The sequence below is a fragment of the Cajanus cajan genome, chromosome 11 (assembly GCF_000230855.2).
Source record: "Cajanus cajan strain Asha chromosome 11, NIPB_CcT2T_4, whole genome shotgun sequence".
Taxonomy (NCBI): Eukaryota; Viridiplantae; Streptophyta; class Magnoliopsida; order Fabales; family Fabaceae; genus Cajanus; species Cajanus cajan.
The window spans coordinates 41,159,780-41,224,025 of record NC_138527.1 but is presented as its reverse complement, the minus strand read 5'-3'; the positions used below and the strand labels follow the sequence as shown (position 1 = coordinate 41,224,025).

Genomic DNA, 64,246 nt, shown 5'->3' with positions numbered 1-64,246 from the left:
AAACAATAATTGCTTTGACTTAGTATCATTAATCTCATGCATTAAAATTTGGTCTTAACATATTGGTTTTCAATAAAAATAAGAAGGTCGATCTTTTTCCTTTTTAATTAGTTTGATTCTTGCTTTATTTGTTACTAACTTCTGTCATTTTAGCTTTACCAAAAAAAAACTTCTGTCATTTTATGTTTTTTTTTTCTGCGTGTGATTTTCGTTTCCTTTAAGTGTTTCTAGTTCCAGTAAGAATATGGTCAGTTTTGGGAGATAAAATGGGCATTTTGTTTTCTCTAACTTCCATGACCTTCCAAAACCATCAAGATTATATTACTATTCCAGGCTAGGTAATTTAATTTCAATTCCTCTTCCTTTCGATCCTTGATTAAATTTTGCATTTCTGCCTACGTTGATTGTTCTATTAATTATACTTATTGATTTAAAACTCGACTGCAGAAACTCTTACAGCTAGCGCAAGCTACATGTTTTTCCTTTTCATTTCACTAATTTGGGTTGGGAAATATATATATGGTACTATAATTGTGTACGTTCTATCGATAGCTCCCAATCATAATGCACAGATACATATATATGTCATGATCAAAAGAATGGTAAAACATATGTAGATGCATATAATGCAGGTATTGCAGACAGCAAAGACTTTATGTTGTGGTTAATTTGGTTTAATTGTTCTCTGATAGTCTATATTCTATACCACTAACTTGAAAGAGGGGTTAATTATCTTCAAACTCTGAAGGGGTGGCCTTTTGAAAATGTGAAAGAGATGCTAACTCCATGGTTGAACGGCAAAGCAAGATTAATCGTAAAGCCAAAGGACAATTATATCTTGTCTACAATGCGATTGTAAGGGCATGGTGTTGCATCGAGATTGTACGTTAACCAGTATCATCAACAAAATAAAATATTTAAATAAAAAATAATTTGTAAACCATTTTTATAAGATTGAATTAAATTTATAATATACTTTTATGATATTAAAGTTTATTATAGTAATTATTGATTATTTTATATTTATCAAATTCATATATTGATTAATAATATGATCAATATAATATATATATATATATATATATATATATATAAATGTGGAATAATTTTCATAAATTAAATTTTAATCCATTTTATTAAATATAATGTATATAAATATAGAATAATTTTCATGAATTAGATTCACAATTCTCTTTAATAATCACACTTATATAATTGATTCATAACAATATTTGAATTTGAAATTTTGTGTAAATTATCTACTTTATCATTAACTAAATAAAAATAAAAAGCTTAAATAATTTGAATGAGATATTATTCAAATCTCATTGTACACTACCTTATTATTATTACAGTGTTTTTAATAGTGTAGAAACTAGTAAAAATAATCTCATTATAAAATAACTTAAAGAAAGTGTACAAAGTAGTAAAAATAAATCTAAATGAAGAAATTATAAAATTTTCAAAGACATGCAGGTTTAGGCTATCATTTCGAAGAAAAACTGGTCTGCTTCATTGTAACACCGATTAAATAATTGGTCAACTTGTTAATTAAAAAACTAATTATCTAATGTTTCTTGTTCTTTCCAAGAAAGGGGCCACACTTTAAAGAAATGTTTTGCTTAGTACCGGGTCTGTTACAAGCATAGGTTCCCCGTGGTTTATTAAAAAAATGTTAAGCCCCCAGAAAAATGTTAATTAAAAACCATTGCTCCATTAATAGTGGGCCACGTGGTGATAATGACACCATTGTCGTTTAACAATCATGATTCATGTGTAGCCTGGGTGGTCTTTATCTTCTCAACTTGCGGGCTTTTTACATTGTTTTTCTTTTGGCACGTGCAAAATTATTTTTATATTTAATTGGAAGTAGTTAATTAATTATTTTTTATATCATTATGCAGTTTATGTTTTTATTTTATGACTCAAACATGAAGAGATTAGGTACATGTGTAAAAACATAAAAATGAAATGACTTCCCAACAAGGATCTTAAGATTATTAGTTAAACAAATAAAAGTGATTAAAATATGAGTCAATAATACATGTTCTAACACGGTTCAATTACAAGTTATTATATATCATAAATTTGTCGACTTTTTTTTTATAATAGTCATTTTAAAAGTGATTCTCATATAAAATAACTTAGTGATTATTTTCTACATTTTATAAAAAGATAGTACTAGCTAATTTATGTTTGTTCACATTCATATATAAAAACAATTAAATAAAAAGAAGTCGTTCACGTGAAGCTTTTAATTTTAGATTTATTTTAGCTTCTAATTATTTTTAAAATCGATGAAACAAACACGTAATTTTTTTAAAAAAATAATTAGATCTTGTTTTTATTTAAAAAAGGTTGTAAAAAATGAACCTAACAGACAGAGCAAATGAGGTACACTTCTTTTGGTTCTGCTTGTGTGTCCAGTACTTGGATCCTCATCAACTCGTTCTCGTACCAAATTTGGTCATGAATTGGATTTCCAACAGATTCAAGCAACCGACCTATTTCATCGTTTTTTCCTGTGAGAAGATGTTTTGATTTTCGTTTTGCTTTTTTATTCCATGACGACAAGTAGTTTTGAAATGTTCACTGTTTACTATTATAGTCTTCAAGACGTTTTTTTGGGTCGAAAGTTTATTGGGAAAAAGAGGCCCACAGGATAAAGCCCAAAATTTGAGAAATCCAACAAATAAGCACTGCTGCAGTACAACTCAGATATTAGATCCACTATAAAGTTTTTCAAAAGTCATTGTTTGTTCATCGATTGGCCCAAAAGTTAAAGTTACTCATTTGGGTATTGACATCTAATAGGTGCCAATTTAAGTATTTAACAAATGAATATGGACCTGCCCAAATTACTTCAGTTCACTATACTCAAACGTCTAGTTCTAAAATCATTTTTGGGCTAATATATGCTACAAAATTACGTTAGACCAGATTGAATCAGGACCTGCCCAAAATTTAATATATGCATTCAAGTAAAATCTTAAAGAAAAATACAAGGAGGGTATTTTTTTTAAATAAAAAGTTTTATAACATTTCTAAAAATAAATAAAAGATTAACATATCAAGTTTATGTTAATACATTTATTTTATTTTAGAAAAACTATTAAAATAGAAAACATTTTTTGAAAATAAAAATTTAGGGTCTATTTATTTGTGGCTTTATTTTGCTGTTCTTATTTTCTGGTTTTACTTTTTAATTATAAAATTGTTGCCGTGTTTTGAATGATTTGTATAGGTAACACTGACAATATATATTCTATGTGATTGGACCATTTCACTTTAAAAGGCAGAAACTGATGAATTCAAGTTTAATCCTCATTTTCGATGTTTAATAATATTTCCTAAAATAATACCAAAACAAAATATTTTATTTATTTAATTATTTTTTATTTTTTATTTCATATAAATAAATAGTTAAAAATATAATAAAAATATTTTTATTTTTGTATAGATATGTTTTAAAATAACATCTTTTTTACTAATAGTTAAATAAGATGGAATGGGAAGAGTATTCTTGGCGAAATATTTTTTAATTAATTTGACAAAGACATATGCAAGATCTGTTGTCATGCAATTTTTCAAGAATTGTTCCCTTTCTTCTCCTTTTGTCTTGTTTCTGATCGACCTTTATCATTGTCTTTATTGGATTAAGTATATGATATCACAGACTCATCGAACTGCAAAACAAGCAGTAGATGAGAATTAATGACATCAGTCACGAGGAATATACTTTGGAGTGATAAGGTTAATCCGATAATGACAGTGACATATTTCAACTTAATCAATTTTATTATCATTCCAAACTTCGTTACTCACTAAACTTGAGACAGTGAAATAAATTCAACTTTGGTTTGAAGTTAAACCTGAAGTTAAACCCGTGCATTACAAAAGTAGGAGTTAATCATACTTTTTCAATCAGTAGGATATGCAATTATTTATTTAATTAATGAACTCAACATATTTCTTTCATCTCATTTTGTTGACACTTATGATTATGTATATTAATTAGACTTTTTTTTCTTTACGTTCTTTTCTTCTATGTTTTCATTCTAGAATAAATGGTTTAGGATATATTTATTGGGAAAAATAGTCGATGCTTAATGGCAATTAAACTGGACAAACTAAGTAGTAACCTTCTGCTGAACTTAACATATTTAATTAATGAATAATAACTGTAATCAAAGAGGTTGGATGTCAGGGCAATTGGTGGCATGCATGGACTAGTGAGACGACAGAAACAATGATAGGAGGGTGTGATTCTTGGTTTGTTCGAAGGCGAAGAAAACTATGCGTTGCAGGAAAATGAAATGTTTCTTCATATCTCATGAACTATATCTTAATTTCATTAATTGTCCTATATACTCGCGCATTAAAGTAAAGTCAAAATATATATTAATACTACTATGTACTTTTGAATCCTTAAACACGAATAAAGGTTTTTTTCCTGGGGGTTGCGTGTTGACAACAACAAACCTACAAAAGGAAGCATCATAGAGCTATCCAGTGGTTTTTTTGGATTCAAATCTACTGCTTTTTTTTTCTTCCTTTTATTATTCCTCCAATTAAATAATGACATGCAGACAAAAATATTCACTGTCTTTTATTATCCATTTTTCTTCTAAATTGACAGTTTTTTTTGTTGTTGTATTTTTTAAATAAAAAAAAGAGTGCCGGTAATTTTTTATTCCTATCATTAATTCTCCAATCATAGTAACAACATAAAATATAGCCCATGTATATATTTCTTCCCACTTAAGTTTATTGCACTGATTTTTAAGTGATGGAGGATTTAAGATATCGAAAGGATGTCCAAATTATTTTAGAGACTGTCAAGTATGATCATTAATTAGTACTGCATATAAACTCCTGAATCCCGAGTTACCTAAATAAAAAAAATCTAATATATAAAAAAATTAAAAAATATGTATTTGTCTCCTCATATTTTAAAGTTGATTAAAATAAATTATTTTAATTAATCCTATAAATATAGATCATTGTGTCGATTGTCTATTGATTTATGATATATTTGGGAACTAATTAATTAGATCTCAATTATACTTAACAATTTTTTTATTTTTATATTGAAATGTGTAAATGATTTTCATCTGATATCTAGGAATAGAGATAAGTTAAACTAGATTAGACTTTAAATATATAAGTTGAGTCTGTTCTACAAAACTAATATCTAAATCTAGTCTATTATCAATCATAATTTGTTTTAGGCATGACCTGACCTTTTCAAGCTTAGTATTAAAAATTAACAAAATTTTATTTTTTAAAAAAATTATTTAAATTATTAATGTTAATTTGGCCAATAAATTTATTTTTAAAAAATAAAAAAATTATTTTTAAAATATAGTTTACTTAATATTATTAAATTTTAAATTTTAAAAGAAATATAGGAGAAAAATATAATTATTTTTTGTTAAAGAAACAATTCATACGTAATCATGTATGTTGATTTACATTTATGCACAGGTCATAAGTTTATAAATCTATAATAAAAAAAATTGTATAATCTTTTTAATAATGTAATAATTTGTTTTTGTTTTATAAATTTTATTAGTTTAATTATATTTTTAATGATATATATATATATATATATATATTAATTTTTTATTATATTATATAAATAAATAGACTAACCTATTAGACCTAACTAACTTTTTTATAAATTTAAATATGACCTTTTTTTTATATAAATAAGTTTTTTTATTATTACATCATTAATAATAATAATAATAACTTGCAATAAATTTAATTTTAAATTTTTTTTTATGTTATACTTTTAAAATTTTGTTAATTTTTGTAACATTATTTAATTTTAAACATTTGATTAGTTGCTTTTGTAAACGTTGTTTTTACGAAAGAATTAATTACTCTCTAGATGGAACTAGCTTCTTAATGAAATAATGTTTTATTATTAAAATGTATTATTATATTAAAATAATTTTTTAAAAAAATATTGTTTAATTGTTGTAAAAAAAAATAAAGTTGTTTAATTTGCTGTTTTAATTTATTCTAAAGTCTAAACAAATTGTTTGTTCACATATTTAGACCAATTACAGGTGAGAGATGGTTGTATAGCAGATTGAGTGGATTAAAAACAATGAAGGTGTGAGTACGATGGGCGTAAAGAGATATTAGACTTTAGAATGATTTCACAAATGAGTAAAAATGTTTTCTATTAGAGTAGGAGATCAAACATGGATCAACAATAAGACAATATAGTATATATATAAGTGAACAGTAATGTTGATATTAAAAGTTGATTTTTACATCATAACATCAACCGAGGGAGTGGCCGCGACGTCTGTGACATTGGAATTGGAAGAAAAGAAGAATTTTGTATTAATTGAAAATTGAATTTACTTTAACAATTTTATAGTTAATTTGTTTCCTTGAAGCAGATACAGAGTGAGATAAGCATTGCATTGATAAGTCGGGGATAGTTAACAAGAAAAAATGACTCTCTTACTAAATTATTTGTTTGTTTGTTTTTTTATAAGCTCTTACCAAGTTATCTGGCCAATAAGAAATTAAGTAATGTTTAATTCTAACTCGTTGGATTTTTAGAAGTTTTGGATGTAGTCAAATTAACTTATTGGATTATAATTAAGCATAAAAAAGAAAAGTAACAAGTGATTTTTAATTTTTATTTGTTTATAATTTATATTAAAATATTTGACAACTTTAATGCATTTTATTGAAATAAAAATAAACTTTGAATTAAAAAAATTATATTCACTAATGATAATTTAATTTTGTGATGCTCCTTTAAAATTTTATTTTTATTGCTTTAGAATTAATTTAAATTAGATCTACAACTTTGTTATACCAACTAAAATGGCATGAAACACCATTTGAATCCTTAAAAAGCAATACAAAATTCATGATAAAATTTCATTTTCTTTAAAGATAAAAATGGTGAATTTTACATTTTATTTAGAGGACTAATACCAAAAACGATTAAATTGGTATATATTTTGCGAAATAAAAAGATGTACTTTATTTCTATTCTGATTTCCGTGAGAGTTTTACACTTTAACATATTAATTTGCAGTCATTTTCAGTTCAGTATTTTAAGTATTTAAAGTTACCACGCCAACTTATACGTGGTGGTTTGCAGCTAAGAAATCAACAGGGGAAGGGAGAAGGATTAATTAAAGATTAAATGAAAAAAATACTGTGAGATATTTCATATTTCTCTGGCGTGGAAGCCAAAGGAGAGAAATTGTCCATAGCAAGGGAGATAAACCAGTTGTGTGAATCAGTAATTAATTAACATTAATTAGTTAATTAATTAATCAAGTAGTATAATATGTCACTCTCACTAAGTTCCAACTACTTATTTCAAACACCGGTGATACATTCAATTTGATGTTTTAAAGCTTTTTAATTAACCCACCACCCTATTTAACCCATTTGATTTTTTTTTTTTTCAATTTTCCTTCTATTCCTATCTTAAATGTCAGTGACAGTACCATGGCTGCAGAGATTGGCCTTGTGTCCATGACCCAGATCCAAAAGCTAACACAACTCCAACACCGCAAAAACCAACAACCTCACCCAAACCCTAACCCCTCTTCCACTTGGATGTGGAACCCTAGGGAGGAAGAAGAAGATGACTCGTGGGAAGTTAGAGCCTTTGCAGAAGACACAAGGAACGTCATGGGCACCACATGGCCTCCAAGGTCCTACACCTGCACCTTCTGCCGAAGGGAGTTTCGCTCTGCCCAAGCCCTTGGCGGCCACATGAACGTCCACCGCCGCGACCGCGCTCGCCTCCACCAACCACCACCCTCCTCCTTCATCAATATCCCTCCCCAGGAACTTGTTGCAAATGCTGGATTGTGCCTCCTTTACCACTTGCCAACAAGCCCTAACACTAGTACTATTACTAATACTAATAATACTAATACTAGTACTAGTAGTAGTACTTGTGCACCCTTTCCTCCTCCCACTACTTCTCCCTCCACTCTTCTCTCTATCTCTCCAAACAACTTTCTCATGCAAACTTCCTTTAATTTCCCTTCAACTCGGATCAACACCTCTTTCTGCTCTAGTTCAACCAAACTCCAACAACCCTCAACCTCTTCCTCTATCCATGATAACACCCACCTCGAAGAGATTGATCTAGAGCTTCGTCTTGGACACAAGCCGTAAAGCTAGCCAGCCTCAGAAATTCATAAACATATTTATAATAATATAGTGTGATGAACCACGACCATATATAGTGGTACTGGTACTGGTATTATAAATTGCTATTTGCTTGTGCGGAAAATCGAGTATTGTGTTATTTGCTCTCTTGTGCAGCTCTGTGGTGTGTGGAGGAGATGGAGCATCATGTCCAGCCTGCGTGTGGCAGATAGGCTTATTATTGTGGGTTTGATTTGCTTATTTGTTGGCTGATTGATTTTGTCTCTGTGTGATTGTGTTTGTGACTGAAGGTGCAGACGGAGGAGCAGGTGGGGTGGGGATAGGGAAAGAAGGAGAGAGGCACCACATGTAAATTTTTGGAGGAAAAAGATAAAATGTAAGTTGCTATTAATTTTTGGAGCGATTGCCAGTAATTAATAATGAGGGGAGATTAGGGTTTGGAGTTAGACACTGAAAAAGGTTGCAGTGAAGTGTCATTTTCTGGTTTAGAGTTGTCTAAGTACATACATGTCTGTCTGGGCATACATTTCCGTGGGGATTATTTTCTCCCCATCTAAGTAAACCAAGTAATATATTATCTTTTACGTTCACACCTTTTTTGTTTACAATAAACTAAATACTCCATTTTCATTTCATCTATATATTATCTCTTTTGTTTATTATTGATATATAGTTATTTTCGCATGCATAACTGTATATATTTATATATATAACTATGCTAGAAAAGTCATTAGATCTGATTTAGTTTTTGTGAAAGCTCATATCATATAAATATATAAACAGGTTAATATAATTAGTTTTTAGTAATAAACTGTACGTATTAAAAATTTTAATCTACAAATACTTCGATTTAAAAAGGATGAACTGCAACAACAGTATTTATGACCATGGAATATAGAAGCTAAAGTTTAAGAAGAGTTACAAGAATACGCTTGCCTTGAAGTGTAATGTGTTACATGTAACAGCCTTGGATTTTGAGAAATCAGTAAAGAAGTGAAGTTCATGTACACACTTTTTTAAGTTATCCAACAATTTATTAATCAAAAGAAAAATGTTCTTTCAATCCCTTCAACAAAACTTGTTAAATTTTTTATTATTTTTTATGATAAGGGTATTCATTAAATAAAAATTAATAATTTAATAGTATGATTTTTTTATTTTATAAAATCATTCAATACTTTCTCTACCTAAATAGTCAGTTTGGTTTCTTTTTGGATTTACAAGATATATTAATAGTGTTATCAAGACTCTTCCACTCCAATTCCACTAAACTGTTAATATTACTATTTTATTTATGTAAAATTAAAGTAAAAGAGATATTTTGTGTTTATTGAATAATAAAATAAATAAAAAATAAATCACATTATGGATAGTTACGTGAATAATTATTTGAAGAGGATAAAAAATTGAGATAAAAAAGACATTCAAAGATAAAAAGTGATTTCGATTGATAAAAAAAATAAAAGAAGATAAAATAATCCATACAAAAATAAAGATTAAAACAATTATTAAAAGAGATATTTTCTTTATATAATATTATAAATTATTAGACCATGTCTATTTTAATTTAATTTAATTTGATTCTTTTGGCTGCCTTTATCTTTAAATTATTTTATTAACTATATGAAATGAAATAATTGTTTTGCAACTAACATTCGTTAACATAATTTGGTAGTGACTTATATATTTTAATCAAGTTGTTTCTTAACTAAATCATTAAAAGTTTGAAACTTAACTTTTAAATATGAAATAAATTATGTTGGAAGGTAAATATGTGATTACCTTATATGTGTTCATGGTCACAAGAGAGATCAACAACTATTTTTCACAAAAATATTTTATATTAATACTATGATTATTAAAATATTTTATATTAATACTATAATTATTAAAAAAAATGATTATTTAGCGGTAGTGCACAAGATTACACTCAATTTGCACATTCACTAAAATATTTGATTTTAAAATAAATTTTAAACTTTTTTACTTATTCCTATCTTTTTTATAAGACTCAATTACATAATTTACTGGGATTAAAAAAATTGATTAATTAAATTAATAATAATAAATTTATCTTAATTTTATTTATTTTTTATTATTATCCTTAATATTAATGAGAATTATACACTATCAACAATATATAAATAATTTTAATTAAAAGTATTTTTTTAAATTAATTAATATAAGAGACGTTTTAGATTGATTTTATATAAAGAAGCGGACATCGCTTTTTATTTGAGTATTATAAAAAGCACTGTAGAGAAAATTATTGTATTATTAAAAAAATCGATATAATATATAAATGCATAAACTTATTTTTCGAATATTCACGTGTTTATTCGTTCATAATGTTATTGTTGAGAATTGAATATATATATATATATATATATATATATATATATATAAAAGCGGCAATTAGTTTTTAGTTAGAATATTATTTTAATTTTTCATAATTTTTTGTTGCACGAAAAGTTAATTTAAAAAAATTACTTTCTCCTACATATTTAATTAGTTTAAGGTTGTGTTCTTTATGTAATTTTAAGATAATTTAAACAAATTTCAAACAATTTTTATCGTGGTGATCCAAGTGTATATCAATTAAATGCAAATTAAAGAATGCATACATGTTTTTTCGTTGTTTATCATTAAGGCGTGTTATTATACTTAATTTTAAAGAATAAAAAGTCAAAATACTAAAAAATTCAAAATTTAATTGGACACAAATATCATTAATTTACATTGTTATTCTAAAACGTTAATGAATTTAAGATTAACAAAAAGGTCACTAAAAATTATAAAATTTGCAAGCAAGTATTTATTTTATATTTATTCTCATAATCTATTATATTTTTTATTTTATACAAATGTTGTAAGGTTTTATCTTAAATTAATTTATTTAAATAAGAAATAAGTAAAATTTAACTAAAATTATTTCTATTAAAATTAAATTCAAATATTATCTGAACATATTTTACTATGTGAGTCACATAATAATAATTTTTTATATTTAGTTACAACAAACAATGATTGATACAGGTATTTGGATATTACATATACTTAATAGTTATAAACAAAAGTAATTTTTTATTTTACTCACAGTCATGTATTGTAACTTGTAAGAACAAAATATATGTAGACTTTTTTTTTTAAAACTGCAATCCTATATTTTTGTTTAAAATTAAAAAAAAAATCTCATTCCTTTCTCTCATCTCCCTTTTATTCGTATATTATTTTTCTTCACGTTTTTTTTAATTGTTTTTATAATTTCTTCTTAAGATTGTTCAGCCCATTTTTCAGATTTATCCAAAAGTAACAACAATAACGAGCACTCCCGACAATAATGATGTATACATGAGTATTTATTATGAATGACGGTTACTCATTATTCTTATCGATCAATAACATATAATGTATGAATATCGTTATTACTCATTCGTTGTTACTCATTCTTTTTTGATAGTCAACATTGAAAGTATCAATGATCTTGCTTGAGGTGGTTGTATACTTGTTTAAAGTACAAAGCTATGTATATTTGTTGGAGGGAGCTGTCATTTGCTTTTTTCTTTTTGAGTAGCTATATACTTGTTCATCGCATAAATTATGTATTTGCTAACATTGAGTTGACATTGTACCTATTATTAGCCTTTTAAAAAAAATAAGGCTTTTCTGATATATTTTTTTTAAAAGGATTAATAGTATTTGTTAAATAGTTACGTAAATATAAATAGTTAGTTTGAATTACACCGATTTTAGTGTCTTTAAATAAAATCATAAATTTTAATTTTATAAATAAAAAAAATGTGAATAATTAAATTCACTAATAAAAATCAATTATTTGAGAGCATCTTCAATGAAAACAACTCATTTGAGTTGTTTCATGCATTAAAAAATGAAATAAGTGGTTTCTAGTATATCATGTCAGTATTAAGCAACTCAAACACAAATTTATTCCGATGGTAAGAAATTTTAAGAAATTTAACTTTTTTTTTTTAATTATTTATGAACTAAATTTAAATTTTTATTAAAAATGATAATTACACTACAATAAAAAAAAAATTACGAGAAAAAATCACAATAAGTAGATATTAAAAATAAAATAAAGTAATAATAAATACATAAACATTATATGAAATTAATTTTTATCATTATTATTTCTGAAACGTTCTCAAATATGTTTAATAAGATTTGCTTGAGGAAGCAACTCTCTCTCTTCTTCAAGCAACTCGTGTTACCACGTCATAGTCCTTCAATGGCAAGAAATCGGGACTTGAGTTGCTTTATGGGACAAACAACTGCCATTGGAGTTGCTCTAATAAAAGTTATCGATATTTTATACCAATAATACAATTAATGTATAAAAAAATAGTAGACATTCACACATATAAAACTTAAAATGTGAATTTTATTTTATATTGGGGTATTTTATAAGTAGAGTATAACTGTTACAAAAGTTAATTTTTTTGACTAAAGAAAAGTTAATTTTATGATTTATGAACAAAATAGAATAGGATAAACTGTTTCTTTTATTTCTTCTTGCACTACTGAATGATATCTTATTTTGGTGTACTATTGGCCACTTTATGTAAAATTTTAAAAAATTATTCTAAAAAAGTGATTTTAAAAAAATTACGAAACAAGTAAGAGTTGTTATTTTAAAAAAATGTTTTTAAAAAAACAGTTTAGATAAATACATAAAAAAAATGTAGAAAGCTGATTGTTTTATTAAAAAAATAAATACTTAAACAACCTTAAGAAAAGAAATAGAAATTGGAAATTTCTTTAGCAGTGTTTTCTAATATTTTTAAGTGAAATTGAATTATTTTATCTTTATCTTTAATTTAATTTATCCTTCCTAGTTAATAATGTTTTATCCCTTATAAATAGAAAAATACTTCTTAACGTTTATTCGCACTAGTTTTCCCACGTTTTTTTTTATGTAGGTTTTTATCAAAATGAGAATAGTGTTGGTCTAGTGGAAGGAATTAGCCTTCATAATATGTGAATTAAGGTTTGAGTCCTTGTTAAGAGTCATGTCTCTATTTAATGTTTAATCGCACTTCGGACATGATTACCTATAAAGAGGGATACCTGTGGAAAAAAATGATTACAATCATCCTTGTGCTGCAAATTCTTTTTTATTTGACTTATTTTTATTATTTTTCATTTTTTAAAAGTACTAAATAAAGTCTTGAATATTCTAAAATAATTGTAAAGAAATTTCTAATGGTCTAACACTTTGCATTGGTTGACTTAAATAAAAGCGTGACGAATATATGTTTGACAGGGAATGTTAATTGTGAGTCATCGCTTTGCTCACTCATTGTAACACTAAAAAGGCCAAAAATGGAGAACATGTTTGTTCTTTTACATGATTGTTGGATTGACAATGCTATTGCTAGTTTAATTAGTAACATTTCCCCTCGCTTGTACAAAGTCTCACTTAATAAGGATGTCTATGTGGCTAAAATAGGAGAATGGATTGATGATAATTGGTGTCAGATATGAAGGTAAAGAAGGGGTGTTTTCTGAGGGAAAAGGACCTATTGGTAGAGCTAAAAAATGTCTTGTGTTATATTTCTTTGTGTAGAGGTTTGTTAGACTTCAATGTGAGGTACAAAAAAGATTTGTCAAAATGTATGCACTCTTCTCTTGCTATTATTAAAAATAAAAAATGAAAAAACTGTTTCTCTTAAAGTCCTTGTACATGTTTTGGAGAGTCATTTTGGATATGGATTATGGATTTGAGTTAATTTATGTAAAATGCATATTATTTCAAGTGTAAGATAAATCTTATGTGTTGTGTTTTTCTTTTGATCAGGAAAACAATTATCATTTAATTATTTTCATCTTGCACAATTACAAATAGAATTTAGAATGTAGTATATTTTAGCTTCTCTTTTTTAAAGGAAAAATGTTAACACATTACAAATCTTATTATCAATATATGCTGAAAATGTATATATATTCTCTCATATTTTCTTCCATCGTATTTATCCTCCATTTTCTTTTTATCTCTCGTTTCCTTTTTTTTTTTTTTAATATCTATTACTTTCTTTCCCTTTATATTCACTCCATTTTTAGGTGGATGTTAATCAAAATTCTTATATGTTAGTGAGTTAAATTAAGTTACATTACATTATAATTCAATAAACAAATAAACCATGCTTAATTATTTACTTTAGTGAAATATTATTCATTATTATATTTTAATTCTTTAGCAACATTTTCCTTTTTATATTTGTTGAAATGTTACTATATATTGAATAAATAGATTATTTTACAACTTTTTTTTAAAAAAATATTATTATAGATAGAGTAACATTTTTTTTATTTCAATATTATTCTTTTCAATTATTTTTAAAATTAAAGTCTCATATTGAATAAAAAAATATGTTAAATAGGTTATTTTGTAACATTTTTTTTAAAATGTTATTACTGATAAGTAATATTTTTTTATTTCAACATTATTCTTTCTAATTGCTCTAAAATTAAATTTTCATATCAAGTAAAAAAAATATTTCTCACATGTCTAACTGTTATTCATAATTATAGTTTCACATCGAATAAATAAAAAATTCATAAAAAAACATATATAGTCATATAGTTATGGCTAAACGACCATTGTGGGGTACTATTAGAAACTTATTACCAAAATGGGGCTGTTTTGAAACATTTTACACCTTTGGGACTCTTTTATTGGGTGTCGCTATGACCCATAGCGACACCCATGACACGTGGCATTTTTTGGTCTGAATATGAGCCATGAACGCCATATTGGTAGAGTCGCTGTAGCTGGTGGAGACCTTCAAAGAGTCGCTATAGCCTATAGCGACTCAAATCGGCTAAAAACGAAAAAAAAAAATTTATTTGGGGCGCTATAGCCCATAGCTCCACTCAGGCGCTATGGGCCACAGCGCCTGTATTAAAAATATATCTGATATTTTTAAAATATATCTTATATTTTTAAAATTTAATTTTTTTTTTTACAAATTTATAAAAAAAATAACGGGTAAAAGGGAAAAAAAGATTGAAATAAGAAAAAAATGTTAATTTTAAAAAATAAGTAATAAAATGTAAAAAATAATTAAAAAACGAAGAAAAAAAAATTTATTTGGGGCGCTATGGCCCATAGCTCCACTCAGGCGCTATGGGCCACAGCGCCTGTGTTAAAAATATATCTAATATTTTTAAAATATATCTTATATTTTTAAAATTTAAAATTTTTTTACAAATTTATAAAAAAATAACAGGTAAAAGGGAAAAAAAGATTGAAATAAGAAAAAAATGTTAATTTTAAAAAATAAGTAATAAAATGTAAAAAATAATTTAAAAATAAATAAATAAATTATTTGGGGCGCTATGGCCCATAGCTCCACTCAGGCGCTATGGGTCACAACGCCTGTATTAAAAATATAAAAATTTTAAAATAAATTATAAAAAAATTTGTGATAAAAGGAAAAATAAGAAATGAAATTTTAAAAAAAAAATGTTAAAACTTAAGTAAGAAAAAATTAAACACTGGGCCGTTTTCGTGACTGAGAGAAGTTTGAAATTATATGTAAAAGTTCTTTTTAAATATAAAATTTTAAAAATAAATTATAAAAAAATTTCTGATAAAAGGCAAAATAATAATTGAAATTTAAAAAAAATAAATTTTAAAACTTAACTAATATAATGTGAGAAATAATTAAAAACGAAAAAATATATATATAAATTTGAGGCGCTATGACCCAGAGCGTCACCACACAGAGGCTGACACATGTCCACAGCTAATTTGAGGCGTTGCAACTCATAGCGCCTCATTAATTGACCGCCTGCGTGACCACACAGAGGCTGACACGTGTCCACAGCTAATTTGAGGCGTTGCAACTCATAGCGCCTCATTAATTGACCGCCTGCGTGACCATACAAAGGCTGACACGTGTCCACAGCTAATTTGAGGCGTTGCAACTCATAGCGCCTCACTTGGCGCGTAATAAATTCACCGCGTGCTTAGCCAATGAGACGCTGACACGTGGCACTACGGTTAAATTTTTTTTTTTTTTACACTTATGTTAATTAAAAAAAATTGATTTATATTTGAAATACGTTTAATTTATTTCTGCTTAAATATTGAATTTATTTATTTTAATTCTGTTTTAATTTTATTTAATTAAAAAAAATAAGTTTATTTAAATTTTGAATTTATTTAATTTAATTCTATTTTAATTTTATTTAATTAGAAAAAAAGTTTATTTAAATTTTTTAATTTATTTAATTTAATTATGTTTTAATTTTATTTAATTTGAAAATAAGTTTATTTAAATTTTTAATTTATTTAATTTAATTTAATTCTGTTTTAATTTTATTTAATTTGAAAATAAGTTTATTTAAATTTTTAATTTATTTAATTTAATTTAATTCTGTTTTAATTTTATTTAATGTAAAAAATAATTAAAAAAAAAAAATGGGGCGCTGTGAGCCACAGCGCCACTCAGGCGTACTGGGCCACAGCGCCTGTTAAGAAAATAATGTAAAAAATAATTGAAAAACGAAAAAAAAAAAAAAAAATGGGGCGCTGTGAGCCACAGCGCCACTTAGGCGTATTGGGCAAGCCTATAGCGACACTGGTCCAGCCCAATCAAGCCTAAAAAAAAAAAACACCCACGTGTCATGGGTGTCGCTATGGCCCATAGCGACACCCAATAAAAGAGCCCCAAAGGTGTAAATTGTTTCAAAACAGCATTATTTTGGTAATAAATTTTAAAAAATGCGCTACAGTGGTCGTTTAGCCTATAGTTATTCTTAAGATAATTAAACTTTTACATTTAATATATAATTAAAAATTTGGTAACATTATTCAAATATTACTAAAATTTCTTTTATGTTCGGTGATTCTATCTTAATCCCTACGTAAGATTGCAAAATCCAAAATGGTGTGATCCCAACGGCTACTTGGAGGCGAAAAATTGAAAGAACCTATAAATTAACATGTGATCAAACTTAAAAAGGAGGGGAAAGCTGCAAAAGTAGAGGCTTTGTACTTTCTATCCTTGTCTGTGATAAAATCAAGACAACAGTTGCGTAACCCGTTTAGTGAATGTAATGTCCAATTGGCCTCTTTAACTGCAGCTACAAATACTCTAGTTCATAGATTTGCACCTGCCTAGTAGCCTCTAAAATATGATTATAAACGTACATTAAGATTTTCACCGGAAAATAAACTTACATACTCAATTGTGATGGTGAATGTTGGATTGAGATGCACCAACTTTCTTTTATTTAAATCAACATAAAGATTACGGCATTAAACTTCTACAAATTCCAATCTAAACTTGAACTATGGTACCATGCTTAAACGTACCACTAGTTAGACTTAAAAGCCACCAACAATGATATGCTTCATAGAGTCGCACACATCATAAGACGCAACACGCGTAGATCACAAAGAAGGAGGAGAAGCGAGGCACAATGGTGGTTACAAGGAGAAGCCACCCTAAAAATTTTGTTGAGGGATTTGTAAATATAACTTAGCATTGATTACCTTTGTAGAAGCATGAGTTCTAATGGAGATCTGATAATGACCAACGACAAAAATGGAAAAAGGGCAAGGGAAAATTGGTGTGGAAGAGGCTGTAGAAGGAGGGAGAGAAGAGGAGGCAAGAAGGAGAAGAGTTTGAAAGTTCTTTCTAACTCAATTTTAATCGAAATGTAAGATGAAAGTTATTTTCCATTCATATATTATATTTCTATCATATTATTAATTATGAAATTTATAATACATGCTCTTGACTAGATATCTTTAGAATAAAATTTGATAGTGATTAATTTGATAAACCTAACAAAAATTATTGTAATAAACTTTAGTGTTATTTTATGAATATGAATTTTGTATAATTCAATCCTATAAAACTAATTTATAAAATAAAGATTATCTTTATTTATATATTTATTTTAATCATATCAGTGTATATGAAATCTGAAAAAATAACAAAATATTTGATCAATAATATTAATTATTTTGAATCATATAAAATTTATTTTAAAAGCATACTTTTAAGCTATTTAACCAATGTTAAATGATCATATTTCATTAAAAAAAATGTAGTTTTATTAAATAAATAAGTGAACCTCCCTTACTTAAGTTTTTGAGGATGGATAATGTGAGAAAATTTATTTTCAATGACTCGGGACTATGGAGGTGAAGAAGGCTAGTGAAACTGCTGCTACTCAGACTTTGAGGACATTGATTTATATTTAGCATTGTAGTTAACAGAAACTCCGTTTAATTTATTGAAAGAAAAAACAAAATTCTTAAATGTACATTTAAACAATACACAATGTATAAAGTGAGGCCAAAGAAAGAATCATTCGGCGAGGCTATAAAAAGTGGGAGCAAAGTGCGATTTGTGGACATGTTAAGCTGCGCATTTACTTCCATATTTGTACAAACTCTACCCTGTCGTCACTGCTAACTGGAGAATCTTGCGCAAATGCATAAAGTAAAGGCTATATCTCTTTTCCCCTTCCTCAGTACAATAGAACTCTAGTAGTCCGCAAATGGGTCTCTTTGTAAGTAGGCCTAGCCTGCTTGTAGCAAACATTGATTTCCTTGTCAAAAGCTAAAATCTTTTCTCACTTACATTTCCCTAAATAGCCATTCCCAGTCACCATTTAATAACAAAAAGCAGATAAAGCATGTCCAAAAGCATGCTTATAAAACAGAGTTAAGGGTACGGTAACTTTAAATCCATTCTATCTTCCACTAATTTGCTCATTGCACTCCTGTACTTTGCTCTGCCAGAGTCAAGTTTACAGAAATTGGATATTTATTTGCATAACAATAAATTCTGATAGCGTGTTAAAAATAGATTGAGCCAGTGAGCCTGATTCCACGATAAATTAATTACCTTTGTTGTCTCCAAGATAAAAATACCATAACATATTATTGAGACATAATTCCATGCCATGTTTTGATTAGTTCAATACAATAAGGAGTTACTTTTTTTTAATCCTCAAATAGTACAAACACCCAATTCATACTCTCCATTTTTCTTTATACTTATCAAAACTATGATTTCTCTACTTAGTTGTATTTGTATATATCTTTGTTCAGGTGTGGACACCAGGCCAAATGCATATCCAGAAAACATTTTACAATTACTAAAAGAAGCTTAATTAATATATGGGACAATAAATGAGAGTCAGTGGGCTACAACTATGCAGGGGACCCGTGGTACATGTGCATGTGTTCATGCTAGTTATTAAGCAGCATCATTGGCGTGCAATCTTTGTTGAGAAAGGCTTGAGCAGAAATCGTACATTTATATATATAGCTTTCCAGTTTTGTTGCATATTTAATATGTCTTCGTGCATGTGGTCCAAACTCCACCCCAAATATCCTACATTTGAATGACTTTTATGTGAGTAATCATATGATCTTTGTTGGGTTTATCATGTCCTTTTATTGCAGTTATAATAACAACGCAAGGCCCAGCAGCTGTCCATTCATTTCTTTTGTAATATACATAAAGTTTAGTTTGATATAAGTTTAAAAATATTTTTAAAAATCTCACTATCGAACAAACTCTTTATTTTTAATAGAAAAACTTTGAAAAGTAAACAAACTTTCACGTTATTTTGGACATTGTTATTCGAGGAGAATTCCATAAAGTGATTGCTTAAGTAGTAAGAATTCTCGAGCTTTCAATAGAATTTGTGCATGACAGATGGTATTGGTAGGATCAACAGCGTGAGAACTGTGAATATATTAGGCTTATTATTAGCTGCATGTGCATGTGATTTTAACCTTGAATGTCGCTGCTACATACACAGTCACATTAAATTACTGTAATTAATTAACCTCGTCCTGTTACTTCTATGTAGTAACACCAGAGCTGATTACATTCAGTTCTTTCTAAAATCATTCTGCATATTAATTATATATGACTCTATTCATATTCAAATTATGTATATATTTATTGACATTCTTAAATCTTAATTATTACTACCTATGAGTGCTGTCACATATCTACGGCAGTCACAACTTCACATGTATGTCCTGACTTGATGGTTAACCACACACACGAATACATTAATACCTTTCTTGGTGTTTTTTCCTCTCATCAACAATTGGAATATTTATCGTGTATCGTATGTGTGGAGAGGGCAGTTTGGATAATGTTTTGAACAATTATGTTTGATCACACATGTCTATCGGATATAAAATTAAAGATGACAAATATTAATTGTTGTCAAATTTTTCGTCCAAAGGGAGTTGTTAATTGTTATTTTTAGATGACTAATTAATCTTTATCGATCATTTTAACTTATTCAACACTAATATTCAAATTTCAATAAATTTATGTTGAATTTTGTAAAATTTTTCTGGTTTCTTAGCATTAGTTTCGAATATAATTTTGAAAACCTGACAAAACAAGGGTTCGACCCAAAAATCAATAAAGAACCAAATTGATGTTTAGTTTATCTATTCAAAGTCTCATCTATTTAATTTATTTTTAATTTTCATAATAAATTAAATTATTTTTGCTAGACTTTTATTTTTTTATTTATAAATTTTACTTAAATTTAAAAGTACATATGAAATACAAGAAAAAAAATGTTTGTTTGTGAATATAAAAAAATAATTCTTTTGTTTTTCTGTATAATTTGGGAAAATAATGTATTAAAAGAAAACAAATTTAGTAATATCTTTGAATATAGAAGATGATGCGTAAGTTATTATCTAGGTTCGTAGAATATGAGAATGGGTATTTAATTTTCTAACGCAAGTATAAAGATGAACACGATACTATCTTATACAAATTATATATATTTATGCCTTTTGATTCCAACTCCATGACTTGGAAAAAGAAAAAAGAAATAAACTGCTTTACGTTAGGTCAATGTTTAAGCACACGATCGAATCAGCTCAGTAAATCAGTAATCTTACAAATAAAACAAAAATGTTCTGTACAGTAAAGGAAGGCTGATCTTCATCAGTATCATATCCAATCATGGATGTAAGCAAATATATTCATCGTTGGTGCTTTTAAGACGCAGATGCTGAATCTTATAATAATCAATCACGGATTCGTTTCAGTCTTCAATGCTAAATATTGGAGTAATTAATTGGTTGTTCATGTGATGATAATTCGAAAACATGTTTTTTTTTTTTCAACAATTAATTCTGATTTTTCATGTTGAAGAGGTAAAATAATTCAAGAAAAGAGACATTCTATTTACTTTTAGGAAAAATGACTTTTTTGAAGAAGACAGTTGTAAAACAAGAAAGAGACGTCTACTTATTTCTCAAACATTACAAACAATTTTTTTTCTTTCAAAATAGTTGAAATTATGGAAAAACATCATTTCTAAATAAGCATTAAATAGTAATACGAATGAGTATTTTTTTTTATTATAATTATGTTATTAGTCGCAAATATTAATTCATTAACTTTAATGATTATCTTTGTCGAAGAACTTAACAGATTATTTTTAGTGATATATCTAGATCTCATCTTAATTATATATTTTCTATCTAAAATAGTTGAATATGAAAATTAACTTAAAAGACCGTATTTGATACACTGAGAATAACAAGTTGATGGTTGGTTTTTAGTTTAATTTGATGATGTATTTGAGACATAGGACATAATGTGTGATATTAAGGTTACCCTGTGGCGGTCCCCGCGAAAGGCATAGGAGCGCAGGACAGCCAGCTAAGAGGAGCACATATATTTATGGGCTCTGCAATCTGCATGACTATTTCAACTTTCATTTGGCATCACACTCCTCTATCTATGTATAATGTATGTGCTTTGTCCTTGGTCCCCTCTTCTACTCTCTTCTACCTACATACCTTTATTATTACCATTCCGTCCCTCTCTCATGCATCTGCATGTATCTCATATATATGTGAATGTGATGTTCATATATATATATAGATATAGATGTTCGGTGTCCACTACTTCTTGCATGCATCTCCATGTGCCCCTTTCCTTTGCATTCATATCTTATACAAAATAAACCAAGCTACTTGATCGAATGAAAGAAAAATATTATATACCTACTAAATTTAGATAGTTATTATGATTCTTATAACAAAACGAAGCTTTCTAATCTGAATAATGTACATGCATGCAGGTGCTAACGAGTAATTAAATTATTATAATCAAAATTTGAGTAGATGGTGAGTGAGTTGGAGTTGACAGCAGGGGAGAGTTGGGAAGTGGGATTGAGGTTTAGTCGTGGTCAGTGTGTGGGGTCGGATACTTTCACAAATCAGTAATCATTGCCTTATCTGCGTCTGCATGCAACCCTGTCTCTGTCTCTTTTCCTTTCCCTTCCATCTAAACAACAATTGACTGTTCTTAACAGTGACACTTCCCGCACACACATGAATATACATCACAATTCCCACTTGGTCTTTTTCAATTTTTATTTATTCATCAATCAAAATTCCTTTTTCCTCAAAATTAAGGAACTCTCTCAATCCGCATTATTGTTTTTCCAGGTTAAATATTATTATATTCACCAACCCTGAAAATTTATTCAAACATCAATAGTAGAATAAGAGTTTTAGAATAGAATTAAAATATATATATATAATCAAATGAGACATTTATTTATATATAATAATCTATGTGTTTGTAAACTATATTATTCTATTAATATAACAAAAAAGTTATATCTCGTGAATATTTGAAAACTGTATTTGCATGTGATACATGAAGCTAATAAAAGGAATGTTTTATATAGGCGCATTAATAGTGAAATTGTTTTGAAAATTCTTGATAAGGACATGAGAGAAGTTAAGTATCCCTATTTTGATATATGCATGATGGAGGGTGGTTGAGAATGTTTTATCTAGGTAATGGTGAATTTGTTTTGGAAATTCTTGACAAGGACATGAGAGAAATTAGCTTTCCCTGTTTTTATCCCCCAAATTAGAGTAATTATTTAATTTCATCGGTATAAGATAAACTTGACAAAAAGACAATCTATAATTTTCAATAGAAGTATTCACAATATATATAGGTCAAAACGGCTTTATCTTATGTTCTATATTCAGTCTAAATTTTTTATTGGATCTTTTATTTAGATCTATATACACAACTAAGATATGATGATAATACGTATACATAAGATAAAAGTGAGTAACTTGCTATGCTAAAATAAAATATTAATCTCAATATTCTTATATATTTCTGAATCATGAAACTAAAAATATAAAATTAAATTTAAAACACATTTTAAAACACATCAATATAAATAAAATAATAGTTTATGCAAAATGTTATCTAATAAGACAAGAGATATTATTATTAATAAATAATTATAAAAGAATATAAGATACCAAATCGAGTTAAAAAAAAACCCAATATTTATTGAATTTAAATATATTAAAATTAACTTCAAGTAAAAAAATGATTAGTAAAATGGGATATAGCTGAGTTTTTGACAAAAGATAATGACCATCTATATTAGTAAATCAAATATTTATATTAACATTAAAAAAAAATCCGCACTGACAAGGGACAAATGTCTGAATGGGTCAGATCTACTAGATGAAGCTAAGAAGCTTTCTATTTTATTTTATTTTTTATCTACCAAATTGAACCCAAATAACTAGATCCATTGTGCGGACCTTAATACAATATATGGGCTGGAACTGGGACCTATATTCATTTTAGTGGCCCAATGAAAACTTAATCTCAAGATAGGCCCAACCAGTGAGCCCAAGAGAGAAAGCGTGAACTGTAACTCAACCAATAGCAGTTCGTTACAGATCGGAGAAGAGGAAGAGGAAGAGGAAGAGGCGTAGCAAGAGGGATATTGGAATTGCCATGGCTTCGACGACGAACTTGTTAGCAACATTAGGGGATCTGGAGAGGGAATCGTTCGTGTCCCTTCTCTCGAAGCTGATTGGGGAATCGAAGCACGTGCAGAACAACCCGCCGGAGCTGATTCCCCAAGAGGACAGAGTGGTGAAGCACGTGCTCGACTCACTCTTACCCTTCAGCACCAGCACCGGCGGTGGCCCCTTGCTCCTCAACCACGTCGCCTACCTCCCCGGCCGAGGGAACCTCATCGTCGAGTACCCCGGCACCGTTCCCGGCAAAATCCTCTCCTTCGTCGGCTGCCACATGGACGTCGTCACCGCCAATCCCGACGATTGGGATTTTGATCCGTTTACGCTGAGCATCGATGGGGATAAGCTTCGGGGTCGTGGAACCACCGATTGCTTGGGACACGTGGCACTTGTCACGCAACTCATGAAGAAGCTCGGGGAAACCAAGCCAAAATTGAAATCCACTGTTGTTGCTGTTTTTATTGCCAATGAAGAGAATTCTGCAATTACTGGAGTTGGTGTAGATGCACTTGTCAATAATGGCCTCCTCAATAAGCTAAAGGATGGCCCTCTGTAAGTCTTTGCATTTGTAAATTAAATTAAGGATATGTGTATATAAGGGTCGTCTCTTTGGATAAGCTTCTACTCAAGCACTTGAGAGTAAAATTAAAACTAATTTATGCATAACTTACAAATAAGTTTTTGAATAACCCAACATGAGAGAAGTTCAACACATTTCCTAGAAATGCTTCCGGCGGGAGAACAGATCCTAACTCTGAAAATTTGTCTCTTTAATTCATTTTAGTAGCAATTTCAGTTCCATTTGTAGTATTTTTTTCAAGTGTTGATTTGTGCGGTTTCTGCTCAGGTTTTGGATTGACACGGCTGATAAACAACCATGTGTAGGGACTGGAGGTATGATACCTTGGAAACTAAACGTCACAGGGAAGCTCTTTCACAGTGGATTAGCTCATAAAGTATGCTCTTACGCTATTCTATACATTCATATTCTGATTTTTTTGAGCAATGATGTTTCTCAATCATAAAGACTTGACATAATATTGAGATAGTAATTGGTGCTGATTCTCCGAGAGGCTATAGCGCGTGAGTGAATGTACATAATTGTTTCTCACGGACGCTGCATTTGTTTATGGTTGTGCCCATAGGAGGCCAACTATGGTGGCGTCATGGGCTGCAATAAGGTGTTCATATGGCTGAATTTCAGCCTTCCGCAACCTGCCACTGATAACATTTTTTATTATGCATTAGAGTAATAATATGCCTTTATTGGTAGTTAAGCAAAACCTTTTAGTTAAATTTATGTGCAAATTTTTAACATATATTAAAACCTAGAATGCTGGGAAAGTAATGGAATAAATAACTACAGGTTTTTAATTTTAATGTCTTTTATTTGCTACCAGGTCGTGGCAAGTAGACCATTGTATAAATGTTTTGGTAGCAAGGTATCCACTATATACAGGCTAGTCTGAGACGTGTAGTTTGTTTACGCCATGAACTGCGTCATAGGAACAAAAAGTATTGGTTGGTTTTTAATTGATGTCAAAACATCCAGGCTAGAACATGATGTGATTGGTTTGGATTTAAAGGGTAGGGTAGTTAACATTTGACAGAGTTATGACTTGTAACAAAGGTTTTGAAGAATATACTTTGGTTTTATTTGTAGAAGTTTAGGTATGCTTAGTTGAGCTGAAAATAGGAAGATAGGGGAAAGTTGGGAGGTAAAAAAAAGTTATTTGTGATATTTTATACATGGCATAACAAAAATGTGGGGCCATTGCAAGTGGAATGCAACTCTGGCACTCCACCACAACAGTATTTGGTAGGTACTACCCATATTCTACTTTGCCAAGAAACAGTGTAAAATTTAAATATTTCCATTGTACTACAATCTCGTCTCTAGTTATACACCTTCTCTTCCAAGCATATTCTTGACAAAATTAAGGAGAAGAAAATAGCGTAGGCTGCATTTTGTGCTTGATTGTGTATATATCAGAGACTATAATTGCTTGGTATTCATTCTTTCAGAAGAAAAAAAAGGTGTCAATTTTCTCTTTTTGTATTTCTCTTGGGCCTGCTGCTCGAGAACTGGACCAAGTATCCAAATTCCAAACAGATAGTTGTATTAATGGTGTCAGCAAAACAATGTACTCCCTCCGGTTTTTTTTTTTTACGTTTAAGGTTATGTACAATAATTAAGAAAATGATTGATATTTTAGTTTTTCAAAGTATTTATTACTTATTTTCCTGTTTTATTCATTAGGTGGTTGGAGAAGAAATAGGTACATTAGAAAATAAATAGACACATTATTCAGCAAACACACATTAATTATTAAGGGTAACAATGAAAAAGAAAATTAATAAGTCATTAGTTTTAGAAAAGTCACAATGAAAAAAGAACAAGAAAATAATACCAAAACGACTATGAATAAAAAACGGAGGGAGTATCCTTAAGTTTATAGAGACGAGGAATAATAATGTGAGGCACGAGTTGCAATCAATACATATTTGTTGTAAGTATCAAAGTTGTAAAACTCATCTTACATTTGGTTACTTGTAGGCTATAAATGCACTGGAGCTAGCCATGGATGCTCTAAAGGAAATTCAGTTACGATTTTACCATGACTTTCCACCTCATCCTCGGGAACAGGTTTATGGGTTTGCAACCCCTTCAACCATGAAACCAACACAATGGAGTTGTAAGTTATGGGCTCCAAGTAACCGTTTTCACGATTCCTTTTTAATGAAGAACAAAACGTACGAATTTTCATAATTATAATATCTTTACTGCAGATCCAGGAGGTGGAATAAACCAAATTCCAGGGGAATGTACTATTTCAGGAGATGTCAGGTTCATTCTCCTCCGTAGTATAACTCAAGGCATTTGTTAGGAATGTTGTGGTGGCTTTACAGATATTTTTTCTTTTGTTTGTCTGTTGCAGGTTAACTCCATTCTACAAGTAAGCTTCATCTTTCAATATGGCCAAATTCTTTGTTTTTTGAAGTTATGGGTTCAAATTTTTTTCTTTCTTCTACTATTCTATTGTGGTTGCAAATTAATTATTTATAGAGGGAGTGTTTTCAATTATTTTATGAATATTCTTATCCAATGCCCTAATACTTCGATCAGTGTCAAGGATGTAATGAAGAAGCTGCAAGAATACGTGAACAATATTAATGAGAATATACAAAAACTAGAAACAAGGGGTCCAGTTTCAAAATATGTCCTACCTGATGAAAACATAAAAGGAAGGTGAGACTTATCTATACCCCTTGAACAGCAATCTCAAATTCAAATTCTCATACTTTTTACTTTGGAATATTTAGGTCTGATTAGGTAAATTTCTTCAGAAACACTTTTAAGAGAGAAATTTATAAAGAAAAAATGAAATTAATTTTTTAATAAACTAAAATTAGCTTATATATAAGTTATTTGTTTTTTTTTTTATCAACTTCTCCAAAATCTTATTTTTAATTCATGCATAAATTAGTTTTAGCTTATGGAAAATTTTTTTTCGAATTTTCTTTCTATTTTCCGTTCCTAAAAATGACTTTAGAATAGTTTATCTAAACAGACCTTAATGATCGGATATTTTTTCTCAATCCCTTGATAGAGTCATTTTCTTTAACTAGAGATTATCTGTAACTAATTAGGGTTCCCTTGCTCGTCTTTACAGCCTTACTTTGACTTTTGACGAGGCATTGTCTGGTGTTGCTTGTGATCTTAATTCTAGAGGTTTCCATGTTTTATGCAAAGCAACTGAAGAAGTAGTTGGCCATGTAAAGCCTTACTCAATTACTGGGAGTTTGCCTCTCATTCGGGAACTACAGGTGAAAATATATTACCATTGTTTCATGAAAACCGTTTGTATTACTCACATTCCTTACCTAAGCCCTCTCTGTGTCACAGGATGAAGGTTTTGATGTTCAAACTTCGGGCTATGGTATGACCTGCCTAAAAACAAATTTATTAGACCCTGGTTGAATAAACTTATATATGAAAAAAAAAAATATATGATGATAAAATGAATCGGATTTCTCCTAAAAGTTAAAATCAACGTATGCTCTTAACTTACATAGAAGTTCTTTTTTTCAACTTTGCTAAAAGTTAAGGTTCAATAAGTTGATTTAGATCATTAAATAAGCTCAATTCATTTTGTCTTCTTATTTTTTTCTCCTGTAAATGTTTAAAGAAAAATTCATTCAAACATGTTTGAAAATAATTAAAGCACCTTATTGTATTTCACGTTATCTCCAGGCCTAATGGTTACTTACCATGCCAAGAATGAGTACTGCCTTTTTACGGACATGTCCCAAGGATATGGAGTCTTCGCCAGGATCATCTCTCAATTGGAAGATTCAGAATAGCTTAGGAACCAATAATACTGGTGTCTCGTGGGCTATGAAGATGTTTTTAGTGAGATATGAACATAATTCAACTGTTAAACTGTATAGAGGATTAGTTCGCTGTTGCTAACTTTTCTTCAGCATGATCGGCGAAACTAGTTTAATCCCCATAAATTCTCCGGCGAAAATTACCTTTTTATCCCATGAAAATTTAACGTTCCTTTCACTTTATTTTTATTGGCCAAAATATAATGTTGGTTCCCTGTCTGATTTTTTTTGGTTTAATTTAGTCTCCTAGTTTAAAAAGGTTTATTTTGATCTCTCAAATATATTGGTCAGATCAAAACAGAGTTTATGTCCCTGTACCCAAAAAAACAAAAAAAGAGTTTATGTCAGTTTTATGCATTAGTGTTATTATTTTTTTACTAATGTGATCAACGTCCATCTGACGCGGCATTTTTTTAGTGGAGAAAAATTCTAGAATATTTTTTATAATTTAAGGGGTTTTGGCATTGTAATTTAGATCAATATTATTGAAGTTTCTATCATATTAGAAAACCTTAAAAAAGGAAATCACTTACTTATTAACTAAACTTTCTTACTAAACTACTGTCTCTTAACAAAAACATTTACAATTTTCATTATTATTAGGGTTAGTAAGATTGGTGTTTGAGATGGCAAAACAAGTTTTAACTGTTGGCTTGTCATAAATTGATAGACAAAGTTAGATATTTTGGTCTACTAGTTCGTCTTGTCTAGTCTGTCAATCCATTGGGTCAAATAGTGGGTTAGGACAGTTGGTTCGTAGGTCTATCTAATTTTTTTATATATTATTATTATCTTATTTTTAATATTAAGTTTAAATAAGTTACATGAAATTTATTATGTGAAACATTTATAATTTGTTGTACAATAAATGTGCTATGTATTTGATTTATTTTATTATATGTAATTTAAGATTTTTCATCCAACAAATTTATTAAAAGAGTTATTATTATTATATCTATTTTATTATGCAATGAATTTGAGATCTTTTGTATAGTAAATTAAATTAAATCAATTGTAATTTGAATTTATTTTATTTTAGTACACTAATTTATGTAGATTTTTTAGATATCGAGAAAGAAATATATTGAAAGAGATACTCAAAATAAATATGCAATTTTTTTATTATGTACGTTTTTTTGGCAGACCGATGCCTTAGACAACGTGAGCTAGGATGTCTGGTTCTGTTTTCATTTGGCAGACTAGCCTGGCCTAGCTTATTTTTGGCAGCCAAACCCAATTCAATTTGTTTTTTGCGAGTTAATTGTGGGGTGGCCCAAAATAGGTTGGGTTGTTTTGTTTTGTCATCCTTAGTTTGTGTGCTTCATGTGACATAAGTATTCAAAAGGGGTTCCTATAATTGGTTGAGGTTCATGCAGTAGAGATGTGTGGGGGTTCTAGAAGGGAAGATGAAGTAGTAGTCGATCATGGCACATTGCAAGAGGTTCAGGATCAAATCAAGGGTGGGGTCAACAAAGCCATCGCTTTAAACCCCCTTCAAAAAATATATTTTATATTAATATTTATATAAATTTTTCAAAGGTTTCATAACTTAAAAGTCAATTTTTACATTTTAAAAAAATCACACTTTAAGATTTATTTAGGCCTAATAATATGTTGGATTGACCCTGGAGAAGTTTTAGTAGTAATGTAAAGGAATGATAGTATGAATATTGTGACAAAGTAACTTAATATTGATCGAATGAAGAAAGACAAACTTCTCCCAACTAATGAAAAATGTGACTTTCAATATATTATATATCTAACTTTGAAATCGATCTAAATGAGGAACAAGTTTGTGTTAGAATTAGAAAATGTGATAATAATGTTTGTAATTGTCATTTTTTATTATGTAACTAAACTTGTGTCTAATATACAATTTTGATTAAACCATTATGATTGGTTTAGTGGAAGGAACCAGAAGTCTAATACAAAAGATTTTAAATTCAAATTCTATTATTATCATTTTAATTCTTATGAAATTAAAAAAAAAAGTGATTTTCTAATATTTTTATGTATGATATTTGTAAGCATTTTCTCTGCAAAGCGCAAACCGTTCATTTGTTTCTTAATAAACAAGGCAACGAGTTTGTTTAATTTTAAAAAAAATATTTTTTTATATTAAAATAAGTAATTCTTATTTTGTCTAAGTTGTTATTATATGAATAAAAAAACAAAATAATATTTTTATAAAGAAACAAATGTTATCTATTTAAAAAAATTACTTTTTAAAAATTTTAAACAAACTAACACAGTGAAATATTAAAAAAATGTTCAAATTTACATCTATGAAATATTTTTTTACACGACATAAATTTAAGAAAACTAAATATTTGGAAAGAGAATACTTTGTTATTTTTCTTTATTATGGAGTTCATATATTCAAAAAAAAAAAAATTGGTTAGAAGTATTGTTTCATTCACATATGGCATTCACATTTTTTTTAGTATTATTTTTATATTAATTAAACTCTTAATAAATTTAAGATTTGAGTTTATGAAAGCTCCACAAATTTAACGTTGGTCCTTTTAAAATTCTAAACAGAACCTCAAATGGGGTCGAGGAAAAAAAAAATCACTTCAGGATTATCCCTTTTTATTAGGGGAAAAAAGTTACAATTCTTATTTCGAAATTTCCGTTATCAAAAGTCAAAAAAGCCTGCATATTCTGTATGTACGAGGCCAAAACTACCACAAGTATACATATATTCTCTTTATATAACATCTAACATCTCTAATATACAATTGTTTTTTTATCCAAAATCAGTGATGGAGTATATCTCAAAATGTAGTTGGAGGTTTTTCTTCTGATTTGAGTTGTTGGATTCTTTGACGTAATCTACGCCGGTGGTCATGTATCTTCCAAAGGCCATGTCCCAATATCACTGTGGAGTATATGCCGTGTGTTATAATGGGAGCAAGAATATTATCCGTCTGTCATGTAGCCATTCCAAACAAAAAACAAATTAGTTTCTGCCTTTCAAATACAAGACAATACACTAAATATTTTTCAAATAAATAAAAGGTGAAGTTGAGGATTACTTGGATCCACTCGAAGCCTAGGTATAGGGCCAGCAATCCTTCCAGAAGTGGGGAATAGATTTTTTTCATTTGCCGTTTCTCGTACCAGGCTGAACACCATAAATAAAAGTGGCTCAGATTAAACAACGTCATAGCCTACTAATTAATGACACAGATGGATATTCAAATGGAACTTTATTGCCATATTCCATCTGTTTTTAAATCAAATGGCAATTGATGCTGTTCAAAAATATTCACCTCATCAAATGCATCATCATTAGTAAATTAACAACTCAAAATTTGCCCCAAGTCTTGTGTTTAGACAGATGAAAAATTATGCTCATTAAAACAAGAATAAATACTGTTACAGGAAAGTTAATGACACTCTCTTTATAATTGACTAAAATTTATTAAAAATCATAAATTATGAAATCCTAATTATCCTATGTTTCATTTAATGAATCTCTCTCCTAATGTAATGGTGAGATCCACCAAAATATAAGATTTTCAACTAATAATGAAAAGTATTAACAAGAGAGTATCAGAAAAAGAATAGCTAGCATTTCTCAACACGGCAAATCTAAGTACTTGCAACTTTATTGTAAGAATAATATAAATCAAGTGATGAAAAAAATTATAACTCGTCCAGCATGTTTACAAATAAGAAAGATATGAAATGATTATAGTATCCAAACCTTCAAATAGCTTTTTCAAATCTTGACGACCAGAGCGTGATTGTAAAACAGGTGCAACAACATAAGTAGGATCTGAATGAAAGAGAAAAAAGAAAGAACCATTAGGAGTGGCGATCATTAACGAGGCTGATAAGAAAGTAGGGAAAATGCAAAACGGGCAACAAACAAAGTAACCTTTAGGAGAGGCTGCCATGTAATAGAGAGAACCAGTAAGGACAGCTGTAAGTACTGCTGCAAATGCCTGAGCAAATGGAACAAATGGAGGCAGTACCCCTGTCTACAATTTACCATACAAATCATAAGTTAGCAAATGAAGGAAGCTTTTATCTTTGAATACTTATAAAAAGTAAAAGGAATAATGGGTTGTCAAGTGCATGAGGTTCCCTCCATTGTGCAAATGCAAACTTATCATTGCAGCAAGGCTCACCCTTATAACATGATAATGGACAACTAAAAAAATGGTACACATACCAAGGATGCCATTCCTTGAGCATCTGTTATAAGATTACTGCCTCGTAAAAATATATCAGCCAATGCCCCCTGTAGAATTGCAATAAGAAATTAGTAAGATGAAAATCAAAGCAATACAACCAAAGAATTAGGCGAGTCATATGGTGTGAAATTTGATCAGTCAAAATGTCTAATTTTTCAAATAAAAAATTCTGAAATCCCAGTGAACTATGGAATGTATTTAGTGATGGAAGATTTTATAGAACTCTATACTACAGTGTTCAAATATAGAATCCTCCTACACTTGGTGAACTGTGCAGCATATTTTTAACAGCTATCAATTATTCATTTTAGACAGTACAACATCTAACTCATCTGAATTGAACCAACATTTATTCAGAAATATTCATTATAGATGGATCAAAACCCAAAATACATAGTTCATTATTCCCAAATTTAAGCTCATCCAAAAACTATTTTCCATACATCTCTTGGCATATACAAACCTGAACAGCTGCCCTATAGAAGAGTTCCTCTCCAACTGAACTTGCAGCAACCATCAGTATAAACTGTAAAGCAAAATCAATTAGAATATTAGATTCTTCCTCATCACTGCACTAGATTGCAAACAATTCAGTATGCAAAGTTTTATCAAATTACTTACCTGCCAAGGGGACATCCCATAGAAAAAACTCCAGAGTTCTTCATCCTCTACATCTCGGATGGCACGGGCATGGGGTGATAGCTTCACCACTTCATCCTATTAATAACCACGTCATCTCATTAATTTCAAGCTTTACAAAAGAGGACACCAACAAGTTTTCCCTTTATTACACAAGTATGGATGGGGTTTCTAAAAATTTGAAACACAAATACGACATGATAGCATAAATGAAAGAACAAACTCACATCGAGTATAAACAAAAGGGCCATAATTGGAGGAGCCGCATATCCAAGCCCTTCCAAAATGGCATCTAACGAAAGATGAAACCCCCCAAGAGAGTCAATTCCCGTAATCGAACATATAAAACTCCCCGCAACAGCCATGGCACCGTAAATCCCTGAAACAAGTGAAAAACCAAAGTTCAATCTACAACAAAATAAAATCAAATTTTCCATTTTCATTGATTTAAAGCGCATCTTTGTTCTTTTGGAAGCTACAGAGCCTAAAGCAGACACTTTTACTGCTCAAGAAAGCAATCCTAAAACAAATTGGAGCAGAAAAGTTTGACACTGACCGATGCCATAACTGAGTCTAACAACAGCGCCAATCTTTTCCCAAACGGGAAAGTCAGCGTCGTTGAAAGTGGTGTGATTGAATGTGGTGACCTCCATGGCAGGTGTGGTGAAGCCGCTCCGAGTCTCCCCATCGTCGATTGCGTCACCGGTTCGCTCAGCCGAAGCCTTCACACAACGCACAGAGAGGGAAACTCTAGTCACGGCGTCGAAGCACGATAGCTTCTTCTTCCTTGGCTGAAACTCACACAGCTTGGAGCAGTTAGCAAGTGCTGCTGGAAGCGACGACGTGGAAGGCGAAGGAGCGAGCCTCAGAGTCAGTTCCATTAAAGGGTCTTTCACAGTAACAAAAGAGAAGAAGAAGAAGAAGAAGAAGAAGTAGTGATAGTTTGAGGTTGCCACCGAGACATGTGTTACAAATATTATATCTATCTATGTGTCTGTGTTAGCACACGAAGGTAGTGGTCAACTGGGACAAGATTGATTAGAATATCCCAACACCCACTCACAACATGCCATGTGGAGATAACGTTGGCAACTATCCACTTACGTGAAATTCCATGATTCTCTGCTTTACGATTTCTAGTATAAGTGTATAACCCTCCCATTAATTTTTCTACTTATTTTTGCGTCGTACCAACTTTAAACCTACTTTAAGTTTATACAATTAATTTATTACCATACTATACTGTATCTTCTTACGTTAAGCTTTCTCCCCAATCAAATTTACTCACACTTCACTTAATCCTTCGGGATAAGATATTTCACTGTTTGCCCTCCTAATAAACACATTCTTTCTTTAATTTTTTTTAATTCATCCAAATGGAACATTTATAGTAACTCGTGTATTCTTTATCTAATTCAATTGGATTGCTTAATACATTTTACGTATGCTAAAATAATAGACTATCTTCGTCTGATGATAATAATAATAAGAAGAAATTAAATTTTAAAATAACTCATTTTTTAATTTTTAATGTAGGATTTTTTTTTCATTTATGCTTTTAATAATATTTTTAAAAAAGTGTTGTTTTACTGTATCTATTTATTGATTTTGTTTTGTTCGTAACATTTATTATAAGATGAATAGAGTAATTTAGATATGACATTTACATTCAATAGTGTAAAAAAAATCAGGAGAAATAAAACTTTAAAAGTAAATTAAATTCCTAATTATGTACCATTATTGGGTGTGCATTACCTCAAATCTTCGATTGTCTTTTTTTGTAATCGACGTCTCTAACTTTTAGTTACATTTTTAATACAAATTATGAGGTAATTTATAGTTTTTTTTTACTTTTAATTATATTATTAATGTGAAATATTTATGAACTTTATTATAATTAGTATAAAAAAGTTACTTTGAACCTCTCTATGTTTTAAAAAATAAAAAATAGAAATACAGATGGTTATAATAAAATAAGTGATTGGAGGAAGAGCTTTGGATGAATTATAGATTGTTATAATTTATAAAGGTAAAACAGTCAAAAAAATTATGTACATAAAAATAAATAATTACATTTATATATAAGTATAAATTAATTTATGTATAAAAAAAAAAAAAGACTATCACTTTTAGTGAATTCTTTCATTTTAATTACAATTTTTTTAATTCATAAAATTCAAACCTTGAAATCTTATTTTAAGGATCCTAACTGGATTTTAATTGAAAAACTCTCTTGATGATGTAATTCATATTTAATAGTACATAACTAATAGATAAATTTAATTCCGCGACCACCTAATATTTTTTCTAAAAAATATCAATCGATCCATATCTTTGTCTTTTTCTTATTTTGGTTTACTACCACAAAACCATAACATGGATTTGAACTTCAACAGGACAAGGACAAGTTGTTTAGTTCAATTATTAGGTCATATTTGTAAAGTTTTTCTTTTAATAAATACTTGTAAAAAATAAAAAAATAAAAAATAAATAAGTTTTTTAAAAGTTAATTTTTAATTTAAACATAAATTAATTTTAATTTATAGAAAAGTTTGCTTCATTTTAATAAATTCTTATTTTTTCTATAAATACTTATGAAAAAATATTCAAACAAGACCCTAACTAGATAAACTATAAGCATACCATTATATATACTTAATTTTATTTATAAAACATTTTTATATTGTTCATATATTACAATTATTAAAATACTCCTTTTTGATAAAATTTGTAATAAAAAAAAGTATGTATGGGGAAACCTCTTTTGGCTGTCGTACTTGCATTTGTGATATACAAGGTTAGATAATTAAATTAAAGTATTAGCGGTGCCCCTGCCATTTGGAACTTGGAAGTATCTTAGTACGTTGGATTCGATTAATTTGAATGCAAAATTGTGTATTTGCCAATGCTCATGGACGGTATCAGTCATCAGTCATCAGGGGTAACATGAATCTCCTACACGTTTGAAACTCATCAATTTCTCAAAAAGCATGAAAAGAAAATTGACAAATGCCTAATTTTGCATTTTTTAAATCCACCAATTAGATTTCAATTTTCACGGTATGAAGATGGGGAGAAGAGATGATTTGAAAGACTCTGTCTGAGGGAAGGTTGTGCCTTACCAATATTTTGGTAAAAAAAAGTTTCATAATTAATACAGGTAACTTCTTTTTTAAATCCCACAATAGTTGTACAGTTTATTAAATCTTTTCGTTTCTTATAGTTTCGATCTGTGATTAATTTTTTTTTTGTATTTTTTTTTTATTTTTATGTGTAAACTTGTATTGGAAATAGGTAAGTGATCTATATATAATCCATTTAGAAATCCTTAAATAGATTGATGATTGATTTTGATTTTGTATAATCGAATCTTATCCTAATTTAGACTTTTTATTATAAAGAAAATCTAATAAAATAGAAATAAGAGAAGATAAAAGAAGTAAAGATAGAGAAAATTTTGAGATTACTAATAGAAGAGAAGTGTAAGAAAAATGTGTTTTTAATTAATTTATGTTGAATTTAATAAAATAAATTAATATTAAGAATGTGTTTTAGTGAAGAGAACTTCACTAATTAATATTTTTAGATATTAAAATTTTAATATTAAGTTGTGTATGTAATCTTTTAAATTATTATGACATTAAAACTATGTTTAATTAGTATGTATTTGTCATTTAAATTATTTTTATGACGCTTTGATGCTTTCATTATTGAAAGTTTAGTACTATTATATAAGTATTTGTAATTATTTTTATTTTAATATTTTAATATTTAGTATTTTAAATTATTTTAATTGTTGATAAATTTTAGTGTGATGAAATTTAGTTTATAAATAAAAAAAGATTTTTTTTCTTCTTCTAATTTTATGTATTTTTATTTTTTAAAATTTTATTTTTTTGAACCATTATTTAGACCCGCGGTTCGTATACCCGCCCCTATTTGTGAATGAGGTGATTTGATTGAATGTTGATGATTCTAATCAAGAATGAGTGAATGGTTTAAATTTGCAAATTTTGCATGGTGAAAGGGTGGGTTTGGATGTTCTTGAGGTGGCTAAGCTGATTTTGATGATCTAGAAAGACTTTGTTGTTGCATGTGGTGGGATTGGGGTAAAATGAGTTGTTGGGAAGACATATATATGAATTATTGAGTTGCATAAATGAATTGATGTATGGGCTGGGTGAATTTTTGGATTATTGAAGTGGTTTGCTAGGTTGATGTTCTTAAGCTTCGATTATACAAATTTCTAGGCTTGCTTGCTCAAAGCGCCCATAGGGTCACTCGAAGCGAGCGAGTGTGATCAAGTTAGGGGTAGTCTTTGACTTAATTCGCTCAAAGCGAATTGTGGACGCTTAGAGCGAGTTTCAGTGGCTCAGAGTGAAGACTCACTCATTTAGAATGAGTGGAGGTGGAAGTTCAGGGGTGGTCCCTAACTTCACTCGCTTAAAATGAATTATTGAGTGCTTTAAGCAAGTTTTGTCGCTTAGAGCGAGGATGATGTCACTTGAAGCGACCAAATTGAGGCCCCTAGGAGTGCCCTTTGTTTAGGCTCGCTCTAAAGCAAAGCTTCATGACACTTAAAGTGCCTAGTTCCTTCTTTGTTGTATAAGTTAGATGTTTGAATGGAGGTTTAATTTAATACCTTCTATGTTGATTATACATTAATATGCGATAATGTATGATGATGATTTAATTGTTGATAATTAAATGTTATATGGTGAACATGAATAGAATGCTTAAGCCTATTGCATATTGTGTGACATAAGATGATGACAATAAGCATTGATATGTTATATTTGTGTAGTTTAAATGATGATGAACATGAATATGCTATGTATGATTGATATACTATACATGGATAAGTTGGTAAGCATTGGTATGTTGTACATGAGTTACATGTTGAGCTTTGATATGTTATTCTTGGTTGAGGTGTTAAGCATTTGTATGTTATACATGATTGGTGTAATTTGATCTCTTTATGCATTAACCTGGGATAATGTATATAGAAGATGTATGTTGAGGTGTTAATGCTAAGAATGTTGCAGGTAATAAAGTATATTAATTGGCTTAGGATTAGAGGAGAGGATGTTGCTTATAAAGTTGAAGATCCCATATAGGGAATCTTGTTTTAGTGCTTTAGGAGGCCAATTGTTGAAAACCCTCCTTAAGTAGGTGTGAAACTCTTGGAGTGAATTTCTGTTGAGTCTCTTCTAGGTCCTTAATTAATGTAGAGTAAAGTATAAAGTTGAGGACTATCGCCCTTAATTGATTATTGGAAAGGTTGTGTCGTTACTTGTGGATAATTAGTGAGCTAATTATGTATATGACTTGGTAATGCATGTCTAGGTAGTGGTATGTTTATACCCAACTATACTAGTCCTGACAATGGAATCAAACTTTCCTGGTGTAAGTGGTGACACTTGAGAAATCAGATAAGGGATTGGTATCTCATTTTAGCTGTGGATCCAATATGCATGTATGACATGAAAGCGATCGAGGTTGATTCAGTAGGATCAAATCACTTAGACTGCTCAAATGTATTAGGACATCTTCATAGGTGAATGCGCAACAACACATTAATTGTTGAGTATGTATATGATGTGGTGTGAGTTGTTGTTGTTCACATGCATTGGATGAGTATACATACTCAACAACTAATGTGTCATTACGCATTTAATATAAAATTATTGAGCAGTGTAATAATTGATAAAAGTTACATCAATATTGTTTAAACTCTCCTTTGTCTTTATATATATTATGTGTTGAGAAGTCATTAATAATTATCATAAATGAAAATTATAAATTTAGGTGACACCGTACATTCTTTTATAAATGTTTAAATATAAGAGTTTTTGAGAGCTGCTTCACTAAAAAATTAAGAGTTTTTTTTCAATGTTATTCTAAGTTTATAACCAAAAAAGACTCATTTTCATTGTTATTAAGGGAGCACAATTCTCAAACATACAGGAAGTTACTTCTTTATCATTGAATTTTAAGGTTTGGCCATACTTAGAAGTTATTTGTCTAGTCTAATACATCAGTGTTTTTAATCTGTTCATCTATATAAAAATAGGAGAACTTTACCAACAATTGGTGCAATGATTGATCTTCAAGCCTTAAGGTCTCATGTTCAAGTCTTGAGTTTGGTAAAAAAAACAACACTAGGACGGATAACCTTAATGTATAGTACCAAAGTCTAATGACTCCTGTCAATACCATGATACCAAAAAAAAACTTTCATACCTTTTTCTTTATTTTTCATGTTCCTCATTAATCATTTAGTTTGATTAAATTACCTTAATTGCTTACACTCTTGCATTAAAATTTTTAGTCATATATTTGCAATTCAATTTGAAATTTGAAATTGAATTATGTATGCTATGCAATATTTGTGGTTTGCATCAATGTATTTTCATAAGTTACAAACATCTGTTTAATAATTTTTGTCAAAATTTATTTATCATTTTTTTGGTTTCAATGGAATTATGAGAGGTTTTCCAAACACAGTTATGAAAATGAAGGAGATAGATCTTTTTCCTTAGCTATGGCGACTAGAAACTATGGTTAGTTTGAATATGAAAAGTCCAAGGAAGCTTGTTTGTTGGAGTAAATAATGCATGCACCTTTTTAATAATTTCAAACTAGTTAAAACAACTATATTGTTTTGTTATTTCAAAATTGGAATTTAGTGATTGGGAGAGTAAGAAGAACTTTTCTTCCATTTATGTTAGAAACAACTAATTGTTGTTGATCCTTTTTTAAATACAATCTATAATTGTTTAGACTCCACCTCCCTGGTGTCATTAATATTTTTCAAGCTTTGCTGCAATTTTGGCTTTAGATAAACTTATGGAACAAAAATAATGTATTGTATCGTTAAATATAGCTCACATATGTTACAACAACAAGAAAAGTGTTATCCACTAAACGAGAGCAGCTAAATGTGAGTGGCTATATGGATCGCACAATACTATTTGGCACATTTAAAATTAAAATTTCAAGGATATTATTCACGATGAAATCTTTCTAACAATTTCTTTTAATGTCCTTTTTGGACTCTCTATAATCCCTTTTTATAGGGCTAAAAGCTAGTTACGCACATATGTTAGTTTCCAAATTTTATTTATTTGTTTTTTTATTTATATTTATACAAATTTGGAATACTTAATAAGTGGTTTCCATTTCGTTCCCTTATAATATAACTTCTCTTTCTTCTAATAATGAGATTTTTGGCCTTGGATCAGCAAGATGTGGTATACAACAACCCCTTCTCAACCATTGAGTTTTAGCAGTTTATGCATTCTCAATTATATTGTTCATAACAACTTTGAAATAAATAATTGGATGATGTTTTTAAATAGCATTGTTAATCACATTACATTGTTGTGGTCAGCATGATGTTGAACTTACATTGCTTTTTGAACTAATGATAAATACAAATGAATTTACTTTAGATTTTAATCAATGTTTTACTTTTAAAGTTCTCCATTGTTTCGTTTATTTACTTTTTCCATTTTTTTATAGTCTTTTTGTCAATATTTTATTATTATTTTTTATTGTCATTTTACTAAAATTAATGACTTATTTTTTTTTTTCATTTTTACCCTTGATAATTAATGTATATTTACTTAACAACGTGTCTATGAGAGCAATATGTTTCCATGAATTTTTTTTTTCTTTCCATAGTATTCATTCAGGAATTAAGATACTCAAAAGACACAATTTACTTAAAGGTGTGATTAAATGAAGTAGGTTACTGTTCACATGTGTATTCTAATAATCAATGCATTAATTCATGGGCAGGTGTGATTAAATGGAGTAGGTTACAGATCACATATGTATTTTAATAATCAATGCATTAATTCATGGATTTCTCAAAAGGTGCATAACAATAATAATTGTATACAAATCAACAGTTTCAAGACTTGAATGCAAAAAAAAAAAAAAAAAAGGGGTATAACAAAAAAGTAAATAATAAATATTTTTGAAAAATAAAATATCAATTATTTTCTTAAGTCCCGTGCAAAAACCTTAAACAACGGTGAAAAAAAACGGAGGGAATATATTACAAATGATTATAATGTTGGCATCCTTACTGGCTATATGTTAGTCATGTACTTTTTGCTCCTCTATATACTTTGAATATACAATTTCATTATTGGCACCAAAAAGTATTTATTTTGTTGTTTTTTGTTTTTGGTAATTTTCTAATTTATTATTATTTTATTTACTCAATTACCGTTTCCTTTCTTTGCAACCTTTTTAATTTCAAAATGAAAGAAACATTCATTGCATGTAGTCTTTGCATCATATTGCTCAATAGTCGCGTATTTTCGCCGAGTGGTGGAAATATCGAGTGTAAGAATTTGTTGCTTTACTAATAAAACCCCTAAAAAGAAGAGAGTCAGTCAATTCCCTTGTAATGATAGTGTTCTAATTTCTCCTTTGGTGAGCAACGTGCATGATTGTAGGCAGCACAACAATAACGAGGCAAGTAGTATCTTTATTTTTTTTCCTTCAGTCACAACTCATCCTCAAAAAATCCAACAAGTCAAGTTAATTTTAGGGATTTAGCCAATTTCAGCATTTAGGGAGATTTTTGAATTCAGCATGAAAAGCACAAAGAATTAGAAATCCTGAGTGATAACATCTCATCCATCAGAAGATCAGAGAGCACAAATGTGATGTGGCATTAGGTAATCATAAATTCATTAATAGATTTTCTGCAGTTATCCTATCTTAGTGAGCTGAATTTATAATTTTGTAATTGTAATAGATTTCCTTTTGCAATTATCTGATCTTTTCTTGTTTACCTCCCCTCAACTTTTTTTCAAGGAGAAAATATCAAGTATTCAATTAACAAGTACAGTCAACACTAACTGAAGAACTAATATCTAGGTAGATGATATTTACTGTAAAACTCAGAAAAATTGAGGTGAAAATTTTGTACGTTCTCGTTTAGAGAATTCTTTATTAAATAATAAGATTTCAAACTGATTTTTAGCTTGAAGTTTGTTAAAAAATGTTAACCTATAGTTGGGCTAATTAAAAATATAATTACATAATTACAACTATACAATCATGTTATGTTGTTTTAAAGGGTAAGCAAATCAACGAAAATAATGTCAAATAATATGTCATTAATTTTATTGACATCCCCTTAAATTAATGTTGATAAATCTAGAAGCATCAATTTGTTGATTAGGAAATTATGTCACTGATGTGTCAAGGATTTGGTGAGGACATCGACTAATTGAACAAATGTTGAGACATGAGGTAGAGTGATAATTCTTCTCTCATAGGCTTCCCTAATTGAATGAGAATCGACCTCTATGTGCTTCATTCTTTCATGGTATACATGATTTGCTGCAATTTGTATGGCACTAGTATTATCATCATGTAATGGAGTATGTTGTGTTTGTGAATAACCAAGTTCGGAAAAAAGGCCCCATAAGCAAATAATCTTAGAACATGTTGTAGACATGGACCGATATTCAGCTTCAGTGGATGATTTAGAAACTGAATCTTGTTTCTTGCATTTTCAGGAGATAGGGGTATCCCCTAAAAACATACACTAGCTAGTAGTAGACTTCCTTTTGTCTAGACATCCAGCGCAATCAACATTGTTGTATGCTATAAGTTGTATTGCTGTATTTGTAGGAAAGAAGAGACCACATCTGGGAGTGGCTAGTAAATATTTAATGATGCGTTGTTTAGTTGAGAGATGTATCTAGGGTTTTGCATGAATTTGTTGATTGTGGACAACAAAAGAGATATCAGGTCTTGTGATGTTGAGGTAGATGAGACTTCCAACCAGCTTTTTGTATAATGTTGGGTCTTGTAGGAGTTCATCTTCATCCCATCTTAACTTGACATTAACTTCCATGGGAGTGTCAACTGCAGTTGCATTAGTGAGACTAGCTAACTGAATTAGATCCTAAGTATATTTATATTGACTGACAAAGATGCCTTTTGTTGGAATTGTACTTCTAATCCCAAGAAATAAGTGAGATGTCCAAGATCTTTCATATGAAAAATTTTATGTAACAATTCTTTGATTGTAGTGATAGCCTCTTGATCTGAACTAGTGATGACAATATCATCGACATAAACAAGGAGCATCATAATTCCTTTTGAAGTCCTTTGAAAAAAAAAGAGATGGATCATAACTGCTTTGGAGGAAGGAAAAACCAAGTAGGATTGTTCTAAACTTTTCAAACCACACTTTAGGTGCCTGTTTTAATCCATACAAAGAACATTTTAGTTTGCAAACAGTCCTTCAATTAGCCTTAAGGCGATAGACCCCCTTCTGAAAGGGACTTTCTTTCCTATAGCTATAGTTTAGAATAGTGCTCCCGCTTACTTCTCTCTTTCTTATTTATTTGACTCCATAGGTAAGGTATCTTAATCACTCTATACTCATATCCCTTTCGCCCCCTGTCTTTCCTCGCCGGGATAAGAGAGCCTTATGCTCGGGGGGCTATTAGGAAATTTGATGCAAACTTCTTTGAGGTCACCATGAAGGAAGACATTTTTGACATCTAGCTGGTGAATTTGCCAAGATTCAAAGGCAGTAATGGCAAGAATAATTCTGACAGTAATCATTTTGGCCACAAGGGTAAAGGTTTCTTCATAGTCTAAGCCAACTTTTTGCTTATTTCCAAGAACAACCTATCTAACCTATCTATTGATCCATCTGATTGTAATTTTATAGTGAATACAAATTTACTGCCAAGAGGTTTAACAGATGGAGGACATGGAACAATGTTTCATGTCTGATTTTCCTCTAGTGTCAAAAGTTTAATTTCTATAGCATCCTGCCAACATTTATGCACCATAGCTTTGTTATATGAAGAAGGAAAATGAACAAATGCTGAAGTTGTTGTCAAAGATAAAGGTTCAGAAAAATTGTAAATTTCTGGTGGTTTACGAATGCGAGTACTACGACATGAAGGGGTTGAGTCTAGCTGATTCGTTGGATCAGCAACCATAGTATGATTAGGAAGGGGCCTTGGAATGATAGAAGACTGAATTTATGAAACAACTAGACATCTTTGGCAAACCAAGAAAGGTCATTCTCCTGTAACACTATTAGAAAATGATGGCAAAACAGATTTGGATGTAGAGGAGTGAATGTCTTGGTTGGTAGCAAAAAAACATGTATCCTCTTAAAAGATGACATTTCTAGAAATTTGAATCTTATGTGTATGAGGATCATAGCATATAAAACCTTTTTGATGGGCTAAGTAACCAAGAAAAGCACATTTAACAGATTGAGCTATGAGTTTGGTGCATTCTTGTGGCTGAAGATGAACATAACAGACACAACCAAAGGTGAAAAGGGTGGAATAAGTGGGTGACTTACCAAATAATCTTAAGAAAGGTGAATCATTGTTTAAGATTGGAGAAGGCAATTGATTAATAAGGTGGACAATAGTTGAAAGAGCTCCACACCAAAAATGGGAGGGCACAAATGAGTCCAACATTAAGGTACAAACAACATTAAGAAGATGATGATTTTTTCGTTCAGCTACCCCATTTTGTTGGGGTGTGGAAGCACATGACCATTGGGATAATATACCATTTTCCTCTAAGAACTCTTGAAATATATGAGATTTGTATTCCTCCCATTGTCACAACGTAGAATTTTAATTTTTGATGAAAATTGAGTGTTAACATAGGCATGAAAGAATTTGAATGCAGAGAATGCGTTAGCTTTAAAGCGCAAAAAATAAACTCATGCGAAACAACTATAGTCATTAATAAAAGTAATGAAGTACTTGTAATGTGTATGAGATATAACAGGTGTTATTCCCCATAAATCACTATGAATCATTTCAAAATGATGATTGATATTTGATTGATGAATTGGAAACGGTAGAATTTTACTTTTACCAAGTTTACAAGAAGGATAGTCAAATTGAACAACACTAAGAGATGGGAAATTTTTATTGCCAAGAACACCAGATTTCATCAATTCATGAAGTTCATTGAAGTTTGGGTGACCAAGACACTTATGCCATATTTGGAAATTAACAGTTGCAGAATTACAAGACAACCAGATTTTGAGAATTCAACTTTGCAATTATTGTCAACTAATTGACCAACTAAAATAAGGTTTATTGTGTGATCAAGGGAAACATAAACATTGGTAAGAGATGAGGAGATATCACCAATTGTTGTGATAGGTTAATTGTTTCCATCTGCGGCGTGTATTTGCAAATTACTAGAGTAATTGGTAACATTGGAAAGGGCAGCAACATTGTTGGTCATATGATTAGATGCACTAAAGTCAAAATACCAAGGAGAGATAGGTAAAGAAGTTTTACCTAAAAGACCCAAAGTAGAAAATGCTGAAACGATCATTTGTTGAACCATTTCAGGAGTTGAAGTAGGCACAGAAGTAGGAAGATTCTGATCCACAGAAACAAGATTAGTAGAAGAACCAATAGAGGCAATAAAGGTTGTTGCATTTCTCCATGGTGGCCAAATTTAACAGTCTTTCATGATGTGACCTTCTCTTTTGCAGTAATTGCAAAACTTTTTAGGACAGTAAGAAGCAAAATAGCCGAGGCCTTCGCAACAAAAACATTTGATAATACCTATGTTTCGTCCTCAAGGTCTGCTTTGTACTGCATATGCCACAAGAAGAGAGAGATTTTTATTGTTCCAAATGCATCTGAGTGAGGAGACGTTGTTCTTCACAAAGCAATTCATTTAGGCATTCATCTAAAGAGGGGACAGTAGCCCTATTCATTAGGTTGGTCCAAACGCCCTCAAAATCATATCTCAATTTCATAAGAAATTGACTTTGTTTTGTGGTGTCATGAACATTTTGGACTGCAATTTGTCCTTCAGTTGACAGATCTCTATAAATAATGTCAATATATTCATTCCAAAGATTCATGAAATGTGAATAAAATTCAAAAATTGAGAGACTATCCGGTTGAAAAATGGTAATTTCATGTTCAAGTTGGAATGAATATACTAACATTGTTTATAGAGATTTGTCAACTGAAGGACAAATTGCAGTCCAAAATGTTAATTGATCTCGTTTTGTGGTGTCATGAACATTTTGGACTGCAATTTGTCCTTTAGTTGACAGATCTCTATAAATAATGTCAATATATTCATTCCAAAGATTCATGAAATGTGAATAAAATTCAAAAATTGAGAGACTATCCGGTTGAAAAAGGGTAATTTCATGTTCAAGTTGGAACCTGGGAGCAATGTTGTTTTGGTTATAAATTTTCTTTAGATATTCCCACATCTTTGTTGTCGTGGTGAAGGGTCTGAGATTGAGGACAATATTAGACTCAACTGAGTCGATGATCCAAGTCATAATTTCGTGATGTTTTGGTAATACTTCGAAGCTTGTTGCCTTTGACAAAGATCTAGAATTGAAATGCGCAGGTTGAGTAGTTCTTTCCATTAAGGCGTGACGTGAATAGTGTGCATTGGGAACAGTGCACAATGAGAATAGTATCGTGCAAGAGATTGGAACTAGGAACATAGAGACTAGGATGTAAGAGAGTGGAACTAGGAAAACATAGATTGGGAGTGCAACGAAAAAAAAAACTAGGTTTGAATCATAATCGAGACTAATACCATGTAAAACTTAGAGAAATTGAGGTGAAAATTTTTCGTGGAAATTTTGTATGCTCTCCTCCGAAGAATTCTCTATTAAATAATAAGATTCCAAACTGATATATAGCCTTGGGCTTGCTAAAAAAATGCTAACCTACAATTGGGCTAATTAAGAATATAATTACATAATTACAGTTATACAATCATGTAAGACATATTGTTTTAAAGGGTCAGCAAATTGACAGAAATAATGTCAAATAATCTATCATCAATTCTATTGACATTTACAACCATGCTACATTTGGGGAAGGGAATGATCATTTTAATTGTTTTGAAATTGAAAGTCATTTACCCCACAAGAATCATCTCCTAAAGTCAATTTTTGTGATTAAGAACACCAGTATACAAGAATCTCTATAATTACAGCTAGGAAACCGTAGGGACATCTTAGACTTAATGACCATAATTACAGCTAGGAAACCGTAGGGACATCTTAGACTTAATGGTCATTAAGGTATCAAGTTTTTCCTTTTCAATTCATTTTGAGTTATGTTGTAGTAATTGTGAATTTGTGGATTAGACTTATCTATGTTATCAATATGATAAAACTAAAAGTGTTGTCTGAATTAAAATTGCAAAGAGGTTTAAGAAACCACAAATTATAATGGAAATTTTGCTTAAACCATAAAATTTTGCTTTCATAGTGCTGCTATATTATTTGCAAATTTGCATACATTCAATGCTCAATTGGCAATTAAAGGCATCCTAAATGAAAAAGCAAAATGTGTTTTAGGTCCCTTAATTTTTTGGTCCAAATTCGTTTTAGTACCTATATTTTAAAAACAATGATTTTGGTCGTCGTATATTTGATGATTTGAGTTTCTTCCTTTATAGAAATTAGTATACTTGAGTGAGACACAAAAATCGCCAATTATAAAAAATACGAGGACCAAAATAGTCACTTTTATAAGTACACTAAGACTGATTTTGACCAAAAAATTTGAGGGACTAAAACACATTTTACACAAAAATGGATAAAATTATCCTAAATTGCCTACAATATATCCTTGGTGATTAATGTCCTCGATGAATTCCTGAAAGTGACACCCATTAACTTGAAGATTCTAGGTAGCCCAATCTGGTCTAAGTGATTGTAAAAAATCAATTAAAAACAAGGATGACTCATTTTGAGACTTTGATTACCTAAACCCAACAAATCTATATTGACAAATAATATAATGATGGGAGCATGAAATTATATTATCCACCAAGTTGTCTTTGGAGAAAGACTTAGTGATGGTATCAAGTAATCGTTAATCAAGTTAGTTTCATAAAACTAGTTAAAACCTACACTAATATATGGGTCCGATATGCATATTGTGATTCATTTCTAGATTCAGGATAAAACTGAATCTTATTTTGCATGTGGTTGCCACATTTTTTGCCATTGCTTTTAGTTGATTGTTGGAGAAAAACAACAACTATAATGTACAGGTAAAACACATAACATTAGCATACTTTACCAAAAGTTGCATGGTTAAGTATTTACGGTCTATTATACAAAATGACATTAAAATAAAGAGATGTAAACCATAGGAATTCAAGTGGGATGGATCAAATCAAAATAATTTGGGTATTGTCTATAACAAAATGGTACCACTCAAGTTGAAGAAAAAATATATTGCAATATTTATAAGACCTGTAATGATGTATGGAACTAAATGTCAAGCACTAAAAAAGCAAGAAATATGACCCAGTAAGGAGAGTAAATCACATATTCGCATGAAGGGTAGCACAACCACTAGAGTTAGAGGGAGACCAAGAAAAAACATTGATGAAACTATTAAGGTCAATAGGTTGTTTATAAATATGATTTATGACAAGACATTATGGTGTCATTTAATTCATATAAACATTATTTGTTTATATGGCAGGTAAAGGCTTGATTGTTTGCTATTTTTAATAATCAAATTTAGTTGTTCTATTGCAATTTTTCCTTTTAGACACCCCTCCACAAAATAAATAAAAATACAAGTCTGCTTTATTATTTCATGTGTTTTGAATACACTCCTATGGGTTATTGTTTGGGTCTATCTCTGATTGCATGATGATAGAAACAACTAACCCAATACGCAGTTTATTGATGATAATCTCTGGGGAAATGTTCCCAAACAGAGATAAAAGAAATAATAGATCAAGATTACATGCAAAGAGAAGGATATGGTGTATGAACAAAACCTCTAGGAGTTCGACAACCTAGCCTCTCCCAACCAATTCCCAACTGAATAATTATACCATTTCCCCTCCCCATTACTTTGCTATTTATTAGTTACAAGTATTATAAACTATAGGCTCCGACCCAATTGTGTTAATGGGCTTCCTCCTACTATAGGTCTATGACAAACAATACTTCCCCCTAACGGTTTCACCTTGTACTCAAGGTGTAAATTGCTTCTTGATGACCTATGTTGATTCCCAAGTGGCCTCAAATGTCTAAAGATCTTTCCATTGAATCAACACTTCAGCTAATCTAGATGGGCTGTTTCGAGCTGCAACTACTGTTACTGGTACAACATGTAATTGTAGGTCCTCTGCTAACATTCTAAGCCTTGGTTGTAGAGTAATTGAGGAAGCTACTTGATACAATACGTATCAGAGGTACCTGTAATTGAAAGGAAATAACAAAATAGAAAGAAAGGAGAGAAGTTTCCAAAGAGCAAGCTCTCCCAAGCAAAAGAGGAATATCCCTCTCCTCCAAATTATCGCTCACAGATCCCCAGATGTCCAATCATTATTTCAAAGGGAATATATAACCAACCTCCACTCTCTTCTAATAGAATTAGCGATTCTCCAAAATACCCCTCCCATACTAACAACAATTCCACTAAACAGAAATACCATTAAACATTCACTTGCTTATTAATCTTGGGCCTCCGACTATAGACCTGAGTGGGCTTGGTCCACTTGAAGGAATGGTTTATATCAGTACCACCTTCACCAAGAGGGGATACATGAAAGTCTGGATGGATCCTACTCTATGAGGGGCAATTCCAACTGGTAAGCTAAAGCCACTTGCCCTGTGAACTTCACCACCTGATATGGACCATAAAATCGCGGACTAAGATTCTCATTTCTCATTTTAGCCAAACATTTCGACCTGTAAGGCTGCAATTTGAGATAGACCCAATCTCATCTGTTCTTATCAGCATAAGCTTTCATTTGATTCTGGGCTTTGGCTATGTTCTCCTTCAACTCTGTTAAAATAGTGTCCCTGTCAACTGTCATGTTATTAACTTCTACTGTGGAAGGAATTGTAGTACCCTTGAAAAGTGGTGGTGGATCTCTGCCTTATAGAGCCTTAAAAGGGGTGCTTTTAGTAGAGCTGGTGTAATTTGTATTGAACTAGAATTCAGCCCAACTCAACCAATTTGCCCATTGTTTTGGCTTATACCCGGTTAAACACCTTAAGTATGTCTTGAGGCACTTATTGACAACCTCAGTCTGCCCATCAGACCGTGGATGATAAACAATGCTAAACTTGAGTTTTGTTCCGACCAAGCAGAATAGTTCAGTCCATAGAAGACTGAGAAAAATCTTATCTTTATCTAATACAATAGTGGAAGGAAACCTTTGGAGCTTGACCACATCTTTAAGGAAAACCTTTGTAATATCTCGGGCGGTGAAAGGGTGATTAAGAGGAATGAAACTAGTATATTTAGTAAGCCTATCCACTACTAATATTATAGCATCTTTGCCCTATGATTTAGGGAGACCTTCCACAAAATCCATGGAAATGTCATCCCAAACTTGTGTTGGAATGGGCAGGGTTGGAGGAGGCCTGCCCGGAATAAAGGATACTTATTCTGCTGGAAAACCTCACAAGTAGCTACAAATTGCTGGATGTCCTTCCTCATGCCTTCCCAATACACCACTGCCGATATCCTTTAATAGGTTCTAAAAAATTCAGAATGACCTTCAACTACAGAATCATTAGATTCCCTTAACAAAAGAGGAATTTTCTGGGATCCCCTTGGCAAGACTAGTCTCCCTTTGTGCATCAATTTTCTCTTTTGAAAAGAGAACCCTGGGTGGGTAGTTGAATCCTTGAGTTGGTCTTGTATAATAGTCTTCAATTTACTATGTGCTTCTTCTTCCCATTCTTCTAACTTTGAAAACTCAATTTTTGATATGGCAGCATATGTCATTCGTCTAGATAAGGCATCTGCAGCTATGTTTTCACATCCAGGTTCATACTTGATTTCGAAGTTCCAGTCCTATCACAATTTGGAAGTCCATCTGAACTACCTAATACTCTTTGATCAGTCAGAAATTTGAGACTTCTCTGATCTGTATGAAGGATAAAATGTCTTCCCATCTGACTAACACATGATTCCATACAATTCACTTAAATATTATCAATGGTTCTTTGTTTTTCTTCTGCTTCTGTACTCTTGTTCCCCATTCCCCTCCTTCAAAAGAAGAAAAAATATGTTCTGTCTTAACATCTTTTTTTCTGGATATTTCATTTCTCTCTTGGCTTCCACTTGATAACAGAATAGAGTTTGTGATACCTGTGCGGAGGGCGATGTTTACTCCAATCTCATTGTTTGTCACAAATTCCATGTTGGTGCAGAGCACTTGTAAATATTTTAATCTCTTGTGTGTTCTTTGATCTGCATGTCTATATAGTCCTTTTTCTCTTGCTTTATGAGGAAGTAAAATTGCTGTTTCTCATTCATCAACCAGTTACTTTATGCATTATGATGAGCAATCAGAACTAAATGCAAAGCTAAAAAGATCGTAAAGATTGGAAATGTCAAGTGTGCATTCCGAGGGAAGGTACTGACAAATTAGTGCAAGATGATGTTGAAGTGGCTGCAAGAAGAAAGAAAGGGCGTCCATTTGGAAGTTCAACAAACTGTGAATCTAGTAAAGGTTCAAAATTAAAAATTAGATCTTCATCTGCTGGAAAAAGTGGGGAGAATAGTGCTCACTTATCAGCTAAAAGATATCAAGTCCTTTTAAGTGAATGTGTCATGAAAAAAGCCAGGGACTCTCCACTTTCTGAGGATGTATCGAACAAAAAAATTAAAAAATCAAAAATTAAATCTCTGAATGAAATTATTTGTTTCATTCCAGAAATATCTAATGGTGAAACTTCATTTTCTGGACCCAGTTTTTGCAATATTGATGCTGTTAAAAGTTCTGGACAATCGGATCATAGATTACGGGCAAGCAATCACAACACTCATAAAGACCCCAACTGTCCAAATGAAAAGAACAAAAGTGTGAACCAGCAAGGTGAACAGACCACAAAAGCTGCTACAGCCATGAGCATATATAAATTACGCATCAACCCTGCTTCTGATGAAGGGACATGCTCGAGAGACTCGGTGCAGGTTGAGACAACATTTCTTTCACAGGATGTCGTTCCAGAGGCCGATTCTTCGTGGCTGTATGACCCATTTTATTTCTCTTCAGTTTAACTATTTAGTTTTGCTTTAAGGGTGTACAAATTTGAATTTTTTGTGTATTTGTATTCATGCAGGGGCAAGTTTCAGATACACAGCAGTGAGGGGATTGTAGGGACATGGGATGGGATTCAAGCTCACTTATCAAATTGTTCATCATCTATAGTTGTCAAAATGGCGTCTAGGCTTCCTAAAATAATTATACTGGAGGAACTACCTCGCTTGAGGCTTTGGCCATCCCAATTTATGGCAAATCGAGTCACTGAAGATAATATTGGTCTCTTCTTTTACGCACGTGATGATGATAGGTTTGTTGGGCCTTTCTTTTGTACTAACAAGCTTGGTTTTATACCGTCTACTCATATGTATGTCTTTTTCCAGCTATGTATGTTATAAACAATTGGTGGATCAGATGATCGAGAATGATTTGGCACTTAAAGGAAATGTGGATGGGATTGAGCTTTTAATTTTTCCATCTAACGTTCTTCCTGAGAGATCCCAGCGTAAGAAACTCTTTTAGTTGTATATATTTTAGTTTTAACTACATTAACATTTTATGTTTATTTTTGTCTCTCTATTACTATCACTCTTCGGTGGTACTTCTTACATTCTAACTACATTAGCAGGCTTCTAGCATTCATTTTTCTAATTTTTTTCCGTGTTACTTGTTTGTGCTTGCAGGTTGGAATCGAATGTTCTTCTTGTGGGGTGTATTCAGAGGACGGAAGGTGAATATCTCAGCTACCACACCAGTTTCAAATTCTCTTAAGGTATTGACATGCGTGGAATTTCTTTACTCGCTGTTTTTGACCAACAAAGATATATGTCTTTTCTATCACTTAAATATTGATTGAGACGGGATAATACTTCAAAATACTAGATGATCATATTTGTTTGTTATATTCATATGTTGATTGTTTATGACATTTCTCTCTAACAACCACTCCACCAAATTTACTTTTTGTCTGTTTCTTTTGAAACACAATTGATACCGTTGCACCATAAAATTGCATATTCAGTCACCTATCATAGTCAAGTAAAAAAAATAAAATAAAATATTAAAAATAAAAAAAATAAAAAGCCTACGTTAAGAGTGACATAATAAACTATGACAATAATTTGGATATACATGTTTCTGCAAAACTATGCAGATGTAAACAGAGCTAATGCATACTTACTGTCTTGCAGCTAGATAATGGAGATGCTGCGAAAGGTTTGCCATTTGATCTCAATGCTTATCCTCAAGATGGAGATGATGAGGAAATAGTTGATAAAATTCCTGAATTTGACCTCAATGCTTATCCTCAAGATGGAGATGACATGGAAATAGTTGATGAAAAACCTGAAATTGATGGCATAGGTGGTTCAGGAGAGAGAGTTTTGGTGGTTGGAGAGAATTCCAATAGTAAAGGTGGAGAGGTAAATGCAGAGCGAGCGGTTATAGATATTAACGTTCCATTGTGTCCTGAAAGTGGAACACCAGAAAATGGTTCTGGTTCTGTTGGGGTTGAGGACAATAATAATGTTGAAGTTCCATTAACGTCACTCCCTCATGCACCACCTTCAACAATTCTGGATCCAATCGATTGGAAAGCTGTGGATGATTTGATCTTTTTCTCTAAGGGAAAGTTTTGAGTGTGGCATTTGAAGAACACCTTTATAGTTACCCTTTTGTGATGGGGTCACTGGATCACAGTTATATTATATCAATAATTTAACCGTGAGGATAATCTGGACCCGGATTGGCAACTTGTGGATACTTGGATCTTTTTCTGTTGGGATGAGTCTTGAATGGCTCATGGGAAGAACCCTTTTAATTATCGTTACTCTTTTATGCTGCGTCGCTGGATCACAGTGATTTTAATAATCCGTTCATGAACATCAGAACCTCGAATGGAACATGAAACATGACTTGCTTTCCTTTTATTGGTTCTTTTTATTTTCTGGCTCATTGCTTTTTGGTGCATATGGAGTGGCCTGTGAAATCTTCTCATCTGGGATAAATTTTTTCTTTAAAGGTGAGCCTGGCCCAATTTTAAACGTCATTGGTCTGAACTAATTTTTTTCTAAGGTCTGAATCGGATATGGTCACTAGCTATTCCACCAAAAAAGTCTGTTCAACATTTGAAATATCTTTTGATTGATCAGTTTTTTTTTCTTCCTACTGCGCACTTTAGGATTGTAGCAATTATAATAGAACAGTTACTTTAGGCCTCAAATTATTTAAGACCGAAAGAAATGATATTATTTTAAAATAATGTAGTAATTATTAGTTTGACGTGATATATATACACACAGGTATTGAAAATTATTTAACTGTAATCTTATTTTTCATTTTAAAAAAGTTAAGAAAATAACACAATTATTTAAAACTCTATCACCCATTCCATTTCTACCAAAAAACAATACTATTGAAATTAGTGTCAAAATTAAATTTCATAAATTTAAAAATGGTTTATTAAAAATAATATTTTAATAAAGAGTTAATCATGTCCGTGTAAAATTTTTATATTAACAACTAATCAAATCTGTTAATAATATTTTTTTATTTTAATTTAATTAAATAAGTAAATAACTAGTTTTATATAGGTGATTAACTCGTTAATAAAAGAGTCGGTGATAAAATGTAAAATGTATAAAGGCACGTTGAAATAGAAAAGCCCATGCTGTGATCCTTGACAGTGTATTTGGCATGCTCCAGTCCTCAAACATCATCATTCTTTAACGAAGAATAGAGAGCACTTTTCATGTCATCTTGTCGTGTGACCGTGTTTTAAGTTAAGATGCTCGAATGAAGTCAAAAACGGCAAAATATTTGTCCATAACTTGTCACGTTGCATTTTTTAGCACAACGTATTACTTTTAATAATGTTTCACACCCTAAAGTTTTGTTTGCTACAGGATAAAAAAAATGATGAAGGAAAATAAATTTTTTTTTAAATGTCAATTTTCTCTTATTTGATCATGGAGAGGTAAGGGTCGGTTAAGATTTATACTCTGATACTTATAATAGCTTCTGTACCTGTCTGAAGGGCACACTAAGTCTTTTTGTAGTTCGAAGGCCGAACGAGACTCCCGATCCAATAATCCGATACGCCGAAGAGGGGGTTGGTACCTGCAAAAGGCACTCCAACGCTCAAGTCAGGACAAGCTCGAATCTCTAGGATAATTAATGAACAGTGACGTTACCTTTTGTCCTGAGCTATTTATACTGTCATTTATGGGCCCGGACCCCATGGGCCTCGCAGCATACTTACCGTATTAGGTAATACACCCTAATCAACTAATTAACCCCTAACTACTTGATTAAAGGTAATAAGTGACGATAGGCCGATCCAGGTGGCCGATTGGGATTCGGCTGCCTGGTTCTGCCATTCAATGGCCGACAGGGTGGTGGCCGACCTCCCTACCCGTACACTGCCCCCTGGTAAGGTGAACGGTTGCACAATTGTAACCGTTGGATCGTGTGGATCGAACGGTTACACAAATTCAAAAGTTGCATTTTCCCGCCCATTTGATGAGCCTATAAATAGGCGAGTGGTAGGGTCATTCGCACGTATTGCTCTCAACCGAATTGGGGTAGCCGAAGATCTCCGAAGCCGATCTAACTAGGAACTGTTCTGCAAAGAAATTGGTAAGCTTTTATAATCATGGTTGATAGTTCTACAAGCTCTTCGGCCGACAGCTCTCGGTCGTCGTCATCCGAGGGGACATCGTCCAGTGAGTCAAGTCATCGAAGTACCGTTCGACTGTCGATTGATGCCGATGGACCGAATGAGGGCACTTCTTCTTCGGGGGAAACCTCTACTAGTAGGAGTGAAGAGGTTCAGGAAAAGACGAAGCGTGTCTCGAATCGGCAACGATACGGTCCCTCTGATGTGCCCGGTTACGAGTGGGTCAATGGGGAGGTAACTTCCTACTATTCACGTTACCGGGACATAACTATGATTACAAACCTGCTGGATTATACCAAATGTTTAAATTTTGACGCTAAGGAGGAGCCGTATCCGATTGGAGTTCGGTCTTGCCGAAATAACGCCTTCCCGAACCCATTGTTTGCTTAGATCAAAGTGGCGCAAAGATGGAGTCATTTTATATGTACGACTGCCTCGTTCGGGACCTGAAGGTAAAACTGTCGTTTGATGAGTTTACCATGGGGGTGCTGAAGGTGTTGAACGTTGCTCCTACTCAATTGCATCCGAATAGCTGGGCGCAATTGCAAGGTTTTAAGCACTTGTGTAAGTGTATCCATATCAAGCCTTCTCCACTCCTTTTTCTATATTTTTACTCTTCCCGACCTACTATACTGGCGAAGTGGCTTTCATTGAGCCGAGTGGGCGATCGGTTACTGTTGGACAGTTTTACCTCGTCATATAAGAATTTTAAGGCGGGATTTTTTCGAGTGACTATCAGGCCGAATGGACGGCGCTTCTTCTTTGGGGAAGATGATAAAAGTCTGTTTCCGTTGTACTGGACTCGTGCCCCTCGGCCTTACGACGTGGTGCCGAAGAAGATGTTGACGGCCGAAGAGCGGAATGGCCTGAAGTTGTTACTTCGTCTTCCTCGACGCTTGCCGACTAGGTCTTTAATTAACTTGGTTGAATCTTCACGTTGGTGGAATGACCTGATAGGTATGTTATCTGTCCTATTTCGACTGTCAAAATTCCTATTGATGTTTACCTAACCCTTTTTGCAGGAATCATGGTTACCAGCGGCGCCGATGAGCTGAACATTCGCAACTTGCTCGCCGCTCGGGCGAAGCAAGTCAGACAAGCCGGGGGTGTAGGCACTTCGGAAGTTGCACGCACCCCCCGACCAGATAATGATGACCGAGCGCCTCCTTCTCCCGAACGCAAAAAGAAGAAGGGAAGAAAGGGAAAAGAGACCAGTCGGGAACGTCCGAAAAGGAAAGGCGCTGAGGAAAATCCAGAACGCGCTAAGAAGGCCAAGTCAGTGCCCGAGGCATCACCCAATCGGACTGTGATTGTGGTGCCACCTCAGCTAATGTCTCGTGCCTTTCTTGGTGACGATGTGTCGGCCGAGGCGTTGATTCGGCCTGACATTGTGTCTCCTTTCGGGCAGGAGTTCTTGGCTAGCCTGCATGCAAGAGCCAAGTGGAGACTCTACTGCGAGGTGCAAACTCGCTCATTGGCCCTAGCCCATCACCTAGCCATGGAACCCATCGGTGAGGTGGTGCATTTGAAGCAAAGTTTAGAGGAGGCCGAGAGGACTGCCGCCGAAGCTATCGCGGTGAATGAAGAAGTGACAGCCAAAAATCGGGAGCTGTCGGCCGAATTGGATGTTGTTCGGCGTGACAATGATACTCTTCGTCTGAACCTTCAAAAAGCAGCTAATGAGGAGCGGCGCCGACTGGAGGAGGCTCATGCCGAGTACAACCGCCTAAAGGAGCAGGCGAAAGAGAAGATTGTTGCTCAACATGAAGCCGGGTTTAAACACGCTGTTCGGCAAGCTAAACACTTCGGCCGCTTTGAAGAGGGCTTCGAGTTTGATATGACCCAAGATTTTTATCAAGGGTCATTGATTTCTTTTGCTGATATGCCTGAAGGGGCAAATCCCGATGGGGAAGAGCCAGAGGATGCCCCCCAGGCAGAAGGTGCCGAAACCTCTTCCGAGGAAAACACCATGGATGAGGGAAACCCGGAACCTGAGAATGAGACTGAAAGAAACCCCGAATCCGCCATTCAAGCCGCTGCAGCCGGAACTCCGGAAGAATAGTTTAGTGTTTGATAGGTCTTTATGTAATTTTAAACTTTTGTTTAAACAAGTGTAGACCGGGGGCCGATAGAGCCTCCTTTTTTAGAATATAATGATATTGTCTCGTTCGGATTTGTGTCTTTAATATGTCTTCTTCATTCGAAGTACTTGTCAAATTTGCGCGTAAGACTCCAGTAATAAGTAGCCGAATCGGTATTATTGTTTGTAAAAATCAAAAGAAACACTTGTATGCTGGAGCAAGATCGAGTGGAGGTCAATCGGTCCTACCTTGATTTGCTGGCAAGACCGAGTGGAGGTCACTCGGAATTGCTTGTCTTACTAGAAAAACCGAGTGGGGTCACTTGGAATTGCCTTGCTTCTTGAGCAAGACCGAGTGGAGGTCAATCGGTCTTACCTTGATTTGCTGGCAAGACCGAGTGGAGGTCACTCGGAATTGCTTGTCTTGCTAGCAAAACCGAGTTGAGTCACTCGGAATTGCCTTGCTTCTTGAGCAAGACCGAGTGGAGGTCACTCGGAATTGCTTGTCTTGCTTAGCAAAACCGAGTGGAGTCACTCGGAATTGCTTTGCTTCTTGAGCAAGACCGAGTGGAGGTCAATCAGTCTTACCTTGATTTGCTGGCAAGACCGAGTGGAGGTCACTCGGAATTGCTTGTCTTGCTAGCAAAACCGAGTGGAGTCACTCGAAATTGCCTGTCTTGCTAGCAAAACCGAGTGGAGTCACTCGGAATTTCCTTGCTTCTTGAGCAAGACCGAGTGGAGGTCACTTGGAATTGCTTGTCTTGCTAGCAAAACCGAGTGGAGTCACTCGGAATTGCTTTGCTTCTTGAGCAAGACCGAGTGGAGTTCACTCGGAATTGCTTGTCTTGCTAGCAAAACCGAGTGGAGTCACTCGGAATTGCTTTGCTTCTTGAGCAAGACCGAGTGGAGGTCAATCGGTCTTACCTTGATTTGCTGGCAAGACCGAGTGGAAGTCACTCGGAATTGCTTGTCTTGCTAGCAAAACCGAGTGGATTCATTCGGACTTGGGTGGCTTCTTGAGCAAGACCGAGGGGAATCAATCGGAATTGCGTGATTTTGAGGCACATCCTTGGCCGAGTTGATCAACTCGGGAGGGAAGCCTTTTACGTGATTTTCCATCCTTGGCCGAGTTGATCAACTCGGGAAGGAAGCCCTTTACGTGATTTTCCGAGGCACATCCTTGGCCGAGTTGATCAACTCGGGAGGGAATCCTTTTGCGTGATTTTCCGAGGCACATATGGCCGAGTTGATCAACTCGGGAGGGAAGCCTTTTGCGTGATTTTTGAGGCACATCCTTGGCCGAGTTGATCAACTCAGGAGGGAAGCCTTTTGCGTGATTTTGAGGCACATCCTTGGCCGAGTTGATCAACTCGGGAGGGAAGCCTTTTACGTGATTTTGAGGCACATCCTTGGCCGAGTTGATCAACTCGGGAGGGAAGCCTTTTACGTGATTTTAAGGCACATCCTTGGCCGAGTTGATCAACTCGGGAGGGAAGCCTTTTACGTGATTTTGAGGCACATCCTTGGCCGAGTTGATCAACTCGGGAGGGAAGCCTTTTACGTGATTTTGAGGCACATCCTTGGCCGAGTTGATCAACTCGGGAGGGAAGCCTTTTGCGTGATTTTGAGGCACATCCTTGGCCGAGTTGGTCAACTCGAGAGGGAAGCCTTTTGCGCGAATTTCCGATAGGGCAAAAACAAACAATGAGATAAAGCGTACTTTATTGATGTGTGCCTCGTTAAAAACCTTGTCGGCCAAAACCCCTTTTCACTTTTTTACAAGGGGAGAAAAGACCGATCAAGGAAAAGAGTGCAACTTGGAATTACATTATGATCAGATTACAACGATTAGCTGTAGTATGTCTTCAAGTGAGATGAATTCCATGTTCTGGGGATGATCTTGCCAGAAAGCTCTTCAAGTTTGTAGGCACCGTTATCAAGGCTATGTCGGATCCGAAACGGGCCATCCCAATTTGCTGCCAACTTGCCTTCCCGTTGATTACGTCTTGCCAGTCCCAGAACTCTCCAGACTAAGTCTCCCTCTTTGAAGCTTCGCTTGGTGAGATTGGAATTAAATCTACGAGCCATTCGTTGCTTGCAAGCTTCGGCTATGATCTGAGCTTTGGTTCGTACTTCGTCAATCATATCGACTTCGGCTCGGAGCGATGCTTCATTAGTTGTCTCATCAAAATGTTGCCGCCGAAAGGAAGGTTCCCCGACTTCAACAGGGATCATGGCATCGGTGCCATATGTTAGCCTAAAAGGTGTTTCTTGAGTTGTGGACTGAGGCGTGCACCGATAGGCCCACAGGACTTCTAACAATTCTTCGGCCCAAGCTCCCTTAGCGTCCCCCAATCGTTTCTTTAATTTAGTAAGTATCACCTTATTAGCTGCTTCGGCTTGTCCATTGGACTGCGGATGTTCGACCGATGTAAATCTGTGTTGAATGCCAAGATCTTGGATAAATCGATTGAGTTTCTGGTCGGTGAATTGCAAACCATTGTCAGTTATGAGAGCATGAGGAATGCCGAAACGAGTAATGATGTTCTTCCACAAGAACTTCTGAACATTAGCGGCTGTGATGCTGGCGAGTGGTTCGACCTCGACCCATTTCGTGAAATAATCCACAGCAACCAATAAAAACTTGCATTGGCCTTTAGCTATCGGGAATGGTCCGAGTATATCCATTCCCCATATTGCAAAAGGCCATGGCGAGCTTATGCTGTGCAGTTCTTCGGCCGAGGCATGGATAAGATTGCCATGTTTTTGGCATGAAAGACAACGCTTGACGAACTGCATGCAATCACTTTTGAGGGTTGGCCAATAAAAACCTGCTCTAAGCACTTTCATAGCTAGCGTCCTCCCTCCCGAATGAGATCCACATATGCCCTCGTGAACTTCTCTCAAGACATAATCCGCCTGTGCCGTATTGATGCATTTCAAAAGAGGCACCGAGAAACCCCTGCGATACAACTGTCCCTCAACAATCGAATACCTGGCCGCCTGAGCTCGGAGTTTTTTGGCAGCTGCCTGGTCAGATGGTTCTTTGCCAAGCTCCAGGTAGTCTATTATTTCCGTTGTCCAAGTGTGTGTAGGCTCTTCGCTCGTCATACATTCGATTGGTGTTACACTTGGAGTGGCCAGATTAAGGTGAAGTGTGGTTCGTAGCTGACCGGGCTTCCGATTACTACTTGCCAACCGAGCTAACTGATCGGCCCTCTCGTTATGTTCTCTCGGCGTGTGTTTCACTTGGACATCCTCAAAAGTGCTGCGCATTCTGTGAAATAAGTGGTAATATTTCATCAGGCCTGAATCTTTCACCCGGAAATTGTCGTTCACTTGTTCTGATACGACTTTCGAGTCGGTCCAACATATCAATCGTGTAGCCCCGATTTCTTGTGTGAGTCTCAATCCTGCCAATAGTGCCTCGTATTCGGCCTGGTTATTTGACGCTTTAAACGCGAATCGTAGAGACTGTTCCAGGGTTACTCCTGTTGGTCCCTCAAGAATTATACCTGCGCCACTGCCTTGACTGTTTGACGAGCCATCCACGTGTATGGTCCACACGTCATTCTCGAAACGGCCTTTCGGTTGCAATTCATTAACAAAATCAGCCAAGTATTGAGACTTGACCGGACCTCGTGGTTCAAAGCTGATATCAAACTCTGATAGCTCAACAGACCACGCCATCATCCGTCCTGCTAGTTCTGGCTTTCGCAACACCTTGGCTATCGGGCAATCAGTTCGGATAATGACACGATGGCTCTGAAAATATTGCCTGAGGCGCCGAGCGGTATGAATGAGCCCAAGCGCCATCTTCTCTAGAAGCTGATACCTGGTCTCGGCCTCCTGTAACATACGGCTGACGAAGTAGATAGGTTGTTGCTCCACCTTTTCCTGAATCAAAACGGCGCTGATTGCGTCGTTTGATACGCACAAATACACCACCACTGGTATCGCGGGATCGGGTTTGGAAAGAATAGGTGGCGAGACGAGGCGTTCCTTCAAAGTCTTGAAAGCCTCCTCACAATTCTCAGACCATTCGAACTTCTTGATCTTCTTCAACAATCCTACAATGGGTTTGGCTGCTTCGGCCAAACAGGGGATGAATCTTGATAGCGCAGTAAGGCGTCCTGCTAACTTCTGGACTTCCTTAAGGTTTTTGGGACTTACCATGTTGACGATTGCCATGCATTTATCAGGGTTGGCTTCTATACCCCTTGCCGACAACATAAACCCGAGGAATTTTCCACTTGATACCCCAAACACACACTTTTCAGGGTTCAAACGCATGTCATACCGGCGCAATTGTTGAAATACTTCAGCAAGATCAACTACATGGCAGGCAATGTCGTGGGATTTAACAACCATGTCGTCAACATACACCTCCATGCTTCGACCGATTTGGTGCCGGAAGACTTTATTCATCAATCTCTGATAAGTTGCACCTGCATTTTTTAACCCGAAGGGCATAACCTGATAGCAATAATTGGCCGAATCAGTTATGAAAGCTGTTTTTTCTTCGTCACGGGGATGCATGGGGATTTGATTGTATCCCGAATAAGCATCGAGAAAGGTGAGGATTCTGTGTCCGGAGGCACCGTCAACTAACCAATCTATGTTCGGGAGTGGGTAAGCATCCTTGGGACATGCTTTATTGAGATTAGTGTAATCAGTACACATTCTCCATTTTCCGTTCGGCTTTTTCACCATTACCACATTTGCTAACCAAGTGGTGTAGTGAACTTCCCTAATGAATCTCGCTGCTAGTAACTTGGACACCTCTGCCTCTACTGCTTGCTTCCGTTCGGTTCCCATTTTCCTTTTACGCTGGGCAACCGGTCTCGCTTCGGCACAAATTGATAATTTATGACACATGATATTGGGATCTATGCCAGGCATGTCGGAAGGTGTCCATGCAAAAAGATCTTTGTTTTTCATTATCGCCCGGCGCAAGATAGAACAGTCTTCTTCAGATGTGTCGGTACCGATGTATGTGTCTTGAGCCGAACTCGAGCCGATCTGTAGCTCTCTTTTTGACTCTACCGGCTCTACGCGTTCTTCATCATTCATTCTTGGATCAAGATCCCAAACTGGTTCTTCAACTGATGCCGAAGAGTTGACGACATGAACCCTTTTGGACTTTGATTTTCTTTCGATGGGAGCTACTTGCAAGCTAGCAAAATAACATTCCCGAGCCGCTTTTTGGTCGGCGTGGATGGTGATGATTTTCCCCTTATCAGAAGGGAACTTCATTGCTAGGTGCGGAGTTGACACAACAGCGCCTAGCATATTCAACGATGGTCGTCCCAAGAGGATGTTGTAAGATGTGTGAGCGTCTACCACGATGTATTTTATGTGAATTTCCCTGCTTTCCTGTTCGTCAACACAAAAACGAGTGAAAAGCTTAATATACCCTTTGGTGTTCACCCTCTCCCCTGCAAAACCGACCAAAGGGTCGTCGTATGGGACCAACTCTCTTTCAGAAATACCCAACTGCTTAAAGGTATTCCAATACAAAATATCTGCCGAACTGCCTTGATCCACCAGCGTTTTCTTTACTATACAGTTGTGGATTTCGACGCTAATCACCATTGGATCATCTTGCTCAGGATCGATGCCTTGAAAATCAGCATCAGTGAAAGTTATTGTTGGTAATCGTCGAGGAGATTGCCTATCCACATTATTGACCGAACGAATAGCTCTAAGGTGTCTCTTTCGGGCAGAAGATGTCGAGCCGCCACCCGCAAATCCACCTGCGATTGTGTTTATGACCCTCCGACGTGAAGGTGCCAGATCATCTCTCTTTTCTTGCGACCTACTTCGCTCACGCCGAGGTCTATCAGACCGATTCTGCGCATGCCGATCGTTGTGTCGATACTGGGACGAGAAGCGGGGACGATATGAAGCTGGCCGATCCACAAAATTGTGCAACTTGCCTTGCTTGACCAAATCTTCAATTTTATCTTTTAAGGCGGCACACTCTTCAGTTGAGTGTCCGCGGTTTCGGTTATACCTGCAGGTTTTGCTGGTATCGGCGCGTGGCGGAGTGGAAGCTCTCTTTGGAACCGCCAACACTTCTGCTGCCAAAGCCTGCTCCAGTATCGCTGCCCGGCTTGCATTAAGAGGAGTGTAATTGAAGTATTTGGGACCTCGCACGGGTCGGTCCCGAAGAG

At 32.8% G+C, this 64,246-nt stretch overlaps 4 protein-coding genes and 1 long non-coding RNA gene across 8 annotated transcripts; 3 read left to right on the top strand and 2 right to left on the bottom strand.

Annotated features, from left to right (window-relative positions):
• The first annotated feature begins 6,662 nt into the window (after positions 1–6,662).
• LOC109801611 (C2H2 and C2HC zinc fingers superfamily protein) lies at positions 6,663–8,835 on the top strand. The gene has a single exon (XM_020362723.3). It carries the CDS (start codon positions 7,495–7,497, stop codon positions 8,173–8,175), a length of 681 nt encoding a protein of 226 aa, XP_020218312.1. The 5' UTR covers positions 6,663–7,494; the 3' UTR covers positions 8,176–8,835.
• A 15,085-nt stretch (positions 8,836–23,920) lies between these two features.
• On the top strand, positions 23,921–28,597 carry LOC109800630 (Peptidase M20/M25/M40 family protein). The gene is made up of 9 exons (XM_020361422.3): positions 23,921–24,574; positions 24,870–24,978; positions 26,580–26,718; positions 26,813–26,870; positions 26,962–26,979; positions 27,150–27,272; positions 27,697–27,850; positions 27,930–27,963; positions 28,278–28,597. The coding sequence occupies exons 1-9, from the start codon at positions 23,997–23,999 to the stop codon at positions 28,385–28,387; spliced, it is 1,323 nt and encodes a 440-aa protein (XP_020217011.1). The 5' UTR covers positions 23,921–23,996; the 3' UTR covers positions 28,388–28,597.
• A 2,372-nt stretch (positions 28,598–30,969) lies between these two features.
• LOC109800583 (uncharacterized) lies at positions 30,970–34,227 on the bottom strand. Its single transcript, XM_020361361.3, has 9 exons — positions 33,815–34,227; positions 33,486–33,637; positions 33,241–33,336; positions 33,083–33,145; positions 32,598–32,666; positions 32,301–32,403; positions 32,127–32,198; positions 31,453–31,541; positions 30,970–31,344 (listed from the first exon to the last, which is right to left on the bottom strand). Exons 1-9 carry the CDS (start codon positions 34,137–34,139, stop codon positions 31,192–31,194), a joined length of 1,122 nt encoding a protein of 373 aa, XP_020216950.1. The 5' UTR covers positions 34,140–34,227; the 3' UTR covers positions 30,970–31,191.
• Positions 34,228–35,559: 1,332 nt separating this feature from the next.
• On the top strand, positions 35,560–54,577 carry LOC109801058 (ASI1-immunoprecipitated protein 2). 4 transcript variants are annotated; one of them, XM_029271806.2, is made up of 6 exons: positions 35,560–36,418; positions 52,022–52,300; positions 52,394–52,624; positions 52,698–52,819; positions 52,998–53,086; positions 53,505–54,574. In XM_029271806.2, the coding sequence occupies exons 2-6, from the start codon at positions 52,176–52,178 to the stop codon at positions 53,949–53,951; spliced, it is 1,014 nt and encodes a 337-aa protein (XP_029127639.2). In that variant the 5' UTR covers positions 35,560–36,418; positions 52,022–52,175; the 3' UTR covers positions 53,952–54,574. The 4 variants fall into 4 exon arrangements, with proteins under 4 accessions (XP_029127639.2, XP_020217620.2, XP_020217619.2 ...); XM_020362031.3 differs by lacking the exon at positions 35,560–36,418 and adding an exon at positions 49,598–50,933 and having other exon boundaries at positions 51,041–52,300; positions 53,505–54,577; XM_020362030.3 differs by lacking the exon at positions 35,560–36,418 and adding an exon at positions 49,598–51,485 and having other exon boundaries at positions 51,592–52,300; positions 53,505–54,577.
• LOC145953131 (uncharacterized) lies at positions 53,302–53,629 on the bottom strand. The gene is made up of 2 exons (XR_014430680.1): positions 53,495–53,629; positions 53,302–53,339 (listed from the first exon to the last, which is right to left on the bottom strand). It is a non-coding gene; the product is annotated as an uncharacterized LOC145953131 (long non-coding RNA).
• Positions 54,578–64,246: the final 9,669 nt, after the last annotated feature.

What these genes read in the sequence shown, in the direction of transcription:
- LOC109801611 (XM_020362723.3), top strand. Translation starts at nt 7,495, where the DNA reads ATGGCTGCAGAGATTGGCCTTGTGTCCATGACCCAGATCCAAAAGCTA.
- LOC109800630 (XM_020361422.3), top strand. Translation starts at nt 23,997, where the DNA reads ATGGCTTCGACGACGAACTTGTTAGCAACATTAGGGGATCTGGAGAGG. An exon ending in AAGCTAAAGGATGGCCCTCT is followed by an intron (nt 24,575 to 24,869) that starts GTAAGTCTTTGC and finishes GTTTCTGCTCAG; the next exon opens with GTTTTGGATTGACACGGCTG. An exon ending in ACAGTGGATTAGCTCATAAA is followed by an intron (nt 24,979 to 26,579) that starts GTATGCTCTTAC and finishes GGTTACTTGTAG; the next exon opens with GCTATAAATGCACTGGAGCT.
- LOC109800583 (XM_020361361.3), bottom strand. Translation starts at nt 34,139, where the DNA reads ATGGAACTGACTCTGAGGCTCGCTCCTTCGCCTTCCACGTCGTCGCTT. An exon ending in CCCTTTTGTTTATACTCGAT is followed by an intron (nt 33,337 to 33,485) that starts GTGAGTTTGTTC and finishes GGTTATTAATAG; the next exon opens with GATGAAGTGGTGAAGCTATC. An exon ending in TAGGCTTCGAGTGGATCCAA is followed by an intron (nt 31,345 to 31,452) that starts GTAATCCTCAAC and finishes GCTACATGACAG; the next exon opens with ACGGATAATATTCTTGCTCC.
- LOC109801058 (XM_020362031.3), top strand. Translation starts at nt 51,882, where the DNA reads ATGAAAAAAGCCAGGGACTCTCCACTTTCTGAGGATGTATCGAACAAA. An exon ending in GAGGCCGATTCTTCGTGGCT is followed by an intron (nt 52,301 to 52,393) that starts GTATGACCCATT and finishes GTATTCATGCAG; the next exon opens with GGGCAAGTTTCAGATACACA. An exon ending in TCTTCCTGAGAGATCCCAGC is followed by an intron (nt 52,820 to 52,997) that starts GTAAGAAACTCT and finishes TTGTGCTTGCAG; the next exon opens with GTTGGAATCGAATGTTCTTC.